The sequence below is a fragment of the Mesocricetus auratus genome, unplaced genomic scaffold (assembly GCF_017639785.1).
Source record: "Mesocricetus auratus isolate SY011 unplaced genomic scaffold, BCM_Maur_2.0 Super-Scaffold_4256, whole genome shotgun sequence".
Lineage (NCBI taxonomy): Eukaryota > Metazoa > Chordata > Mammalia > Rodentia > Cricetidae > Mesocricetus > Mesocricetus auratus.
The window spans coordinates 95,608,123-95,680,211 of NW_024429182.1; the positions used below are offsets into that span (position 1 = coordinate 95,608,123).

At 41.9% G+C, this 72,089-nt stretch overlaps 6 protein-coding genes across 6 annotated transcripts; 1 reads left to right on the forward strand and 5 right to left on the reverse strand.

The window, feature by feature from the left end:
- Positions 1-484: 484 nt before the first annotated feature.
- LOC101829531 (olfactory receptor 51E1) lies at positions 485-11,146 on the reverse strand. The gene is made up of 2 exons (XM_040757409.1): positions 10,898-11,146; positions 485-3,482 (listed from the first exon to the last, which is right to left on the reverse strand). Exon 2 carries the CDS (start codon positions 3,438-3,440, stop codon positions 2,487-2,489), a length of 954 nt encoding a protein of 317 aa, XP_040613343.1. The 5' UTR covers positions 3,441-3,482; positions 10,898-11,146; the 3' UTR covers positions 485-2,486.
- A 9,729-nt stretch (positions 11,147-20,875) lies between these two features.
- Positions 20,876-21,850, reverse strand: LOC101829258 (olfactory receptor 51D1). The gene has a single exon (XM_005074074.2). The coding sequence runs from the start codon at positions 21,848-21,850 to the stop codon at positions 20,876-20,878; it is 975 nt and encodes a 324-aa protein (XP_005074131.1).
- Positions 21,851-27,336: 5,486 nt separating this feature from the next.
- Trim68 (tripartite motif containing 68) lies at positions 27,337-39,236 on the forward strand. The gene is made up of 7 exons (XM_005074137.4): positions 27,337-27,428; positions 29,785-30,249; positions 32,792-32,887; positions 35,056-35,316; positions 35,755-35,777; positions 36,903-37,003; positions 37,136-39,236. Exons 2-7 carry the CDS (start codon positions 29,824-29,826, stop codon positions 37,690-37,692), a joined length of 1,464 nt encoding a protein of 487 aa, XP_005074194.1. The 5' UTR covers positions 27,337-27,428; positions 29,785-29,823; the 3' UTR covers positions 37,693-39,236.
- A 169-nt stretch (positions 39,237-39,405) lies between these two features.
- Positions 39,406-40,374, reverse strand: LOC101826010 (olfactory receptor 52I2-like). Its single transcript, XM_040731753.1, has one exon. It carries the CDS (start codon positions 40,369-40,371, stop codon positions 39,406-39,408), a length of 966 nt encoding a protein of 321 aa, XP_040587687.1. The 5' UTR covers positions 40,372-40,374.
- A 6,154-nt stretch (positions 40,375-46,528) lies between these two features.
- On the reverse strand, positions 46,529-47,524 carry LOC101828992 (olfactory receptor 52I2-like). Its single transcript, XM_040757410.1, has one exon. It carries the CDS (start codon positions 47,501-47,503, stop codon positions 46,529-46,531), a length of 975 nt encoding a protein of 324 aa, XP_040613344.1. The 5' UTR covers positions 47,504-47,524.
- A 20,852-nt stretch (positions 47,525-68,376) lies between these two features.
- Positions 68,377-69,434, reverse strand: LOC101828719 (olfactory receptor 51H1-like). Its single transcript, XM_005074072.3, has one exon. It carries the CDS (start codon positions 69,384-69,386, stop codon positions 68,439-68,441), a length of 948 nt encoding a protein of 315 aa, XP_005074129.1. The 5' UTR covers positions 69,387-69,434; the 3' UTR covers positions 68,377-68,438.
- Between the last annotated feature and the right edge of the window lie 2,655 nt (positions 69,435-72,089).

Genomic DNA, 72,089 nt, shown 5'->3' on the forward strand with positions numbered 1-72,089 from the left:
TAATTTTATGATGTCATTACAGTAGCTACTAATATAAATTATAGATTGGAAATGTATTAGATACATGTGCCAGATTGGAGTTAACTGGAAACTTTTCTGAAAGTTACAAACTCTGTCCTTAAAAGAAAAAAAATTAATTGGTCAGTGTAATGAACCCATTCTTCAAGCATTATATATGAATGACTCCAAAGGGACTGCAAATATAAAGCAGACATAAAATGGGATTGAATGGAGGCATACACATGTGATTCCAGCACTTGAAAGGTACAGGTACTCATCAGTCCAAGGTCATCCTTAGCTACACAGTGGGTTTGAGGCCACCTTGGGTTATGAGAGATTCTGTTTCAAAACAAATAACCAAAATGAAAACACACACATGCACAAACACACACACACACACACACACACACACACACACACACACCACATCGTATATCCAAGCAAAGCATGCATGTAATAACACCAATTTTTTAATTCTTTTGAGTAACAGATTAAAGATTCTTTATTGCATTTTAATTCTCTTATATTTTCAGGATGTCTGTGATTTTTGTTTTCAGTGATTACATTTCACTTTGCAAGTAAGGAAATCATGTCTTTCTAATCCTTTTCATTGCCTTTTTCTCAACTGTAAAGTCAGGGCACTTCTGGGCAATGGATGATTATGTACCCTCCTCCTCTCAGTTCAAAGTGGCAAACCTTGCATTGGATACATTTCGTGCTACTTCCTTTGGCCATCCCTCACCTTGGCCTAGTCAATTTTATCATATACACAATTCTTATATTCTGACATATAGTCCAAGAAATTGGAAGTGCAAATGGGTCTCTGTGCTGTTAGCCTTTGCCAGGAAATCCTACCCTGCCCACACTACCCTGCTTGCCTCTCATATTCACCAACTACACACAGGATCTGACTGTGGCCTTTCTGTAGGTAGTGATCCCAATCTTTGATCAGTTTATTCCAATTCCTTTCCTATAGTGGCCAGCTAACTCCTGAAAATACTCTTGAAGGATTCTTAGGTAGGCCTCAAGGCTATACCCATGGTATGTACAGTTAGAAGGAATGCAGTCCTTATTTCCCTTGTTGCAACACATGTTAAATCCCTGGGTGTCCTGCTGGGCAGTAGTGGCACCATGCCTTTAATTCCAGTGCTTGGGAGGCAGAAGCAGGCAGATCTCTGTGAGTTCAATGCTAGCCTAGTCTACAGAGCGAGTTCCAGGACAGGCTCCAAAGCTACAGAGAAATCCTGTCTCAAAAAAAAAAAAAGAAAAAATAAGATAAGAATGCCCTGGGTGTCTGTGGCGTTTGCTTATGTATGTGCTCCTCATTTTCTATAGACCCACCTTTCCCCCAGTCTTAATTCCTGGTTAGCCACATGGGCTAATGACTCTACTCTGTCTCATGTCTCTTGCTCTTGACTCTACTCTGTGGTGGCTATCCCTTCTCTTTTTATACCACAAGCTGATGGATATTCTCAACTGCTTCTAAAGCATCCCTCAGACACCCAGGGAATCTGCACCTAATCACACTGTTTCTCAAATAAACCCATTCGGGAACAGTCCTGTTTGCATTATACAGGCAAAGTGGTAATCGGGCTAGGATGCAGAGCAATGTCTACTGGCATGATTAAAGCCATGGGTTCTATTGATAGGAAGTTCCTCAAAGCAGCACTGGGTAAGTGAAAGTAAAGAACCAAAAGCCTCCTCCAAAAACAGTGTGAGATGCTGGAGACTACCAACTCAGTACCCCGCAAGTCTGTCTTCTTCATAATAGTTCTTCTGCATAACATAGGATTAGACATGAAAACTTCATTTTTTTTCTCCTTTTGAGCTTCCGTGATTATATGTAAGTCACTGGTTGCCAGGAAATACCACTTTCCCCATTGGTGCAATCAGGTCACAAATAAATAGGTAAAAATGTCTTCATGGCTGTGACAATTGTCATAACAAAGTGTATTGCTTCATAATGTAGGCAAATGTACTTTTTTTCTGGCCTGGGACCCAGAAGAATAACATTGATTTCTTTAGAAATTGTTCTGAAGAAGAAAGCCAGCTATAACTTTTTAGAAATCCAAAGTCATTGTGAATTCTCATGAGGAAATCAGAATTTTGATTTTATTTTCCTTTTTTCATGCCTTTGATGAACATTTTGGATATGTTTCTCCATCTCTGGATGCTATGAACCATCATCGGTAAAATGAATTGAGATTTGGAAGTAGTGATAAAACGGGAGGTAATAACCTTCAAAACACAAGTATTGGTCTTAATAATCATACAGAGAAAAACCAAAATGGAATCTGATGTTTGAAAATGGAGATTTCTGGTTTTATTCCATTCCCATGGAAATTCCACAGCCTGTTTCATCTTTGAAAGCTCTGGGCTGTATTTTGATTAAGAAAGATTTGTTTTCTTAATACTGTCTTCCAAGATGCTGATAATAAATTATGAATTAGAGAACGTTGAATGGAGGGAGGTGTCATCACAGATTCCTAGTGATCTGAAGTGTGTGTGGTTATGAGAAAAAGACGTAGGATGCGTTGCCGGATCTCCTTTGTCTTCACTCCATAGACAATGGGGTTGAGCACAGGAGGGATGAGCAGATAGATGTTAGCCATAATGACAGGAAGGAGAGAGTCACGCCTCTTGCTAAAACGGTGCACCATTGACAGTCCAATGAACGGCACATAGAATATAAAAACAGCGCACACATGAGAGACACAAGTGCCAAATGCTTTTGCCTGGGCTTCACGTGTCAAGCCCAACACCGTCTTAAGGATGAGCAAATATGAGAAAGAGATGAGAAGTGAGTCCAAGCCAATGGCAGAGATGATGACGATAAGACCGTAGATGACATTAACACGGATGTCAGCACAGGCCAGCTTCATGACATCTTGGTGTAGGCAGTAGGAATGGGAAAGGATATTGGAACGACAGAAAGGCAGCCTTTTGATGAAGACAGGTAAGGGTGCCATTAGTGCAGCACCCCTGACCACAGCAGCCATGCCAATCTTGGCAACACGAGGTAATGTAAGCACAGTAGAATGACGTAGAGGATGGCAGATAGCCACATAGCGATCAAAGGCCATGGCCAGCAGCACTGTGGACTCCATGCCAGATAAGGAATGGATAGCAAACATCTGTACCAGACAAGCATCAAATTGGATGGTAGTGGAATTGAACCAGAAAATGGCCATCATTTTCGGCATAGATGAGGTGGAAATGAGGATGTCTAGGCCAGAAAGCATGCAAAGAAAGATATACATGGGCTCATGGAGGCTGTGCTCTGTCCTCACAATGTAGATGATTGTCAAGTTACCTAGCACAGCAATAAGGTAGAGGGAGCACAATGGGAAAGCCAACCAGAACTGAGCCTCTTCTAATCCTGGGAGGCCTATTAGGATGAAATACGTGGCACTGGACTCACTGCTGTTGGTGTCCACCATACTGAAGGATCTCAGATGTAGTCAGTACCAGGCAGGTTGAAGCTGAAATACAAAGACAAGTCACTGTCAGGTCCTCTAAAATCTCAATGCTATATAGTGTCCTAGTGTCCTATTATCTAACAAAACTCTAATTCCATTGCCTATCCAAACACTGGACCTATACTAAATTTCATCTAACCATACATCAAGTACAAGATTAGTTCTACTTGCTAATCCTACCTATATATTAGGCGAACTAATAAGACAACATTCTGATATTATTAATCATTTAGTTCTCAAATGGAAAAAAATTACATCCTCTGTGGTATCTTATACTCCCAATGCTTAATATTGATAATATTGTTTATATAAGCCATTATTAGACCTTGGAAAATGAAACTATGCATGGAGAAATGCTAATTGAAAATTTTTAATACTTACTGTAAATATGACCAATTTCATTAGTCCATTCTAAGATTATTGTCATGTAAATGCATCAATGGTAATAGTAACATAAACTGACATTGAAACATAACTTGATCACTAATCTAATGATCTAATTTTAACCTTAATCCTAACTTTAGCATTAGCCGATACTTAGAAGCCATCTCAATATTAATTTAATGGTGCCTATGTTATTGTGATAAAACCTATTCTAATAAAAACATGACAATAATTCTATCCTGAACTATAAGTCTGAATTTCCATTTTCCTAGATGTCTAATCCACAGTTTACACCGTTTATATCAGGAAAAGAGTTAACAGATTGAGTGGATTCGTTGCTGTCCCACCTAGATCCCACCTAACTAGTTGTTAAGCAATGTAGCCTTTCAGCCACCACACCAGCACTGTGACATAACTTCAGAATCCCTCGTGGATGCTGATGCTGGTCTCCAACTGAGACTGTGGCCTTGCTCAGCCTCCTTCACTGCTCTGTCCTGCACTGTTTCCTTGGGCTTCTCTTGGGAGCTCTCCTTAAGGGCAGACATCTCCCTTTAGCCATGCTTTCACTGCCAGTTTTCTCATTCCAATCAACTGTATTCATCTGAAGCCTGAAACTATTAAATAGAAATTCAAAAATAAACAGTTTGCATGCTTTAAATTCTATGGCACTCTGAGTAGGTGGATAAAATGTCGTGGCATCTGACTCTGCCCTACCTGGGATACAAATCATCCTTTTACTTAGTCTAGCCACACTGATAGCCCCCTTCCCCCGAAAGTCACCCAGTAGCCTCTTTAGTTAGGAGATCTACTGTCAAACTATTACAGTGCTTGTGTTCAAAGAATCCTTATTTTATTTAATAGTACCCCCAAAGCACAATATTTTTTCAATTAATTTCAATCCAGGGTTAGTTGAATGTAGAATCTACAGATAATGGGATCTGATTCAATGTATGTGTATATACAGGTGTGTGGCTGTACGAATTCATATGCACACATGACCTGTGAGAACTGGGATGGCAGTTTTTATAATAAAGTTTGATTCAACCTGTTAGGAAGAAAAGAGTTAAAGCAGAATCGTAGTTAATCTATGTCAAAGAGGCAAAGTCATCAATCCGTCTCACTCTTCAGAACTGTATTTGTAGTGATACAGCTGCCTGCTTCTTAAAACTGCTCTGCCTCATACCTGATGCTCCTCAGTTTCTGTTATCCCTGCTCCAACTTCACCCTCCTCTGCTTGACTCATAGCAATACCTTTAAATAACAATGCTATTCAAAATTTTTTCTTTGGTTTTTTTTGTCTATACTTTCTTCCCAAACTATCCAAATCTCTTCAATAAAAAATTTACTTTTCTATCTTATATGCTCTTGACTCCCAAATTTATGTTTATGTGTATATACCTCACATACAGTGAGTACAAAATTTATAAGCTGTTTCTTTTTTCCTTGGTGTTGATCACTAGTCACACAAGCTGGATCTCATGATGCCAGATGCTGTGCTCTGGTGTATGCTTCTCTATGTGCGCAACATCAGTACTGACCACATGATATCTGGCCATTGCCTGTAATAAAAAGCCCAGGAAAGGGCTGGGATGTGGTTCAGGTGACACAGTGCTTATCTAGCTTGCAAAAAACTCAGGATCTGATCCCACGTGTATTTTTCATGCCCTCACTTGTTTTGTCTCTCTTATGTTACTTTTCCTAAGCTCCTTTCCTTGGATAATTAACCATTTCCTGTTCTGCATGCCCACATAACTTTGTTGGGGGTCCCCTTTCATTCAATGACTCTCCTAGTTATAAGAACCACTTATTTTTCCCCAAATTGCAAATCCCTTAATGCCAAGGACACTACCCTATTTATTAATTAGCATCAAATTATGCTCACTCATAATGAAATGAATATTACTAATATCAGAATCCCTTGGTGAATGCGCTTTCAGCCTGGACTCTTGGAGGAGGGCCTAGGCCCTGCTCTGGATGAAATGACAGACTATAGACACTGCCATGGAGGGCCTCACCCTCCCTGGGGAAAGGAGTGGGGATTGGGGGAGGTGGGAGGGGAATTGGTGGGAGGGCATGGGAGGAGGGGAGGGAGAGGGAGCTGGGATTGACATGTGAAGCAACCTTGTTTCTAATTTAAATTTAAAAATTAAAAAAGACAAAAAAATCTCTTGGTGAGCATCTGATGAAGATCACACAGGCAAGGGATAGGTAGGACTGCCAGATATCTGAACTTCAGAGACAGAAGGAAGGGAGGAAGGGAGGGAGGGAGGGAGGGAGGGAGGGAGGGAGGGAGGGAGGGAGGGAGGGAGGGAGGGAGGGAGGGAGGGAGGGAGGGAGGGAGGGAGGGATGGAGGGACAGAGGGAGGGAGGGACGGAGGGACGGAGGGACGGAGGGACAGAGGGAGGGACGGAGGGAGGAGGAAGAGAAAGAAGCAAGAAGCATAGGGCTGCTGCAATGTCTTGCCTCTGACAAGTACAAGGAGGCTATGCAGCAAAATATGTGCCTGAGGCAGACATCACCTAGGGATTCCTCACCTGGAGGCATTAACCAAAAGAGACTCCAGGACTCCAGAGGGCCAGCTGGCTATCCATGCCACCCAGAAATTCACATCAACAGACATGGGAATACTGGTGGATTACCAAGATCAAAAGATACTGCATTAGGAAGCAAATTGGGGGAAAGCCATGGGTCCACATGGGAAGTTTCATGGCCTCTGTGAACAGACTGAAGCTGTGAGTAGAATCCTTTGGGATAGAAACATGAGTCTTGGCCTCAACTCTTGGGGCAATAAATTGTTAAATTATTATTACTATTACTATTATCTTAAATAATAATAACTTCATAGTGCTACTGTGAATTTGTGTGAGATCATCTATGTTAAAGGACATTGTAAAACTATCAAAGAGCACAAAGCATTGAAAATATATAAAATAAAATTTTCTATTTTTCAGTTTGCCTTAGTCTTCACTTATTTACTACTTCTATGCATATACCCATATACATACATATAAATATATTCAATTTCTCACAGTGGCAAGAATGGACCCTGGTATAGAGGTGGCAGAAATCAAAAGAGGGAAGAGTCAGTCAGCCTGGAAACACAAAATAAAATGTAGACCTCAGAATCTGTGAAGATAAGAAATGAATGAATGGAAAGGGGACCAGACAGCCCAGGTACACCACCCTTCAGTCTGCACAACCCTAATATCTCCTACAGCTCTCCAAAGGATAACAGAAGGGACAACTTCAGGAGGCCCTGTGACCTGGTACCGGTTCACAGTCACAGCCACTCACACTCACTCAAGAGACGTGTGGGAGCTTCCAAGCTAGTTGGAATGAAATAATTCTGTTTTGGAAAAGAAACAAAACCAAGGAAAAATAAACAAAGGAAGTCTCTGTGTGTGTCTGTCTCTGTGTGTGTGTGTGTGTCTCTCTGTCTCTCTGTCTCTCCCTGTCTCTGTCTCTCTCTGTGTCTCACACACACACACACACTATCCTAATCCCAAAGGAGTAACCCTGTTCTTCATTTTTCCTAAAATGTCAAATTAGCTGGGCGGTGGTGGTGTACGCCTTTAATCCCAGCACTCAGGAGGCAGAAGCAGGAGGATCTCTGTGAGTTCAAGACCAGCCTGGTCTACCGAGCAAGTTCCAGGACAGGTTCCAAAACAATACAGAGAAATCCTGTCTCCAAAAAACAAAAAACAAAAAAAACACACACACACAAAAAAATGTCAAATTAACTTAGTGAGTCCTGGGCTGTTTATCTGGGAACTATTCAAGCATCTTGGTCTTTTCTTGGGAGTCAGAGAGCAGCAGACCCCACCTGTACAGAGTCTAAATCCACTGTGAGGTCTCAGTCTTTCTCTTGGCCTTTAAAGTATTCCCTCCAATGCCAGCTTAGCCCTTCTCACCAGCCCAGCTCACATTCTTCACCAGAACTGCTACCATTTTTACAGACCCATGGGAAAGCTGGCAGAAAGGAAAACAAGGGTCATGTGCCCTCTCTTCTGACCCGAGAACAATGCAGCCATCTCCCAGGCCTGGCTTGCCATTTTGTGATATTAATAGAGTTTACTGAATGCCTACAAAATACCAGACATATAAATATCATCCCTCAGCTAAGAACAACTCTGCAGGATAGATGGCATTCGCTGAACCCTTTCCTCATGACAGATGAGAAAACCAGGGGTTCCAAGAGACTAAATGACAATTCTGGGCCTTATCAATCAATGAGCACCGTAGAAACAGCCAGAACCACCTCCTATCCTCTTACCTTAGGCTGCCTTTGATTGTGCTACACCTTCTAGAAGCTGACGAAATCTGGCCAGAGGTAAAAACCTTGAAAGATAAGGGTGTGACAAACAGGACACTTGCCTATGTATAATCTTAGACGAGAAAATATGGAATGATAAAGAGAACTCTCTTAGACGAGGCTATTGGTTATTCTTCTCTTCTAGGCTAAATCTCCTGACTGTGCCATGGTCAGGCCCTACAGTAGAGAAGTAGAGAAGAGTTCTGCTCACTACTGATTATCTCCTCGTCTAATCACAGCTTTCGCCAACTTGTCAGATAGGTAGTGACACCATTTGTCAGGCAACAATATGAAGGGTAAAGCTCTGAGTGACCAATCTCTCTGCTTCTAATATACCAAACCTATCCTGTCCTTCTCACAGTCTCCTTAATAATGGATTTTTTGTAGGGACAATTTCTATGTTACATCTAAGGGGTGCAAAATGAAGGGTCTGAGTCTAGGAGCCTTTTTAGGGACCAGGACACCCAAGCAGCTCTAAGTACTTAAGGAAATGTTTAAAAAAAAAAAGGATGGGGTGAGAGGTAATGAGGATGGAGATTCGTGGTCTTGAGGAAGTTGATCTTTTCTTAGCACTTCATGAGTAGTATCCCCAAAACCACACTTACCCAAATTGTCAATATCCATTGTGCCCTAAAACTTGCTTAGATTCGGCGAAGCAAGTGAACCTTGAAAATTGTTGGTAGTTCTTGACTTTAATGGGCAAGATAATACTTAAAGGATGGAATCTTCAAGAAATAGAGTGAAGTTTTATCCTATCCCACTCACTCAAGTCAGTCTGGTCCCCAAAAGTCACCCCAAAAAGAGTACCTGGGACTTAGGTCCCTACCCCTCCACTTCCTGCGTAGGGCCAGGTCAATGCTCTATAAACTGGAATGCTAGAAGTAGCTATTGATAGCCTGTGACTGCTGCCTGCAAGTGTGGAGCACCAAAGATGCCTGATGGAGAACTTTGTTCAATGCATTCATTTTTATACGACAGTTACGGTCTGACTGGCTCCTGCCTGCTAAGCTCCGAACTAAGCACCAGAGTAAACAAGGCACAGTTCAAGACTGACTGGTGTGCAGAAAGTTGGATACAAGTGTGCAGTTATCACAGTGTATTATGATGAGTGTGAGGGCGAGACTGAGCCTCTCAGAAGCAAAGGTTACAGTAGCTCCCCAAAGTCTTTGGGCTCAGAGGGTCCGTTACAAGGCTGTTACCAAGTTAGGGTTTGCAGGACCACTTGCTGTTAATCAGGGGATTCAATAAAGTGGGGAGATAAAAACACTCTGACAGGTAGTGTCAAACTGGATATCAAACAGTATGTTGACAGACAATATCACGGCTTTCTTGTAGCCCATACAATGAGCTGGTAAAGACACAGATAATAAAATTGCAAATAAAGATGAGTGCACTAAAGATAAGTCGGAGTGGTAAGATATTGATCCAGTCCACACAGGAGTCAGAGGAGAAGACATCTTAAAAGATTACAAACAAGCTTAGCAGCATGTAGTGAGGATAGGCCAGCTGTTCTAAGGCCTAGGGGAACAGCATTTCAGGCTTTGGAGACTACAAGAGGAAAAGTTCTTAAGGCAAGAATGAACCTATCAGTTCATGAGCAGAAATCGCAAAGTGAGAGCAAAACTGAGAACAAGGGAGACTTAGAAATTTAGACAGAGAAAAGGGTCAGGTTATGTAGCACTATTTTGACTATTCCTAAGAGTTTACAATAAACAACAGACGTGTGTGTGTGTGTGTGTGTGTGTGTGTCTGTGTGTGTCTGTGTGTGTGTCTGTGTGTCTGTGTGTGTGTCTGTGTGTGTCTGTGTGTGTGTGTCTGTGTGTGTGTCTGTGTGTGTCTGTGTGTCTGTGTGTGTCTGTGTGTGTGTCTGTGTGTCTGTGTGTGTGTCTGTGTGTCTGTGTGTCTGTGTGTGTGTCTGTGTGTCTGTGTGTCTGTGTGTGTCTGTGTGTGTGTCTGTGTGTCTGTGTGTGTCTGTGTGTCTGTGTGTCTGTGTGTGTGTCTGTGTGTGTGTCTGTGTCTGTGTGTGTGTGTGTGTGTGTCTGTGTTTTCAGTGCATTCTGGCATAGGCAAAGGCCCAAAGTAAGAGAGAATCAACCTCATTTAGAAAACTACAATGGTTTTGGTGCGTGTAAAGGCAAAGAATACAAGGCAAGCGAGTTGGCCATGTAGACATTAAGCCACTTTTAAATGAGCTAAAGACTGGACCTCCATCCTAGGACTGAGTTGAGATCTGAGTCAAGATCAGAACTGCAGCCTTGACTAGAGGACCTGACTCCAGGCAGAGCACCCCACAAAACCACAGCTGTAGTCTGGCCTCCCATCACAGACGGGGCTTCATCCTCAGTAATAACCCAGGCCATACACTGTCCGTACACTGAAACCCAGTCTAATCCCAATCTACCCGAGCCCAATCCCAACCCAATCTGTTCTCTCTCCATTCACACCGGCTCATATCCCCTGCCAACCTCTGCTCAGTCCCCATTAAACCAGGCACTGGAAAACAGAAACCTGACAAGTGCTTTTAGGCAGTGTTTAGCATCCTCACTCCTTTCCGCACGTTATCCTAAGACTGCCTGTCCTTTGGGTGAGAGGCTTCCTCCCCACCATCACTACCCAGTACATCTGCTTCTTCACAGCCAGGTTTCTCATCTTTTCAAGGGGTGTCATGGAAGGTCCTCAGCTACGAGCAACCCCAACCCACTGCATGCCTTCTAGACTCACCTCAGCTGTCCTGAAAGTCGCTGTGTCCCCTTTTCCCCAGCCCTCTTTCTGAGAGAGATCTGGCAGGCTGCAGAGAAGCCCAGCCCCTTCAGTCTCCACCTCCTTCTGTGCTCTGCTCAGGGCTGGTTATTCTTAAACTTCCCACCTCCCTCTTTCTGTTCCTCCTTGTTAGGAGTGCAGGCTGTGTCCACAGGGTCCATCGGGGACATGCCCACCAGCCTGCTGTGGTTCTGGTTCCCCTCTAAGCTTCCACGCCCTAAAAGGATGAGCTCCAACTGTGGGGAAGCGGCGTTGGGGGAGGCATTGGGTAGATGGTCTCTAGAGTCCTCTGAAAATGGACTGTTGCCTGCTGGGATATTTAGACCAATCCAAATGTGAAGTCAGAGTAATAAAAGGCCAAAAGAAACTCAGCTTTGCACCTGTGGTGTGTGTGAGGTTCTTTCACAGTTCCTTCACAAAGCTATCAAACAGCCAGGGGAAAGACAAAGCTCGTTTTGAGAGACTCCATAATTGAAAGCCTATCTCCACCCTGACAGATTCTTTACCCTGATAGGTCCTCACTGAGCCTGGAACACAGAGGTCCCATCCTCTAAAGCCCTAAGGACCTCATTCTCCCTCAGCTCTGGCTCCTATGGCTAGCTAATACAAAACGTGGGCCCCTGGGGATAATGCCTCTGCCTTCTACTCCACTGTGTACTGAAATCCAGGCTAAGAAAGAGAACATGATGTAGTTTCTTTAGCCCTCTCTATACTCCTGAACAGCCACATAAGATCAGTGTCATCTGGTTTCTGTTAAAAGTAAAAGGCGAAGAGAACATTTACAAAAATAGAGAATAACTTCCAAATGAAACTAAGTAATCTAACTTTTGAAATAAGTTAAAACTACATTTGTACTTGGGAAAATGTGGTTTTTAATTGATTTTCACTTTGTTTCACTATTCAATATTACAATTAGAAGGTTTATGTTAAAACATGGGACACATTAATCCAAGCTATGCATAAATAGACAGTGCCAAGCCTGATCATTATAACTCACATCAAAACTACTAAATACAAAAGCTTCTGGTACCTGCAGACCTTTCGGCCTGATACTCTGATACCACCCTATAGCCACTGCAGCTGCTTCCATTAGCCCATAGTCATGGCAGACACAAAGACTTTTCTTACACAAACACAAAAAAAAATTATTCCATCTAAGATGGGGTAGCATGAAGCAATAACCATGTGAAGCAGTGCACATAAAATAATGGTTTGTGCAACACTGGACTTCAGGCAATGGAAAGCAGAACAGCATGAGACAAAATAAACAACTGGAATAACATCTGCAGCTTCTTCCTTGTTGCCTCCTTTCCACGCTGCAGCATGGGAAAGGGAATCCAGGCAGAGTCGAGAGGCTTCCCTCAGTTGTGGAGTTGGACTGAGGGTTCAGGATGACCAGGTCAGTCAAAAGGCAAAGGCAAAGTATTGGAGATGGACATATCTGCATAAAAACAACACTCGAGGGTAGAAATTCTTCCTCAATAATTCAGCAGCTAATTATATGAGCAAGCTAACTGAAACAATGGGGAGAACCATTTAACAAATTAGAAATAATGCTGTGCAGTGATCACGCAGGACAAAGATTGGTGGTTTCCTGATAATCAGACTGGAGGGTTTCACAGTTCACCTCTTTATTGAGGATGCAGAAGCCCACACCTCAATATGAACAAGTTCTGACTGGCAAACCTTCAAAGTATAACCCAAATAAATGATCAAACTAGTTCCAAGTTGCTGCGATACCTCCTGGGAACAAAGCATAAGAATATCTCTGGCAAGGAAACGTCATGGGAGAGGAGGCAGAAAGGCTGGAAAGAGCCGGAGGATGAGGAGTGCTAGGAACAGCTGTCTTCCAGCTGTTACAGTAGAGAACACACGGCATCTATGGCTAGTCACAAAAGCTTTGCACAAATAAAAAATTAGTAAATTTTAAAAAGCAATGGAAGCTGGAGGAGAAGTTGGGAGGAAGAAGGCTATGGGATAAGGGATAAGAAAGGAAATAAGAGAGGTAATGGGCATGAGCATTGTCACGATATGTGACAAACGGAAAAAGATGTATCGTGTCTACAACAATCGTAAGAAAGCTAAAGTGGTTTTACTCCTACTAGACAACACACATTTCACAGCAAAACAAATTTCCATAAGCACAGGAAAGTGATAAAAATACAGAAAAGAAGGAAATCTAGAGTTGTGGTTAAATGTTTCAATAATCCACTCAAGAATTGATTAATGTGGCCCTGCCAGAGCCAGGGTCTGTGTTGATTGATATCCATGGTGCCTGTTACAATTGAAGGTCATGGGGATGCCTGGGGTCTGGGCCACCACCTGGGGCCATGTTAGTGTCTGAGAGCAACGCTGCAGCTGGGGCAATGCCAATCTGAGTGGTCTGCACTGCCACCCAGGGCCATAGTGACATCTGGGCCCAGGCTGCTGCTAAGGACCATGTCTGGGTTCGTGACCCTGCCACAGCTGGGATCTGCATTGATGTCTGGGATCTGCATTGATGTCCATGGTCCCTGTTGTGCAGATGCCTGGGGTCTGGTTTGATACCTGAGGCCATGTTGGTGACTGAAGGTCATGCTGCCACAAGGGCCAAACAGATATGAGTGCCCTGCATTGCCACCTGGGGCCATGGTAATGTCCCGGCCAAAGCTGCCACTGATGGCCATGTCTGGGTCCATGACCCTATTATAGCCTGGATCTGTTTTGATGTCCATGACTCATGTTACCATTGTAGACCTTATGGATGCCTATGGCCTAGGCCACCACCTGGGGCCATGTTAGTGTCCTAGGGCTACCCTGCAGCCAGGGCATTGAAGATCTGAGTGGCCTGTGCTGCCACCTGGGCCCTGGTAACATCTAGGCCCAAGCTGTCACTGATGGCCATGTCTGGGTCCATGGTCCTATTGAAGCTGGGGTCTGTGCTGATGTTCATTGCCTGTGTTACCACAGAGGCCCATGAGAACCATGTGTTGGACCATGTGTTAAGTACCAAGGGTCATGTTGAGCTAGCTCTACCTCTCATTGGACTGGGATCTCCCCAGCCCTGTCACCAAAGAGCTGACCCCACACTGGCCTTGGGTTTCCAGATCCCATGACCCCAGCATGGGAGAGCGGCCCTGTTCCTTATAGGAGAGTGGCTCCTCCATCCCCACCGCTTACCCCTGCACTTGGGAAGGCTGTCTCTAACCCTCACCTGAGGAGGATGGTCCTGGCCTCCTGAAGTGACCAACTCAGCTACCATCCAGGCACACATCTAGAGCTTTGAGTTGGCTCTCCCCAACATCTACCCCATCTATGACCTGCTGGAGCGCATGAAGGCACTGGTCCTGTGGAACCATAGCTTCAGAATCTCCATGACTGAGAGCAATAGCAGGATATCCAAAAGGAGATTTGGTGAGGATCCAGTATTGATGGTGTACCAGAAGTCATAGGTCTTGAACACATTACACAATGAACATTTGCAAGTAAAGCTGTTTGAACAAAAGGGTATACTGCATGATACCCAGTTTCTTCCAGAGCCGCTAAGAGAAATAAAGATGGGATAAAGAGGCAGGAAAGACAGAGGAGAAAAGTGTTTCTTTTGTTTGCATCTTTGTTTGTTTTTTTTGAGGGGTTGTTTACGTCTCTTTAATTATTATTCAAATGGGCATTTTTGTAGTTTTATTAACTTTTTTCTATTTTATTCTTTTTTTAATTTTTTATTTTTAAATTTAAATTTAAATTAGAAACAAGTTTGCTTCACATGTCAATCCCAGGTCCCTCTCCCTTTCTCTCCCCTCCTCCCATGCCCTCCCACCAACCCCCCCCAATACTCCCTCATTTCCCCAGGGAGGATGAGGCCCTCCATGGGGGTGTCCATAGTCTGTCATTTCATCCAGGGCAGGGCCTAGACCCTCCCCCAAGAGTCCAGGGTGAGAGAGCATCTCTCATTGTTGGATGGGCACCCAAAATCCATTTGTATGCCAGGGATAAATACTGATCTACTACCCAAGGCCCCATAGATTACCTAGGCCTCCTCACTGGCACCCACATTCAGGGAGTTTCATTAACTTTTATTTCATTTTTACTATTGCTTTTTAAAGTTTTCCTTTGGAGAATGATACAGGGTGAAAAGCAGATATTGAGGGACTGGTGTGCATGATGTGAAATTCCTAAAGAATCAATTTTAAAATATGTTATAAAAGAATTGATTTAGACACACTTAATAATGAAAGACAGAGTCTTTTAAGGAGGTATAGGAAGTTCATAATGTTCTTTTGTGCCTACACAAATGACTCCATTTTAGAAAGCGAAAAAATAAAGCTGTCTTAATTCACAGACAACATGATCATCCATGAACATATTTTGGTAAACTTTGTCAAGAAAATCTAGAAAAAAAAGTGTGTGTGGTAACTTTCAAGATTAAAGATTAATAAAGAGAAATCATAGTTCTCTGTACTAACACTGTATAAGTTTTCATGTTAATTTAATAGACAATAACATCAAAACTATAAAATAGCATCAAAACTATAAAATATTTAGAGATATTTAGAGATAACTCTGGTAAAATACTTTAAGTACTGAATGGAATTGATGATCTTCTCTGAAAGAAATAAAAAGACTTAAGAAGAAGAAAAGATTCTGTTCATTGGAAGACTCAGTCATAGTAATTCCCTCAGATTGGATCAATAGACTTAATGAAGTCCCAAACAAAATTTCACAAGAATTTTGTTCTACGTGGTAATTATGTTGTTATAAATTTTAAATTGCTGATAAAATTTACATAGAAATATAAACAGATCAACTTTGAAGTATTCAAAATATTTAATTTTCTATAGATTTCTTACAATGCTACACTAATCAAAACAATGTGATCTTGCTTAAACATAGACAAATATGGCATGAAACAGAATTGTCTAGAGTTAGACATATACATAAGCATATAATCGATTTTTTTACAAAGGCAGCATAATTGGACACAGTAACGCAATGTTACTAGGTTAGTAGGATAGTTACATATATTATGCATAGGTAAGCCAGTGTTACTAAGATGAGCAGATGTCATTGTGGGAATAAGTTAACTTTGATCTCTACTTCATACTGCACACTCAAACAACTCAAAATGGATCATAGAGCTGAATGTAAAACCTAAAACCATAAAGCTGCTACAGAAAAGTGTTTTATGTGACTTCTGGTTTGCAAATGAGTTTTTAGATGCAACCACAAGTATAGAACTCGATAAATAAAACTTCATCAAAATAAAACCTTCTAACTAACTTTTAAAATGTATGAAAACAAGCACAAGGTAAGTCGCATAGTAGGGGAGGATGAAAAGTATATATCTCACAAGAGATTTGTATGCAAAGCATATTTGAAACTCTTAACTTGGCTGCTGAGATGGTTCGGTAGATAAAGGAAGGGGTTCTCAAGGCATATATTGCTTGTCTTCCAAATAAGAGATCTTTGACATGGGATAACTATCCAATGATTCTTCCGGCATGCAGCACACACTGCAGATCATTCCTCGATCCTACTATTATTCCTCTTTGGACCCTTTACTGGGTATTAATCTAACAGTGAGATTTGAAGTGCAAGTGTATAACATTGGAAAGAGGGGTGTAGAGTTGAGCCACAGCTGTGTGACCTTTTGAGAGTCATAAACCTGTCAGAGCCTTGATTTCCCCATCTATGAAATGGAAAAAAACAATACCTAAAATATAATGCTACTATGTTACAGCTCATAGCTTAAACATTTAATAGCTGGAGAAAGCATTTTGGGGACTTCATAGGATAATGCAAGAACAGTCAAAGAATTCAGTTAAGAGAAAGAAATAATATGTGAGGTTAGCTGAGGTAACAAGAGTAAATTTTTATTTAAATAAAAACAAAATGCAATCTCCCTCTTCGTATCACTAAGCAACTGAGCCACGTAAGCAGAGAATCCATTATTGTCAGGTCTAGAAGTATGGAGACAGACAAGACCTGAATCCTGCCATCAGAGGGGACAGGAAAGTATCATCGGGGTACTTAAATTTTGTGGTAGAGAATAAGCATAACTCTACATAACTCCATGAGATCTGTAGCATGATGGAGGAAGCACAGAGACCATGGGGGTTTAACGGAACTACTTTGTCTAGCCAAACCTCCCTGCAGAGCCACAATGACTCTAGTCACCACCAGCCATATAATCAAGGAGATTAAGAGAATTCAGAGATTCCCAAGCTCTCCTGAGAAGAAAACCAAGCCCAAACATTTTAAGCTAGACTAGGGAGTAGATTTTAGACTTGGTCTGGATCTTGGTTATGAAAACTGGGAACTGATGTACTTAGAAACCTGTCTTCCAAGCCGGGCAGTGGTGGTGCATGCCTTTAATCCCAGCACTAGGGAGGCAGAGGCAGGCAGATCTCTGTGAGTTCAAGGCCAGGCTGGACCGACAGCCTCCAAAACAATACAGAGAAACCCTGTCTCGTAAAAACACGGCAAGGGGTGGGGGGAGTGGGAGCTGGGAAGAAGAGAGGGGGTGAAGAGGAAGAGAGTTGGTCATGGGTGATCAGGAAGTTGAGTGGGTGGGGGTAGAATAGGGGGAAGAGGGAATCATAGGATAGAAGACAGATCAGGCACCAGAGTGACTTCGAGTGATCTAAAGGGATAACACCAATTGGCAAGCTAAGCAATAGTGGAGAGACCACCTCAAATGCCCATTCCTGATAATGAACTTGATGTCTATAACCATCCGGGAGCCTTCATCCTGTGACTGATGGAAGCAGAGGCAAACACACAATTAATCACTGAACTGAACCCAAGGAACCCAGTGACAGAGAGAGAGGAGTGATGAGCAAATTGGCAAAGATTGGGCTGGCAAAACCAGCAGAGACAGCTGATCTGAACAGGGGAGAGCTCTTGGACCCCAGACCGACAGCTGGGAGGCCAGCATGGGACTGATCTGGACCCCCAAATGTGAATGTCAGCGAGAAGGCCTGGGCAACCTATGGGGCCCTGAGTTGTGGATCAGTGTCTATCCCTGGAATACAAACAGTCATCATGTGCCTATAGCACAAAGAGGGATGCTCTCTCAGCCTGGACTCTTAGGGGAGTACCTGGACCCTACCCAGAGTGAAGTGACAGACTCTAGATATCCCCTGTGTGGAAGGATTTGGCAATAGGGTGGGAGGGTGGGGGAAAGGGGAGTGCGGGAGGAGGGGAGGGAGAGGGAACTGGGATTGACATGTAAAACAAGCTATTTTTAAATTATTTTAAAATTAAAATAAAAAATGATAATAAAAAACAAGAAAAAAAACAACAACAAAAAAAAAGGAACCTGTCTTCCAGGATGAGAGTGACATACATGGTTGTCATTTTTATCATTTAAAACCATTATCATCAACACTTTTTTTTTTTGGTTTTTCAAGACAGGGTTTCTCTGTGGCTTTGGGGGCTGTCCTGGAACTAGCTCTTGTAGACCAGGCTGGTCTCGAACTCACAAAGATCCTCCTGCCTCTGCCTCCTGAGTGCTGGGATTAGAGACGTGTGCCGCCACCACCCGGCTATCATCAATATTTACTGATCACATTTAATTTTTTCCATGTTCCTATTCATTGTTTCATTTAATCCCACAATGATTCATTAAAGCCTATCTTGCATTTATATTTCATAGTGTTAATAATTTGCAAAAGGGCTACATTTCAATGGGTTAATAAACTGGTTTCCAAATAGAAGCCATTAATCTGAATCCCATATGATTCCAACACCGCAACACCTCCTTTTCTGATGATAACAGAGGCCATATCTGAAGGAGGTTCTCGGCAGGGTTGTGCATTTTTTAATTCCATTTCTAAGTCAGATCCTAACACAGAGAAATAAATTTTAACTTCTCTGAGAATTTGTGAAATACTCTCTTTATTAAGAGATAAAAAGTTTTGATTGATTGATTGATTGATTGATTTTAACAATATTTCAGACTAACACCCATGACCATAATTCTGCAAATTTTCAAAACTTCCAGAGGGCGGTTCACATAGACCATAACATGAATGGTGCTTTATAAATGTGATAATGAAACAGGATACATTTAATTTACATTTCAAAAGGCATCAAAAATATGTTTCATTTTTGATATTGTAGTTGGTCATTGTACACATGAAAAAAATGAGACCAAAGGAGATTATAAAATAGACCACTTCATGGTATTTCCAAATTTTTACCCTTCACATTGCATTTCAGGATTCTTTCCTCTACAATAATCTATATTTGTTTCTGTCTATACTTCTTCAATGTGAATTACTTTTTACCTAATGTCAAGATCTGTAAGCAGATGGAGTGTGGAGTGTGCTGTCAGTAAAATGTAACAAACCCTAACAGGCATCGGAGCTCTCAAAACCCGCATGTTCGTCTTCTTCTGCTCTTTGCTTCCCCAGTGAGATTAACAGTTATACAGTCAAGGACTCTTAAACATGCTTGGAAAGCCATCAAGAAATTAAAGGAGAGATGAGGAAACTATGACCTGCCACTGAGGAAGGAAGACAGAGACAGGGACTTCAGGAAGCCAATGCCCAGATGAAATGGCGGGAAGATGGGAAGGGGCTGTGAGTAAGATGGAAAAGCTATGAGCTGACCTTTGAGAGAGAAAGGTAAAGCAGCATAATTGTTTATGTTTCCAGTCATAACCAAATCCTGAGCTTGACTGAGGATCCAGGTATCTTAGAGATTTGTGTCTCAATATTGGCAATTATTTCTGCTGCTGCAACCAGACTTCTTCAATCTTCTACCTCCACCCACAGCTCCCCACTGAAACCACTTATCAGTCCAGAATTACCAAGTCTAGCCTGAGTTTTGAGCCACATAACCCATACTCGATACAAAAGGAAAATGTATCTGAGACATATGTGCTGTGAATATGCCCCAAAATGAATTATCACAACAAAGCACACATACACACACACACACATACACACACATACATACACATGCACACACACAAACACACACATGTGCACACACATACATATGTCAATGATCACATACACATCAAAAATACAATGCACTGTACACATAGTATAGACATACGCTAAAAGACAAAGATCACACATGCTGAAGGGCAGCTATCCCAGTACTACACAGCCACAGAAGGATGTATCCCATTCTACATATGCGAGCAGGCATCCATAAACATAGTTCCCACCAGAAAGATGCACAGATGTATATCACCACTCCAACTCACATATATATCTCATGAAAGATAAAGGTACAGTCAGTGACACCAGTCATAACATATACACACATCAGGACATAACTAACACATTCATCAGGACACAGGTAGCACACATTCATGTTTCTCTCTCCCTCTTTCACTCCTTCCATCTTTCTATATAAACATATCCACAAATATCCAAAGCCAAAACAGAAAACATCCTTATAGAAGTAATAGTCTCCATGAAGCCACACAGATGACCATTGACACATTCCACATAAATGCATGCAAATGTATAAAGAAACTTCAACATTTCATATCAATTGCCTCCTCTCCAATTACATCTCCTCCAAATGCCTTCATTAACCCTCAATTACAATTATAGAACTACTTTGAGGTATGAGTGATAGGCTATATAATCAGCACACATTCACTAGCATGTACACATGAGAGAAAGCACCATAAAAATTATACATCAAAACTAAAGAATCATGAGATATGGCATTTATAGCCTTCCCATTTCAAAACTATGTATATTTTCTAATTAGGAGGAAGGGAGATGGCACAGCTATTATACCAGAAACTATAACACAGTTGTTCTCTAAGATGGTCTGTCCAGACTGGTCATAAGTTCTGTACTGACATAGTTCCAGAAACAAATCTGCTAGAGGCAAACAGTCCAGTGAGTTACGTGCTGTAATAATCAAGTCATTCTGCAGATCCTCATCCTGTCATCTTTGGGATTACTGAAGGCACCAGATTTGGTGTCCTTCTCACCTGCCATCTTGTGAGAACATGCCAATAACTCTTGAACGGATCTCCTTGGTCTTCGCTCCATAGACAATGGGGTTGACTACAGGTGGTAGCAGGAGATAGATATTAGCCATAACCACGTGGACCAGGGATGTAGGACCACCCAACCTGTGCACCACTGATAGCCCAATGAGGGGCACATAGAAAACCAGGACAGCACAAAGGTGGGATATGCAGGTGTTGAAAGCTTTGAGTGCTGCCCCTCGAGATGACAGGTCCAACACAGCCCTCAGGATGAGGATATAGGAGAAGCCAATGAAAAGGGAGTCCACACCCATGACTGACAGGATAATGAAGAGTCCATAAACTACATTGACTTTGGTATCAGTACAGGATAACTTCATAATATCTTGATGAAGACAGAAGGAGTGTGTGACAGTATGTGTTCGACAGTATGACAACCGCTTCAAAAGGAAGGGCAGTGGGAAGAAGAATACAAATCCCCTGGTCAGGGAAGCTATCCCAATCTTGGCCACAGTAGGCCCTGTGAGCACAGAAGCATGGCGTAATGGGTAGCAGATGGCCACAAAGCGGTCAAAAGCCATGGCCAGTAGGACAGCAGACTCCATGGCTGATAGAGCATGAATAAGGAACATTTGGGTCAAGCAAATGTTGAACCCAATCTCCTGAATGCCAGTCAGAAACAAGCTGGCCATTTTGGGCATGGTGACAGAGGAAAGGACCAGGTCAATGGTAGAAAGCATGGCCAGGAAGAGGTACATGGGTTCATGCAACCGTCTCTCCACACGAATGATGAAGATGATGGCCAGGTTGCCCAGTGTGGCCACCGCATACATAAAACATAAGGGGAAAGCCAGCCAAAAGTGGACAGTAGATCCCAGACCAGGGATGCCTACCAATAGAAAATGAACTGGATGGGCCAAACTTCCATTTGGAGAGGTGATGAGAGGGACCAAAGGCTGTAGTGTCTGCATGCCAAATCCAGAGACTGGGAAAGAGAAAAGGAAAAACAGTATTCAATTATGGCCCAGAGAAGAGAAAGAGCTAATGAGCAAAAGACATTGGAGTAGTAATAATAAAAAAGATTTAATTTAAAAAATAGTCAAGTATCCTGAGCCCTACCTCTTTCTGTTCTCATTCTTCCTGTGTTTAATTTTATAAGCTTTATTATAAAGAATTGTAAATAAATATGAAAACATCACAGACCAAATTAACCAGATCCAAAGTCATTTTTCTTATACGCATCTCTCTGAACATCTCAGACTTCATCTTGACCCTCTGAGGTCCCAGAACTACGAAAGAAAACTTTGATACCATTCTCTTAATCTTAATGAGTAAATGCCTACTCCTCAAGCATTCAGAGCAATCATTCTTTCTTTTCAGAGCTGATATTGCTGACCTGGCTATGACTCTTGGCTACATCCTATCAGGTCTTCACAGACCTTCCATTCTGACACTATCACTTCTGGTACAATCTAGGCTTGGGGAAGTTTAGGTCAAGAACCAGAGACTTGGTATCTGATTGTCTGTGTCCTATCATAATCTGATTTACAATAGAAATGAAAACTCATCCTAGAGTCTGTTTGCAAGACAGATTTCTATTTCTATGTCTATGTAGCATTTTTCAAACTCCCTTAAAAATTATCTGATATGAAGTTGAGATGAAGAGGCCTTGAAAAAGTTGAATGGAAGGAGAGAGAACAAATATGATCAAAATACATTATACCCATGTATGCAATTCCAAATTAGATAAAGTAATTTCTTAAGTATCTGAGGTAGTTGCAGATAGCATCCACCAAAACATGTTCAACCAAGCCCAGAGAGCCAGAATTTCTAGGTGAGGCACACAGAAGGCTGTTTTTAAAAATGATTCCTTTCCCCCTAGGTGATTATCTTTTTCATCAGCGAGAACTGTGAAAATCTGTTCCAGTGTTCTAGGGAGCAGGGAAATGGGCATGAAAACTATCATTGCAGATGGTCAACATAAACAGAGTGGAATCACCCATCTGGATATCTTCAGGTCAGTATGAGAGTTGATCCAAAACTGGGTCTAGCTGGATTTGTCATTGAAACCCCATTCAGGGAGACAGGGAAAGAGACTCTATGAGTGCAGCTGCTGCCACAATCAGGTGGCCACAGGCACACCCCTGTTACCTCTTCTCCTGGTAAGCTCATATCATTCCTGACTCAACTCTCTCTGTTCACACACCACTCTGCTACATACCTCTGTCCAGACAAACAGTCATATACCCTACCAGTTGTATGACACTTCTCCCTTGATAGCTATGGGCCTGGCCTTGCCCAAAATAAGACCCCTCCCAAACCTATGTCCCCCTTCACAAGTTTAAAGACTTCTGATTACAGGGTTAGAGGTGATCTCCCTGGCCTTCAGACAATCGGAACCCAACTTGTGTTAACAAAGCATTTCATGATGAGACTTAAACTTTGCTTTCCAATCCAGCTTCCATCCTGTCTTTCCCTCTCATGACCAGACATTACCTGTACAACCAACACACACACACACACACACACACACACACACACACACACACACACACACACACACACACACACACACGACAGAGAGAGAGAGAGAGAGAGAGAGAGAGAGAGAGAGAGAGAGAGAGAGAGAGTTAATTTCCCTTGCCTTGCTTCTTAAGGGCAGAAGGCTAGAACTGGAGAGCCCTCTCGAAGAGGTCGGAGATAATTGGAAATGGCCTCACGGAAGTTGAAAGAAATTCCTCTCTGAGGCAGTCACTGACTCTAGCCTCCAGGCTACTGTAATTCGGAAGGGCCGCTAAGCAGACAGACTGTCCAAATGCACCCTCTGTGCCCTGCACAATCTCTATGGATTTCCCAAAGCCAAGACAAACCTCCCATTTGCTGCCTTTCTCAAGTCTGAGCCAGGGCATGTCCATCATTAGTTCTGCTACCTAAATATAGATTGTCTGGTGGCCTTTGAGAGTGCCAGCAGAGATCTGTGATTTGGGACCGAAGGTCCACTCAAACCCCCAAGGAAAGCTAAGGCCTGACTCCTACTCAATTCTTCGGAGACCTTTTTAAGAGGGTGGTTCGGGGGAGTTCTTGCATGGAAGAGAGTAAATAGTAAAAACTGAACTGAAGGGATAGGCCTTGCACCAGAAAACAAGACAAGGAAGGTGACCAAGGAGTTAGTTTCTCTTTTGGATGCTGCCCTCTTGTGGTCATATGAAGGAGTTGTAACCTAATGACTCGGAGAAAGATACTCAAAGACCAAAAAGTTAATTCTGGGTTGCTTCTGTTGTCTTTCCACAACACGACACTTTCGGTCAGTTCTCTTTCTGTACTCTCTCCCCGTTGTGTGATCAGTCAGAGCTCTCACGCATGTAGGGTGGAGATTTGAATGAAACAGACTTAGGCTACTTCTTCGTGTAGTGGAAAATAAATGATACACTAACCCTCCCAGGAGTGTTTGTGTCTAAACAACTGAGTGAGCTAAGCAAGAGGAAGTCCTGTTGAGATCGCATTGCAATTGTCAGAGAAAGGAAATAAGTTGAAAAAGAAAAGTATAAAGACCGAAAGTACAAGGTTATTTTGCCACTGGTGAAATCTTGAATGCACCAGCATTTGGTGCAGGCAGAAAAGTGGCCATGCACAGCTCTTAAAATGTTTACATATGAACAGGAGTGGGCTGGACGGCACTGAGGTGTTTGTTTAATGTGAATTTGAGCAAGAAAAGACTGGATGTAAACAAGTGCTAACAGGAAGGAACTAGGAAGGGGGCTACCTGTCGTTGATTTCTCATGTTGCTGGTGAATTTCAAGGCTGTGACCCAGGCACCCCTTCTGTCTCCTTCCTCTGTGCATCGACATGAATAATTTTACACATCCCCATAACTTCCATCACCTAAGTAGCCCAGATTTTTCTCCTACATTTGAGACATGGCATTCTCTATTAGATATAGAAGTCCCTTAAACCCCTCAGGTTCAACCTTAAAGCTGTGGTTGTTCTCAGTTCCTGCCATGGCTTTGGTTGTCTGCAGATAAAGTCCAGATTCTGACAGAAATGAAAGACAGCTCAGGAAGGTTATTGCTGTATAAGTCACATAATGTAAGGAATTGTTCAGATTTGCACAAAGGACACAAAATAGTTTGCAAATGCTTATAAATGGACGGGAGGAAAGAGAACTGTGTACAAGCATGAAGAGTTGAGCTCACATCCCCAGAACCCATGTAATCTTCGATGTGGTGATCAGCATCTGTAACCCCAGCACTCCTATAGCAAGATGGCAGACAGACGGGAAAGTCCCTGAAGATTATGGGCTAGCCAGGCTGACACACATAGCAACAATTGACAAGAGAAAAAGTAGAAGAGGAGATGAACACCCAAGGTTGTCCTCCTTCTGCTCTGTATGTCACAGAACATGTGTGTCTATTCTCACATACACAGTCACAAAAGACAGACAGATAGAGAGATAATAGATAAACCATCTATGACCACATCACAAGTTATAGAAATGAGGAGTGTAATTGAGTGTTTTTGTCCTATTTTGTTATGTTTGAAAATGCATACATGATATATGTAAATATATGTATATGTCATCCATGTTTCCCTTCCTCTCCTATTCTTTTATTATGTAACATAGCAATGAGTTGATAACAGTACTTAAGTTTTTAATCTATATTAGCATATTTTAATTGTAAATATTCCACAAGGGACTTCACTATCTAGTCTTGAAGAATAGTGTGTATTGGGTTGTATGGAGATAGTTATTACATAACAGGTGAAGCTATGCTATCAGTGACTTTTTGTTTGTTTTAAGACAGGATCTCATAGATATCTACTTTGTTTTATTTAAGACAGGGATCAATTGCTATGTGACTCAGAATGACCTTGAACTTCTGATCTTAGTAAACATCCCAATTTCAAGATTTTCATTGTGTACCACTATGCCCAACTTATGTGAGACTGGTACTCAAACCCAGGACTTCATACACTCTAGACAATCACCATACCAACTATGCTACATTCCAGCCCCTTTTATTGTCTTTATTTGGAATTAAGTGTGACATGAGAAGTGGTTAGGTATCAAATTTAAAAAGATAAAATGTGATGGTTGGTCTTGATTATCTATTTGATAGTATTTAGAATGGCCGAAGATACACACCTCTGGTTGTGTTTGTGAAAATGTTCCCAGAGAAGATTAGCTGAGTGATGGACATCCACTCTCAAACTGGCTGGCACCTTCTAACAGGTGGCTGATGTACAGATGGGCTCAAGGAAAATCCTCACTCGCTGCTTCCTGGGTGCATCTGTCATTACCTTTGCCATGCCCCACCAATATTAGACTCCAGGTTCTTCAGCCTTCCAATACGATCTCAATATAAAGAACCAAAGACTCTTGAAAGGGACTGGAGAAGTCCTATGTCTTTCTGTGGAGACATCCAATTTCATAGACTGGGTAGCCATTGAGTTCTTTGCCTCTAAAGAATACTGATGGTTGCTTTTTAATACTCAGCACCTATGCACCTGTCATACAAGCCAGTCTAAATAAATCCTATTTCCGTCTCTGTCTGTTTGTCTGTCTGCATATGTGTGCGAGTGTATGTGTGTGTGTGTACCTGTGTGTCTGTGTGCATATACATTCTTCTCATTCTGTTCTTCTAGAGAGCCCTACCTAAAACATCACATAAGATAGAGAAGTCTTTGTAAATATGGTTCTTTTCAGGACCATGAAAAGACCCATATTGAGAGAAGCCCTACAATTGTAAATAATGTAGAAAACCCTTTGTTCAAGTTCATCAGTCAATGAGGTGGAACAGGGGATGTCTCTGACTCTTTTACTGGCTTTTGGGACCCTACTGTCATACTGGCATGGGGAGGTGCTTAGTCTTACTACACCTTGATATGTCATGTTTTGTTGATATTCACGGAAGAACTACCCTTTCCTAAACAAAAAAAAAAAAAAAAAAACTGAGAAGGGGTGGATTTCGGGATGGCAAGGGTGGGGCAGACCGGGAAGAGAGAAGGGTGGAGAAGCTGCTGCCGCCTGGATGTAAAATTAATTCATTAATTAATTTTTGAAAGAAATTTTTAACGACTACTTATGATCAGGACTCTTCTGTTCCGCCAGTCAATAAATATAATTTCTGACTCTGAAACTAGTTTGTTGCAATGAGGAGCTACCTGGGAAGCATGGAAGGTCGAGTGGGCCAGGAAAACCCGAAGCGTTTATTAACAATTTTGCTTTAGTGTCTGAATCCTGGAGCCACGGTCGGCTGCATGTCTTCCCGGGAAACGCGTATTCCAACGTGTAAATGTGCCATCACACACTCAAGCCGGGACACAGATAGATCCAAACCAGGCAGAGGTCCCAGGTTGCTGAATTCAGTAAAGTGACAAGTTAACAGCCAATCAGGCCGCTCTTAGTGCAGAAGTAGGCTGGAGCAGGCTCGGCCCGTGGTTCCACGGTTCCGGCGCTGTGGGCGGGCCCTGGAGCTCGGCGGAAGCCGCCCGGTGCCGCCTCTGCCTAGGCTGCCGCTGCCTGCTGCTGTGGTCGGCCGCTTCCCGCAGGTGAGCGCCCTGCTGCACCTGAGGCTGCGGACTGGGCCGCTGGAGCCCCGCATCCCTACTGCGGGTTACGCTGAGCAGAGAGAAGGGAGGTGGCAGCTGGGGGGTCTTTGGAAGACACGGGTCCTGCACTCCTTACCCAGCCCACTGTCATGGGGACCTGCCCAGTCCCGAAGGTCACCTTCCCCGACCTTCGGATGCCAGAGCCTGGGCCCTCGCTCTTTTAACCCAACTTCCGGGTTCTAGCCAGGGTCCGCCCCCTCCCTAGGCACTTTGGAAGCACCCGGTGGGTGCAACATTCTGACTTTGTCAGACGACTTGTCCTCTACAAAGTTCATGCAGGAGAACCGAGCGATCCAGAAAGCCGCATGAAGAAAATGAAGTTTACAGTTTTGTGTTGGGCAGTATTCCTAGCTGTCCTCTGCTGCAAGTTGAGCCACGCCTGAGCGGTTAATAATTTTAAGACTTAACCAAGTAATGTCTGTGTGATAAAAGAGCGTTAAAGCAGATCTTCTGTTAGAGAACTACATCTGTTTATCTCCCAGATCTTTGGCAGCTCTCCCATGTTTGCATCTTTTTGAAGCCATGTATAGAAGTAGCATGCTGCCACCAGTGTTCATGATTTGTCATTTCTCATGCTTTGCCACACTTTCCTACAGCCAATATCTCCCAGATTTTCAACTGCTGTTTTTGGTTCTTATGTTGTTCTTTGTGCTTTTGATATCAAAGCGTTGCTCGTGTGCACTCACATATGTGCACATATACACACTCTCTGCCTTAGATGACACCCTTCTACTGTCAGCCAAATCTCAGCATTTACATTTAATTATCATGAATTTAACAAACACTGAGGCACTGTTCTTGGCATCAAGAATACAGTGAACAAAACAATATCTCCGTGATTTAATTTATCACGGCATTAGGAATATTGTGAAAAAAAGATATGGATAGTCAATCTTTAGTGTGAGGATTAAGCAGTAGGATGATGGAAACAGTTCCAGTTAGAACAGCATGACCCCAAATAGGATAAAATGAGCAGACATGGGTCCAGGTTTCATCCAATAGAGCTTATATATGGCTTGCAATGAAGCACTGTAGGCCTTTGAGTTCAGCATTTGCAGAACTGGATCTTACAGTTCTGGATCTCATGGTTTGGTTTTGACAGTGGAAGCAGAAGCAGGGAAAACGGTGAGAAGGAATAACCTGCTGATAGCCTAGATCTCAGTCCTACAGACTTTATGTCCTGGTTCCTCCAAAATGCCCTTCTGCAAGACTAAACACAGAGATTTCTTCCTCTCTGCTCTTGAGTTTGTCTTGTACCCTGAAGCTGGAGAAGATAGGTGCTTTTCCCAAAGTAGGATAATAGAAACCTGGTCCTGCAAAATGAGAACACTAATGGTTTCTGTCCTGGATTGTGAAATAAACCAACATTATCCATGAAAAATGAGCAGAGCCAAGGGTGATTCCTATTACTTTGCTTTATATAAAAAGCATCTGGGTTTTGGGAATTGTCCACTGACCCTAATGGAGTCATTTGGCAGGCATTTGCCTGGTAGACACTATTGAGGCCCTGGAGATATCCCAGTATTTAAAGCCAGTGTGAATCTTCCCTTTAAGTGGCCTATCCAGGAGCACAAACTTACAAGGTAAGTTAATAAATATTACCAAGGATGCCAAGAAGCCTGTCACTGGCCATTCAAGCCCCATACACACATGTGGCCTGGGCAAAAATCATCTGTACACATCATATATCCTTACGTGATCCTAGTTTTTGTCTTCTGAGGGATGTTGTTTCCCCTCTGCCTCTAACACGCAACACTGCATGCTGAGGAGAGTGCCACTATGTTGGTGATGCCAGAGAGGCGGATAGTGATTTACAGGACACAGTGAAAGAAGTGCAATGTTACTTTCATGTTCCACTTCAGTGTGCAGCCTGAGGAACACTGAGCATACAGGCAGCGAGAGTGTAACTGTACACAAAAGGTATCACAGAGGAAGGTTGGCGGTGCTTCGTGGCCTTCTTCTGAATGTTGGAACATCCCACTTTTTTATTAACTTGCCCTAGTCCAAGAGAGACTATGTTGATTTCCATAACATGATTAGAATGGGATTGGTAGGGTAGAATAAACTCAGGAGGATCAGAATTGAACACACAAATAAAAAAGAATTCTCCTAATCCACTTTCTTAGCCACCCCTACCCTGTTTGTGCCTCCTGTGGTGTGAACAGCGTTACCCAATAATAGCTTCAGTGGAGGCCAATGTGTATTATATATGGCCAGTGGAGGTTCTAAAATAAGTGTATTTTTATCAATCAACTTATCCTCTTCTTTTCTCTTGTTTTTGTTTTATTCTTTGCAGTCTTCATTCCTGTTCTGAGACTGTTTATCAGATGGAACCATGGATCCTGCAGCATTAGTAGAAGCCCTTGTGGAAGAAGTGAACTGTCCCGTCTGCATGACCTTTCTCAGGGAGCCTGTGAGCATCAGCTGTGGCCACACTTTCTGCCACAGCTGTCTGTCTGGACTCTGGAAGGTCTCGGGAGAATCCCAGGATTGGGGTTACACCTGTCCCCTCTGTCGAGCTCCTGTGCAGCCAAGGAAATTACGTCCCAATTGGCAGCTGGCCAGCGTTGTAGATAAGGTCCGTCTGCTAGGGTTCTGTGCAGAAATGGGACTGAAGACTGATGTGTGTACTCTCCACAAGGAACCGCTGACAATGTTCTGCAAAGAGGATGACGTGGTAACCTGCAAGGCCTGTAGCCAGTCCTCAGAGCATGGAGCCCACAGTGTTGTGCTCATAAAGGATGTTGCCTGGGAATATAAGGTAAGCAATAGAACCCGGCCACGCCTGTCTTTCCTCTGCCTCTCATCTGGCCGACTCTATATCAGAAGCCTGTCTTGAAGAGCTGATTCCCTTGGCCCCCGGTGACTACAGACCCTTGCATTTAATCTTCCGAGCTACATCTTTCCCTTTATTCATGGCCACCTTAGATTTTCTTCTCTCCCATTTCCTCTGCATCCCATCTCAAGCCTTGGGGATGGCTAACCAGAGGATGAGTTTAGTGTTGAGAACTTGAAGCAGACACTTGGTTTCCATTGGAGTTCTACACGGCTTGACTGAGTTTACATATGGTGACTGCAATTTATTAGTCAAGGACCTGCCAACTTGGCCCGGCTAGGGTCATATATAGTTACTTGGCATTAGCTGAATCATTTTAACCTCTTCATTTTATAAGCACAACTCGGACTTAGGATTTTGGATCATGATACATTATTCTGGAGCTGGAAGGGAGTGTAGATGAGTCCCTTAGGACTGATTCTCCAATTGCCAGACAATGCTTACATATTAAACATGCGTTAATACTCACAGTATCCATATTATCAGGTCTTTTCTGACTAGATTAAATTAAAGGGAGATAAAAGGCTAGAATAGAGAGTTTGTTCTTTGTCTAGGGCTCTGTTCCCACACTTTGGGATAAGCCCTTGAAAGACCCCAGGCGGGGGACTTTCACGGGAGGGAGACCCGAACCCAAGGAACACCGAGGCCACGAGCTTGGATGCAACAGCAAGAGGCTTTATTGATAATACACGGGTACCCGGGGCATCTCAGTCTCGGGAACTGAGAGCCCCGAGCTGGGGACTCAGGGGTCCTTTTATAGCAAAAGCGGAGTACAGAAGCAAGAAGCCTAGTTACAGGACCCTGATTGGGTAATTTAAATGAGGCTGGGGCTCAGAACGAGATTTCTCTCATCTGGACAGAGAGGCAATTAAGGTTTCTCTCATCTGGACAGAGAGGCAATTAAGGTTTCTCTCAGAACTCAATTCTCGGCCTTGGCCCTATCTGAAGAACAAAGGTTTCTGTGCCTGCCCAATCTTTCTGGGCTGGCTGTGCAGACCATAGACACCTGGGCCCCTATCTGGACAGAGATAGTAGTGACTATGCAGCTGTAAAGACCTTGAGCTGAGCTTCCTTCTGATCAAAAAAAATGACTATTCGGCTGAGCTGTGGGGGAAAGGAATTTTCCATAGGCCTCAGCCACCTGTGCTGGGCCGGGGGTCTTTCACCCTCTCTGTTGCGTGCCCATTTGTTTGTTCTCACCACTGTGACTGGCTTTCAGTCCTCAGCTTGCTCTTTTCTCAGATGTGCATGAGTGATCTTGTTCTATCTTAATACTATTTCTTTGAGTTAGGGTTAGAATGTAAGAATATGTGGTAAATCCTCTGAACAAGTCATTTTTTTCTACAGCACAAATACCTAACACATAAAAAGTATATATGTTTCATTTTGTTTTGAGTTTTAAAACAAGGAGGCTGTTTAGCATTCTGACATGGAAGTTAAGATCTTGGTTAACTCGTACCCTGTCATTTGCTAGCTGGATGACTTTAGATGGGTCACTTTCTGAGCCTTAGTTTTCTTATCTATAAAATGGTGATGACACCAACATCTGGGGAGTGTAATTATAGTAGTTATTTTTCTGTTGCTGCCATCAAATACTTGACAAGAAGTCAGGTAAGGGAGAAGAGGTTCGTTTTGGCTCACAGTTCAAAGGGATACAGGACATCAGGGTGGGAAAATCACAGTGACAAGAGTAATAGTCAACTGGTCACATGACATCTGTAGTTAGGAAGAATGAACAGGAAGTGAGACCAGTCCATAAAACCTCAAGACTTGCCCTACAGTGATCTGCTTTCTTCATCCAGGTTCTACCTCTTAAAGTTTCCTATAAGCTTTCCAAACACCCTCAGCAGCTGAGGATCAGGTCTTCAAATACATGAACCTGTGGAGGATGTTTCACATTTTAACCCCAGTAGTGTTCCTGTATGTGTGTAATGCTTGAACTGTGTCTGGTACTTTATAATTCTTTAACAAAAACAGTTACTGTTACCAGAATAAAAGGTAACAACTATATCCTTTTGGCCTTCCAGTAATAATTTTTAGCATTACTTTCCTAGAAAAGGGTCTTACATTTATTGTGTATCTCAACTACACAAGGAGCTTCCTAAATTCCAGTTCACATTTAATAAGTATAGGTGAGATTCAAGATTCTGCCATGCTGATGTTCCTGGCCTTGGACCACACTTTCAGCAGCAAGGTTCTGGGAAATAATAGGGAAGAAAATTAATGAAAATACAAACAGTCCTGGGTAGGAAAGTCCAAAGTCTTTGTTTTCTAGAAAGTGTGGCTATAGACAGCTACAGACGCTTGGGAACTATAGGAGTTAAGAGGATTCTCAACCCAAAGAGCTTCCCTGGGTGTTCCATGGACAGTCTGTGCCTTCTGTGGCATTCTGTTTTCTCTTAGCATTTATTCCAGCCTGTTGCCTGAGGAACATTGATCATACTCATGAGCTTCCTGTCTCTTGCAGTGGAAACTCCAGGAGGCTCTGGAACTTCTCAGGAAAGGACAGGAAGAAGCCTGGAAGCTGGATGTCAGTGAGAAGGAACAAGCTGCCAGCTGGAAGGCAGGTTGCACTTCTCTTCCAGAGCTGACAGTGGAGGCATTCTCATATCTGTGAAGCAGAGCCTTCCGTTTTCCCTTTACTGAAGGCCACATAACTTCTCAGGTCCAGCTTATAGGTTGTGAGGAAACAGTCACCTCATGTCTTCATGTGTGAGGAAAGAACAGTACGGTGCACTCAGGAGCTCATGGGAGTGTGGCTTGTCTGGTGGCAGTCAAGAACAGTTTGTTTCACTTTGTCGAGTGACAGCAGAGCTGCTAAGACTTTGGTTACCCAAATATTAGAAAACCACCTCTGAAATACATTTGAAGCCAATAGATATAAAACTCTCAGAACTTCTGATCAAGAGACAGTAACATCACAGTGGGCTAAAATGGTTGCCGAGGTAGTCCTAGGCTGCAAGAGCCATCAGGACTGATGTCTTTAGGGCTGTAATAGGAACTAGCTGAACAGCCCTGAGTTCGACCCTGAGTGGGGGGTGTGGGTCAGGGAAGTCCCAGCTACCCAGTGGCGTTAAGAACGAGACAGAGACATCTTGTCATTTCAGCAGGGCTCTCAGCCCATATTGGAGACCATGGTTTATTCAAGCATCCTCTTAAATAGCTTTCCAAAAGCAAGGGTACTGGCAGAAGGTATTTATTATCATGTATATAGGGTTGACTAGGAAACACTTCCTTAAACCCTAGAGATGGTCCTAGAATGCACATCAGGAGCCCTCAGGCATTCAGTCTCCAGGCATGTCCCACTAGCCCTCATGATAGGTGTGGGGCCTAAATCTATTGTTACACAAACTAGAAGTGATTCTCTACTCTGACCATCCAGAAGTAATCAGTTGACATCTAAAAGACAATAGGAGATTCAAGCTCCTGGAGTTGAGCTGAGGCCTATAATAGAAATATCATATTCGGGCCCTGACAAATGATGCAATAAGCATAAAAACATCAATGAGAAGAAAAACTACCCAAAAGTGCAGTTAATGTCCTTAGTAACCATCAGTGTAACCTTCCAGCTCTTACTCTGAAAATGGAAGGTAGTTTGCATCTTATCATATCAAGATGATACCCTGTACCAGGATGGTGGTACATGCCTATAAACCAGCCCTTGAGAATTGCTATAACTTTAAGTCCTACCTGGTCTGTAACAATGTAGTGGAACTATATACTGGAACCCTGTCTCAAGAAAAAAAAAAGAAAGGTAATATCCTAGTTCTTACTGGGTCTGATAAGAGTAGAACAGATTAAATGTCACTCATCTAGAAATATGAAATCCAAAATGTCTTATAATCAACATGGTAACATAAGTAGAACAATGTTTCATGAATTCTAATTGTCTTAATAAAAACCCCAAATCAGATATAGGGGTAAATGCTGAAAGATCAAAGAAGCAGAGCAATCAGCCACTAGTTCTTACCTCTACTGAATTCTCAGACAAAAAGGGCAATCATGTCCCTACAAATCCTCTAACTGAATGCTTGATCTTGTCTCTAGGAATCTCAGAGTGAATGCCTTGAGCCCCTAACACCTCCTGCCTTATATTCCTCTCTCAGCCCAGCCATATCTCTCCTGTCTCCACCTCCCTAGTGCTAGGATTATAGGCATGTGACTCCCAAGTACTGGGATTAAAGGTGTGAGCCACCACTGCCTGGCCTCTATGGCCGACTAGTGGCTAGCTCCACACTCTGATCTTCAGGCAAACTTTATTTGTTGAAGCACAAACAAAATATCATCACAGAAGAAAGTTCCACTTAATGATAGGTCACATTCAGACTGCAAGCAGACTAAAATTATTTTATAAAATTACCTTCAGGTTATATGTACAAAATATATGGGAAGCATAAATGACATTCATGTTCAGACTTGGGTCTCACTGCCAAAATATTGCTTTATTCAAATATAAACTCAAGTCCAGGAAAATTCCAAGTCTGAAATACCCTGATCCCATATAATAAATTATTCTACCTATAAAAAAGACCAAAAATGGTTGGTACCTGAGGCTATATGGAGTCAGGAAGTTAGGAAGTTTGGGTCCCTTGTCTTGCCCTTCATAGCACCCAGCACATGGTCATACCAGAGCATTTCAATAGTGTGTATATTTGCACACTTCAGTGCCCTCCATTCCACGTGACCCTTACACTGAAAGGATCAGTGCTAATCCCAATCTTGACTCCACAGACACAGATGGAAATACGAAAGCAGAGCATCTCATGGGAGTTTGAAAAATACCGGCAGTTATTAAAGGAAAAAGAGCTGCCATGGGAGCGGGTGGAAGAGGAGGCAGCTGCAGCTCAGGCTAGTCTAGAGCAGGAGAGGAGAGAGACAGCGAACCAACTGGAGTTGAGGCACGGGAAGATCATCCAGCAGAGCCAGGACCTATGGAGGATGATGGTGGAGCTGGAAGAGAGATCCCAGAGACCTGTGCGCTGGATGCTGCAAGTGAGTAGCATCCTTTCCTGGCACACGTGAGTGAGAACTGATGATGGACTGGGACTCCAGGGGAAAGTGTTCACTAGTTCTTCACAGACCTATCATCATACTGCCCACCAGCTGAGGGTCCCATAGCCTCCAGCTGATGACTGCTGTCCTTTTCCTGATAGGACAAATGACCTGACCATTAATAATCTCATATGTCAGATCATCCACCCAGCAAGTAGAAGGACATCAGTAGAAGGATTCTGATATCTGACAGCATTTCAGTCCCTTCTATCCTGGCCATCTCAAAATGGAGCCTGAAGTTGTTCAGCCAGGCCAGGTCCACTAGGCTGTCCTCCCATCAGCTAGCTTCTCCCCAGCCTCCAAACCCCTCTTAGCATCTGTGTCTGTCTACCTTCTGAGGCACAGTACACTCATGGGCTGCATTGTTTTCTCTTCTAGGGCATTCAGGAAGCCTTAAACAGGTATGTTCCCATCCTCAGCGCCTCTGGGCCTCTCTGCAGGGGATGGAGAGGCCTGGCCAGAGCCACAGATGGAGAAGGAGCACAGGCTGAGCACCTACAGAAAGCAGATGCTGACTCACCATCTCACTTTATAATGGCTAAAGATTTGTTGACCTCTATGAGAACTGTATCTCATAGCTTGTCTCACTGGGCACTATGCCCTCACCCTCTGGTCACAGTCTTCCTCCAGAAACCTTGAAATTTTGCCCAGTGAGATAAGCTATGAGATGTATTTCTTTCACCAGCTAGTCTTGCCAAACAAAGAACTGGAATGATTTTTTAGGCTTCTTTGTGTTAATAACCTTGATTAGACACCTGTGACTCTGACCTGATGCATAACTGTAGTTTTAAAGTTATTATCAAATTGAAAAAAACCTTTTGTCTAGTTTGAACTTGCTCTGAGGTAAAAATGAGCTATTTGTGTGCAGTTTGACTTAGACTGAGGAGAAATTGTTGTTTTCTGAGTAAAAGGAACAAAGTGGCTTTTAAGTGCTTTACAGTCCTTGTGGGACGATAGATCTAGTTATGAAGTATATCCTAGTATGTTTTCTATATATCAAAATTATAAAATTAATGAGAAGTCATCTTCCAGACCACCCACAGCTATATGTGTGCCCAGTAGACATAACAATTTTTTTAGATAAGCACACAGGTAGTAGGAAAACACCCAAAACTATTCTTAGGGAAGAAATTAAATGACTCATGAGAGAAATTGCAAACAGAAACAATTATCCACATCCAGTGATCCCATGGACATGCCAAGTGGGGCTCTCCATCAGAGAATCACTCATCTGGTAGGTTGACCTGTTGAACACTAGTTGTCACCTGCCTCCAACAATGGCGACAAATCTCTTTCTCTTCTATCCTAATACTTAACTTTTCCCACAACAGGAAGTTGTGAGTATTCTTAACATTCTGTCATGAATAACTTAAAGCTCAATAAGCCAGCTATCATACCTCTGCTTTGCTGAGTAGGGGAATCTAACTGACTGGCTGTGGCCAACTCACTCTTCCCTGGACTAACGGAAGGATGCTTTGTGGGGCAGAGCTTAGACTCCTGGATACAAAACACACCCTCTTCTGCAGGAGCAAATCTTGGAGCTTGCAGCAGCCAGAGCCAATCCCCTTGGAACTAAAGACAGATTGTCGTATACCAGGACTAAGAGAGATCCTGAAGACATATGCAGGTATTGGATGCTTAAGGGTTGGAATGGGCAGTGGGAGGGACTTCACCCCTAGAGATAAAATGTCTCAGTGTTGTCTGGGTGTCTCATCTAGCCCCATCCCACCCATCACTGAGAACTCTGTCTTCATCAGAGATCCAGCCACAGCTTACTCCCGCCTTGTCGTATCCAAGGACAGAAAAAGTGTGCACTATGGAGACACCCAACAGAACCTGCCTGACAATCCTGAGAGGTTTTACCGCTATAACATTGTCTTGGGCAGCCAGTGTATCTCCTCAGGCCGGCACTATTGGGAGGTAGAGGTTGGAGACAGGTCTGAATGGGGCCTGGGAGTATGTATGGAAAATGTAGACCGGAAGGAGGTGGTCTATTTATCCCCCCACTATGGCTTCTGGGTGATAAGGCTGAGGAAGGGAACAGAGTACCGGGCAGGCACTGATGAATACCCCCTCTTGCCCTTGTCAGTCCCTCCACACCGAGTAGGAATCTTCCTAGATTATGAGGCCCATGATATCTCCTTCTACAATGTGACTGATGATGGCTCCCACATTTTTACTTTCCCCCATTATCCCTTCCCTGGCCGACTCTTGCCCTACTTTAGTCCATGCTACAGTATTGCTGCCAACAACACCACTCCCCTCACCATTTGTTCCCTGGTTGGGGAAGAGAGGAGAGATACCATTCTAAGCTAATGTTGGAATTTGGCCTGGTACACAGGACTGCTGGAGGGTGCTTCCATTAATAAGCATACCCCTGAACCCAGCTTAGAACCTAGAGACTCCTCTACCTGACCTCATGGTATCTTGCCATTAGACCAAACTGTCAGTACCTCTCACAGAAAAGCAATCCAGTCAGATAAGTGTTGTGATCCATGATAGAAACATAACAGAGACGATGGGCTTTGTCCACGCTGGAGGTTACAGCTCCTCACTGGTTCCATAAATAAGTGTGTGCCAGTGATGATATGACTGCATGCTCCAGAAAATCTTTGAAATAATGTTTCCAGCGAGACAAAATAATAATGCACCGGTCCAGAGCTGATTGCCATGGAGAAAGGGTGCTTCACCTGAGATTTGCTGTTACCAAACAAACCCTAAGCCCCAGACTTGAGAAACACACAGTCTGTGTGTCTGTGCTCTCCGAGTGCAGAGCGCAGATCTCACCCAGGATAGCTAGTGCATCACCTCCCTGAGCTTAGGGGCAAGTCTGTGTCCTGGGACTGTCTTTTCTCTAAGGGGCAGGTCAGAAAAGTTGGGGGCCTTAGTTTTTATTTTCACTTTATGGATGAGGAAACTGAAACAGCCTTAAGTTGTTCCTACAGGGATTGGGGAGGTAAGATTTTAAAGGTTATAAATGGTTTTCACATTTACATGAAACAAAGTAGACAAGTCACAGATCACAAAGCCCAGTGACTCGTTACATTCAGGTCTGAAACGTGCTTGAGAGGATTTGGGTGACCACTTTGGAAAAGTGGCTCTAATCTGGCTTAAAATAACATGTCCTTCTACCTCACCAGTTCTTGTAAAGTCACAGGACCCATCCCATACTTTTGTTCTCTGTAGAGAAGGGAGGGCATTGGATTCTGCATGTGGCAACCATCCTCCTTTGCCACATGCAGTCAGAACCTTCGTGGCAGCACATTTCTTCCTTATGGTCCCTCCCAACAGTTTACAGCCCTTTAAACAAAAACATAGCCATGCCACACTGTGTCACAAGGGTACACTGACATGTGGCCACAGAGCTGTGTTGTAGATCTGATTACATGTGTTTGTCTCTGGGTTAGAGTGAGGTCTATAACCTCAAAATAGAAAGCAAAATAATAGCAAGGAAGAAGACATAAAGTCATCGGAAAGGAAGGAAAGCCCATCCAGCAGCTAGTTGGTGTTAAATTACAACCTTCTGATGCCACCAGGGAGATCTACATGGTTCTTGTAATCATGCATAACATTCTCTTTAAGGTATAGGAGAGAAAAATGTGTGGAGAGAATCATACTAAACAAAAGCCAACTTAGGAGTCAGATGAAAGGAATAATGAAAGGGAAGTAAAATTGTATAGTGAACTGTTGTTATGTCAGGGAAAGTTGTACAAAAATAGCCCACAAGTGACAAGGTTGGTAAGTGACAAAAATTGGCTCTGTCTATGGGAAGGGACCAATTGTGTGTTGCTCCCATGTTCCCAAGTTTGTATTCTATTGCACATACAGGTTAAATGAAATTATTAAACATATCGAACTATTTCAGTCATCCCATATCCATAACATTTTCACTAAAAATTGAAATTTTATACAGCATAGTCTTTACAGCTTCATCTTGGACTCTTCACTGACAAGCCAAACAGTCTAGCCTCATGCATCTTTAAAATGTCTGCACACTTGTCTAGGGAACTAAATACTAGAGCTTTATGTTCATGAACCATTCCTAAGGAAGCAAGTCAGCAACATCTTCATCCTCTCCCGCATCTGCTTGGTCCTAATACCATAAATGGCAGGGTTTAAAGTAGGTGGGATAATCAGGTACAAGTCAGCTAATAACACTTGAGTGTGCATCGGAACTACGTCTTGCCATAACCAGGCTATGTATATGGATGCCATCCCAGGAAGATAGAACAGACACATAACTCCCACATGAGAACCGCATGTGCTTAATGCTTTCTGCTGTGCATTCTTTGAGGAAAGACTAAATACTGCCCTGAGAATAAAAATATAGGAGGCAGCAATGAAGACTATATCAAAGCCCACAATAATAGAGGAACAAATCAAGCTGTACAAACTGGTGGGTGTGGGGTCTGCACATACTAACTTGGCCACAGCCATGTGTTCACAGTAGGAATGGAAAACTACATTGGAACCACAGAAAGGCAAATGACTCAACATCCAACTCAGTGGAGTCACAGAAATGACAGCTCTGCTGATGATAGTAACACATAATCCCAGCACCAATTTAGGTTTGAGGATTTGTTTGTAGTGTAGGGGCTTGCAGATGGCCACATAGCGATCAAAAGCCATGGCCAGTAGCAGCCCTGTCTCCACAGCTGTGGCTGTGTGGATAAAGTACATCTGAGTGAAACAGGCATTAAAGCTGATGGAGCTGTCTCCTGAGCTGAAGATGCTCACCATCTTAGGTACCACAGAAGAAGCCATAACAATGTCCACAGCAGCCAGAACACACAGAAAGACGTACATGGGCTCTTGTAGAGTGGAATCTGTGCAGATCACAGCAATGATGAGGGTGTTTCCTAAGAGGGCTGTGCTGTACATAGCACTGAATGAGATGGCCAGCCCGAGATAGGAAGACTGCAAACCTGGGATGCCCACGAGGAGGAAGGTGGCAGGAGATTCCATTGTGTGGTTGTAGGATGGTCCTGACATCATAGGTGAGATGAGTTTTCTGTTGCAATATAAAGTGATGAAAAATGAGAGGATGGAAGGCCACCAGATGTGTTCCTCTCTGTGGTACAGACAAATCTGAGTGTCAAGGCAGTGTTTTCCAAATCAGAAAACACAAATTAAGCCATCTTTCTCCATTTCCCATGCTTATCAAGGTTGTCTGTGTTAACAGAGTCTGCTCATTGTTCAGATCATCTGCTGATTTTCCTCCTTTAGGAAGTCTATGCCCTTTCTCCTCTCACGTTGCATGAAGAGGCAAAATTAGAAACCTTTCTCATAAATTCTCTCAGAATAACCTAGAAAAGATATGAGCTGGCAGTCCTAATGCTCTACCTCGGTCTTTCTTATATTTTCTAGTGGGTGACTGTTGTTCAAGTGCTGTCACTGTCAGACTAGGTTGGTTGGTCTTCAGGGGAAAACCTAGAGTTTTTCTTAGAATATAAAACAAAGTTCTGTGTACTTCTTTTGCCCTGCTGCAAGAAGGGAAGGAACTAGTTATGTTGCTTCTAGAGTCACACACCACAACTAAAAATATCATTGTATCACTTACTACCTGTTTTTCCCTTGGTCATATCATATAAACTTTCTGTGCCTTAATTCGATCATTGGCACTTTGAAATTTAAATGGAAGACAAATATTAAGTACTAAGTTTTCAAAAATTTCAGCAAATTTTAAAATGAGCCCAAGTTTCTCTGCTTAACCTTTTAACTCCAGAACACTCTAAGAACATGCATAAGTACAACAGAGACTAAATCAAATAACTAAACCCACCAGCAGTGGTGCCACACGCCTTTAATCCCAGCATTAGGGAGGCAAAGGCAGGTGGATCTCTGAGTCAGAGGCCAGTCTGGTCTACAGAACAAATTCCAAGATATCCAGAGCTACACAGGTAAACCTTGTCTTAAAAACAAACCTAAATCCACCAACACAACACCCATTTCCTATTCTCTGATAGTTTTCATTTGTCCTACCACCATCAGCCACTGAGTTTTTCCCTTATAGTTGACATAACTGCCAAGATAATATAGAATGCAATGAAGAGCTCACTCTCTTTTCTTTTGTCTGTTCATTTCTTCTGTTATTGTCAATTCTGCAAAAAAAGTCTTTCTTATACTACGTACAACTCTACCTCTAATTATAAAGCCTAAGAGTATGTGTATGGCTCTGATGTCATACAAAATTCTGACAACAAAGTGGAGTTGAATTCAGGATCAGAATGGATGTGACAATCGTATTTTATGTAGGCTACATTCCTGCCTCAGCACATTTTCTGACTTCTCCCAGATTATTCTTCTCTCTTGGGGCATGCACAGGAGGTTTGACCTAAGAAATTAACTCAAGACTCTAACTGTGGAGTAGACCTCATGGAGTCCCCCACCCTCTTTCCTTAAGTTCACAGGGCCTGAATATTGATTGCATCTCCTGAGGCCTTAACCTGGGGTGGCCATATCACAGACAAGACAGGTGATGACTTGGCAATATTCAAATGTAGCCCAAGAAGTGTTTCTTACATTTCCATTCAGCCTTCAGTAAAAAGAGCTTCTTTGCCAAGCCTCAAGACTAGATAGTTTGAGTAGCTAGCAAGTCCTGTAATCCCCTATTAGTAAAGGGTTAGCAGCCTAAGACATCTTATCCTTGGATTCTGACTTTACTTACCTCTCAATTCTCTCTCCTGAATGATTGGGTAGGTAAGAATTGTGGGAGTCTGTTAGGGTCCCATGTGCTAGAAAAGACATTTTCTATGTTACCCAGTCATAAATCAAGCATTTACCTTGCTCTCCATCCTCACCACATGGCGTCTGCTTGACTCCTGGTGCAGAATCTTCAAGAGTTTTCTCAAAAACCAGATTTCTGGGACCTGATCTTCACATGTGGTTGTTTTGGAAAAAAACATGAAATAAAAACCTTCAGAATAATAAATGTTGTATACTAAGACTAACAAGTTCCATGTCACAGTGCAATAAAATCACAGAGTGAGACACTACAGACAGATAAGTTCAGCACTGAGAAGAATTTCTAAGTAGACTTGAGAAGAAGAGTAAAAAGTAAGCCTGGGTATCCCTGAGCCCCCGGTCCATGTTTGGGATGCTACAGATTTGGAGCTGAGCTTTAGTGCCTATTGATTTGAAGAAAGCTGAAGGATCTAGAGTGCACATACCTATTCACCTCTGGCCCAAAAGCTGCTCTATATAAATTCACCCTTCATCTGAGGACACCCTTAACTTGTGCCCTGCTCCACCTTTCTGTCTCCAACTCTGGGAACCTCACCTCATAACTCTCCAGATGCTCACAGTGGTTTGAAGTTAGTGATAGTCTTCATATATTTTAAATTTTACTTCGCTTTATTTGCTCTTCTTGATAGGTGTTGCTAGAGATGTGTTTAGTCTTTTCAAAATAAGGAGCATTTGTTCTTAATTGTCTCTTCTTTGAAATATTTAATTTTTTTCTTGAGAACATCAATAGTGACCTCCATTAAAGATCTGTTGTGAGCCGGGCAGTGGTGGCAAACACCTTTATCACAGCACTCAGGAGGCTGAGGCAGGCTGATCTCTGTGAGTAGGAGACCAGCCTGGTCTACAAGAGCTAGTTCCAGGACAGCCCTCCAAAACAATACAGAGAAACCCTGTCTTGGAAAAAAAAATCTGTTGTGAATACAGTAACTCCTTAAACATCGTTTCCTGTATGCTTATTTTTCAATTAGCTCTTTGGGCCACTCAAAACACGTGCTATAAGATACAGAAATCTAAGGTGTAAAGGTTATACTATCAACACAGGGAAACACATTGCTTCCTGCTTGTTGGGGTGAAATCTTTCAGGAAAGCCTAGGCCCAAATCTCCTGAGACAGTCTTCCAGCCTTAAACTCATCCCTGCAGCCCTGAAGATGTGCATGATGTCTGGAGGGCCCACCACTGAAAAGTGGCCTAGGCAAATCATTTAACACCAATAAGTAAATCATAGAATGTGAGATGATACTTTTTTCCAAATAAAAGAATGGAGGGATGCATAATTAATGTGCTGTCCAGATGAAAGCAGTACTACATGCCTCACTGGATACAGCCTTGCTGGCTGTGAAAACCTCAAATCCCTACTTAAGTGCCTCTGTCGACACCCAAATACAACGTCACTCTTCCCTGTGGCCATCTGCTTTTCTCCAAGCAAGTCTTGGTCCCTAAAAATATGTATGTACCATTCCAATGTTGCTCTTACCTTTTCATGTCTCTGCTTTGAAGTAACCCTATACACCTATTCCTTCTCCCATGTCTGCCATCCCTCAAATCATTTCCAGAGGAAGCTGTAGGTTTCCATAATGCCCAGACTTGACCAGCCCCCTTATGCTTGTACACTTGGATAGAGAGCTTGAATCCTCATTTCTGAGGTGACCCTAGCCTCAAGACTCCTTAAGTCCAAACTCAGTTTCCTAATTCAGTTATTCGCATGATAGATTTCCTCATGTGTAGCTTTCATTCTCTGGTTAGGTATGCCTCCTCTTTCACATTTCTCACACCAAATAATATTTAGATTCATATGAGACTTTCGAGAGAAGCAGTAACATCACAGGAGCCACAGGAGATCAGAGACAACGGAGTTACTATAGTGTGATCCTTTCCGAACATCCCCCACTAGGAGACTCCCTTTCCCATGAGCTACTCAGTCACCTGTCTCTTCCCTGGACACCACTGCTCTTGGCCTCTGCCCAGCAGCCGAACACTGAGACCCCTCCAGAGACTGACTTTCTTCGTGCAACTCCCTTGGGCATCCCAGACTGGAAGGACTCAGGAGTCTAGAGAGTGAACAGCGCTTGTGTCTTCTAGTCCCCAGAGGGTACCTAAGCATTAGACTAGTGATGCATCTCACACATCTAGAAAGAAAAGCAAATGGTCCGAGTTTTATTTTTCCTTAGTTCGCTTCTTTCACTCATTTATTTGTATACTTACCTATTTATTTATTGTGTATATGTGGGCAAGCCCATGCCACAGTGCGTTTGGGTAGGTTGCTCCTGAGAATTGCACTCAGGTTGTTAGGCATGACAGTAAGAGCCTTTACCCACTGAGCTATTATACCAGCCCTGACTACTTTTTAAATTCTTTAATATTCCAGAACCTCTAAGGCAGTGGTTTGCAACCTTCCTAATGCTACAACAGTTTAATATAGTTCCCCATGTTGTGGTGATCCCCAACCATAAAATTATTTTTGTTGCTACTTCATAATCATAATTTTCTACTGTTATGAATCATATTGTAACTTTCTTACATTTCTAGGTTTCTTAGGGTGACCCCTGTGAAAGTGTCATTCAACCCCCAAAGGGGTTGTGACCCACAGGTTGAGAACCACTGCTCTAATGGGTGTTTTCCTAAGATTTCCTCTCAGTCCTCTGAAGGACTGCTGTCAATATACCCACATCTCATTGATGAACTTGAGATGCAAACAAGTCCCCAAAGCATCTAAGACCAACAAAGAAACTGCAGATTCTACATCAAAACACATCTCACTGGCTTCATGCAGTTAGTACATCCATGTGATGCCATGAATGTGACTGTCAATAACTAAGGCTTGGAGACCCTGATTTCTATTGTTTGTGAATGTACCTGATGTGGGATTGCTGCATCAGGTTAGCCCTGCTTTTAATATTTCATAGATTACCACATTACCTTATTACCACAGGGGTTTTCCTATCACAATTTCCACTAACAGTGCAAAGGGGTTCCAGTTTATCCACATTTTAACCTGAAGCTGATTTTTACATGGGGGGCCGCTGGTTTGGTTTGAGTTTTCATGATTGTGCCTATAAGTCAAATGTATTATCTCACTGTATTTTTATTTTTAATCTCTGTAATGACTAGTGACAAGTAGCATCTTCGAATGTGATAGCTGGTTATTTGTACATAGCCTTTACAGAAATGTCTGTTGCACTTTGAGTATCTGATTTTTGTTGTTGTTGAATTGCAGGATTTCATCATTTACTAGGTAAATAATTCTTATTAAATATACAATTCTAGTATATTTTCTTCCATCCTGTTTGGTGTCTTTGCACCCTATGTTGTCTTTGTTACACAAAATTATTTCTGTTCCTTGTGGTTACCTCTATTTATTTTTCACTTTTGTAGCCTACACTTTTGAACATTATGTCCAAGAAATCTTTACAATGTTTAATGTTTTCTCTAGTTTCATTATTTCCAGTCTTCAACTAATTCTTCACATTTTTCAATTAGTTTTTTTGCATATGGTGTAAGGTAAGAGTCTCATCTAGGAGTTTTGCATTTGAATGTCCAGTGTTAGCAACACCATGACCAACGTCAGATCAATGAACCAAATATACCTCCGTCTGAGCTCCCTATACTATTATTGTTCCGTCTTTATGTCAGTATTATACTGATGCTTCTTGATAGACTTAAAACTAAGGCCAGTCTAAAAAGGTAAGGTCAGTTCATTCTAATCAAGGGAACAATTAACCAACTTGCTACTGCAGTTTCTCCTAGCCCTTTGAATTTTAGTATCAGATAATTAGTCTTACTAAGATTTTCAGTTGCATTAAGAATCAAATATTTGTGTGTGCCCTGTGAAATTGTGTGAGTGTCAAAAGGGGATTGGACCCAGAGCATTATTGTCTTCATCCCAAATTCTGAACTGATTTCTTTCACTGTGCTTCAGATCTCTTTGTCCAATCCATTCACCAGAAACGGGCCAACACCATTGACCTTAAGTTTATATAAAATAAACTAAAATCTGTTTATGTGGAGGAGGCCTGTGCTCCAGGAATAAACACCAGAATCAAATAAAACGGACTCATTGCTGAGCCAGAGAACAAGATCTAGTTTCTACCACAACATCATACGAGGGGAGGAACAAGAAAATTCTAGTAAGGGAAAAGGGGACAAACTGATTTTCATCAACAGAGGGACTCATGTTAGACTGGAATAGAGATTTAAAAAAAAAAACAAAATAACAAACACATTCTCTGCTCAAACTTCAATCTGATAGCATTCTAAATCAATACACTAGAAAATACAATCACTTCTGTTAAACTCCAGTGAGAAGTAGAAGTATGTAAGCACACTCTACACCTGTAAACCAGTCCAGGTCCATAGATCTCAGAGTTATCTTGCAGTTGGCTGGAACTCGACGTATGAGAAGCTTTGTGTTCATGAGCCTTGTGTGGACTGGCAAAAGAAGCCATGCATCAGCAGACTCCATATCCGCTCCCGGATCTGCTTGGTCCTAATACCATAAATGATAGGGTTTAGGGTGGGTGGGATAACCAGGTACAAGTCAGCTAACAACACTTGGGTGTGCAGAGGAACTTTGTTCTGCCCTAGCCAAGCTACATAGATGGATGCCATCCCAGGGAGATAGTACAGTGCCATGACCCCGACATGAGAGCCGCAAGTGCTTAATGCTTTCCGCTGTGCATTCTTTGAGGACAAACCAAATACTGCCCTGAGAATCAAAGTATAAGAGGCAGAAATGAAGGCCACATCTGAGCCCACAATGATGGAAGAAAAAACCAAACTGTAGAGACTGGTGGTTGTGGGATCTGCACATGTTAACTTGGCCACAGCCATGTGTTCACAGTAGGAATGTGGAACTACATTGGAGCCACAGAAAGGCAAATGACTCAACATCCAGCTCAATGGAGTCATAAAAATAACAGCTCTAATGGTAATAGTTACACTAATCCCCAGCATCACATGAGGGGTGAGAATTCTCATATAGTGTAGGGGCTTGCAGATGGCCACATAGCGATCAAAAGCCATGGCCAGTAGCAGCCCTGTCTCCACAGCTGTGGCTGTGTGGATAAAGTACATCTGAGTGAAACAGGCATTAAAGCTGATGGAGCTGTCTCCTGAGCTGAAGATGCTCACCATCTTAGGTACCACAGAAGAAGCCATAACAATGTCCACAGCAGCCAGAACACACAGAAAGACGTACATGGGCTCTTGTAGAGTGGAATCTGTGCAGATCACAGCAATGATGAGGGTGTTTCCTAAGAGGGCTGTGCTGTACATAGCACTGAATGAGATGGCCAGCCCGAGATAGGAAGACTGCAAACCTGGGATGCCCACGAGGAGGAAGGTGGCAGGAGATTCCATTGTGTGGTTGTAGCATGTAGCCAGCATCACTTGTCAGACTGCTTTCCTGTTAACCTATAAGGTACTGTAAGAGAAGTAGTATTCTTGCCCGAGCGTTGGTGACACACAACTTTAATCCCAGCACTTAGGAGGCAGAGGCAGGCGGATCTCTGTGAGTTCGAGACCAGCCTGGTCTACAAGAGTCAGTTCCAGGACAGCCTCCAAAACAATACAGAGAAATCCTATCTCAAAAAACCTGAAAGAGAGAGAGGGAGAGAGAGAAAGAAAGAGAAAAAAGAGAGAGAGAGAAGTAATATTCTTATAAAATTGATTCTTGTGTGTGTGTGATACTCAAAATTGTTGGAGTATTTTCTTCTTGGTGGTATTTTCATGACCTAAAATAATTAACATATTTAAAAAAATAAGCTTCCATTCCGTACAGAGTCTGTGCTTTGCCGATTTCTATTCACATCTCAAGGATCAACTCTTCAGTTTTTTCCCCTACAGCAATGCTCTCTCTATCTCTGTTCCTGTCTCTGTCTCTGTCCCTCTCCCTCTCCCTACCTATTCCTATGTAAGTATTACATGTTTATTTTTAATTCAGGAATTCATGAAATCATTCATGTTGACCCTTAATGATTTCAAATTAATGATTCCAATAGTCTACCTATGGTTTATGATATACAGCCAAGCATGTATCATTTATTTGTAATATTGTGTAATCCTAGCCTGTGGAATAAAGTTAGGATGAACCTTCCCATAATTTTTCTGCTTCTTCAATATGGTTTACCTGTTTTCATGATAGACTACCAAGTCACTACAGAGACCAAGAACACGTTATCCTTGTGAAATAAAGAATGTTTTAAGCAAAACATATGGTCATACTAAAATGATAAATAGTATTTATAATTTCTGCATTGGTAATATGCAACAAAAATCCATGTAAAACAATTGACTTAAGTACTTAAAGGAGACGTTAATTCATCCAATATCATGTAACAACATACAGTCAATTTGAGTCTCCCACACAGGTCTTCTCAGCACTAACTCCTAGCAATATATTTAACACAGCATTAAAGTAAAGAGAAGAACTATGGATACCCACCCAAAAAAAGTATTATAGATTTGCCTTGATAGTTTTACCACTCTGCCAGTCTATCATCTGAGCTTCAAACTTGGCAGTGTTTGCCTTTGCCCTCATTCAGATATTGTCAGGTCACTGGATATGTAATAGCTTTCCCAGATGTCCTAAAACAAAGGATCAACACCACCATAACATTCCTGTGCTGTAACCCTTTACTTCTCTTCCCTTTAACTTTCTCATTTTCTGGGGTTTTATATGGTACTTGCCTGTGTGTACAGACCCACAATATTCTGAGAACACATCACACAAGGCCCCCTTTGGTTTAGTGATATCACCTCAGACCTGGGAATGCTGGTGGATCTTCTAGAAGCACAACACAAAATCCCTTCTGTTGTCTCATGCAAAATGTGTTATGAAAGTTATGTCATTTAGAGACAGAAAAACAGTGGCTAATAGCAGTGACTCTAAAATCATATTGCATAGAATGTAAACCCTAGTTTGTCGCTTGCTAGTCATTTTACCTTGATCAAATCATGTAAACCTTCCAACCCTCAATTTGCACCTTGGTGGAAGAGAAATAATCATCCCCATATCAAAAAGGTATTTTGAGCTTAAATGAAAAGCTAAGCACAGTGCTCATTAAGATGGTTTGAACAAAGCTCTATTATAGAGCTATAGTCCTGAAAACAGCTTGGTATTGGCACAAAAATAGGCAGGTAGACCAATGGAACCGAATTGAAAACCCTAATTTTAACCCACACACCTATGAACACTTGATTTTTGACAAAGAAGCTAAAACTATACAATGGAAAAAAGAAAGCATCTTCAACAAATGGTGCTGGCATAACTGGGTACTGGCATGCAGAAAACTGCAGATAGATCCATGTTTATCGCCTTGTACAAAACTTAAGTCCAAATGGATCAAAGATCTCAACATAAATCCAGCCACACTGAAACTTTTAGAAGAGAAAGTGGGAGATACTCTTCAACGAGTTGGTACAGGAGACCACTTCCTAAACATAACACCAGTGGCGCAAACACTGAGATCGACAATTAACAAATGGGACCTCCTGAAACTAAAAAGCTTCTGTAAGGCAAAGGACACAGTCAACAAGACAAGAAGGCAGTCCACAGAATAGGAAAAGATATTCACTAACCCTACATCTGACAGAGGGCTAATCTCCAAAATTTACAAAGAACTCAAGAAACAAGTCTCCAAAACACCAAAGGATCCAATTAAAAGGTGGGGTACAGATCTAAATAGAGAATTCTCAACAGAGGAGGCTAAAATGGCCAAGAGACACTTAAGAAAGTGCTCAACATCCTTAGCCATCAGGGAAATGCAAATCAAAACAACTCTGAGATACCATCTTACTCCTGTCAGAATGGCTAAAATCAAAAACACTGAAGACAATTTATGCTGGAGAGGATGTGGAGAGAGGGGAACTCTACTCCACTGCTGGTGGGAGTGCCAACTCATACAGCCTCTTTGGAAATCAGTGTGGAGATTCCTCAGGAAAATGGGAATTAATCTACCGCAAGACCCAGCAATTGCACTCTTGGGCATATATCCAAATGAGGCAAATTCATACAACAAGGGCATCTGCTCCACTATGTTCATAGCAGCATTATTTGTAATAGCCAGAACCTGGAAGCAACCTAGATGCCCCTCAACTGAAGAGTGGGTGGAGAAAATGTGGTACATTTACACAATGGAGTATTACTCAGCAGAAAAAAACAATGGAATCTTAAAATTCGCAGGTAAATGGATGGCACTGGAGGAAGCCATCCTGAGTGAGGTAACCCAGTCACAAAAAGACAAACATGGTATGTACTCACTCATATATGGTTTCTAGAGAGTCTGGGAAACAGGAAAGAACCTAAAAGATATGCATATATGCATAGTATCCAAGAGAAGAGGATTGAGACAAGATCCTCTGAATGGATGGGGAACACGTTGAAGGGTAAGGGGGGAGTGGGAGCTGGGAAGAAGAGAGGGGGAGAAGAGAAAGACAGAGTAGGTCATGGGGAAACAGGAAGTTGAGTGGGTGGGGGTAGAATAGGGGGAAGAGGGAATCATAGGATAGAAGACGGATCAGGTACCAGAGTGACCTCCAATGATCTAAAGGGATAACACCAATTGGCAAGCTAAGTAATAGTGGAGAGACCACCTCGAATACCCATTCCTGATAGTGAACTAGATGTCTATAACCATCTGGGAGCCTTCATCCAGTGGCTGATGGAAGCAGAGGCAAACACACAGTTAAACACTGAACTGAACCCAAGGAACCCAGTGACAGTGAGAGAGGAGTGATGAGCAAATTGGCAAAGAATGGGCTGGCAAAACCAGCAGAGACAGCTGATCTGAACAGGGGAGAGCTCTTGGACCCCAGACTGACAGCGGGGAGGCTAACATGGGACTGATCTGGACCCCCCCCCAAATGTGAGTGTCAGTGAGAAGGCCTGGGCAACCTAAGGATCCTTGAGCAGTGGATCAGTGTCTATCCCTGGAATACAAACAGTCATTGTGTGCCCATAGAACAAAGAGGGATGCTCTCTCAGTCTGGACTCTTAGGGGAATGCCTAGACCCTACCCAGAGTGAAATGACAGACTCTAGATATCCCCTATGTGGAAGGAACTGGCAATAGGGTGGGAGGCTGGGGGGGGAAGGGGAGTGCGGGAGGAGGGGAGGGAGAGGGAACTGGGATTGACATGTAAAACAAGCTATTTAAAATTAAAATAAAAATGATATAAAAAAAGATGGTTTGAACAATAGATGTCCAGTAAAGTATGGAAAAGTAAAAAACAACTTTGCTTATCCTGCTTAATCCAGTATGTCCAGATTACTCTAACTAGCATACTTAAATGAGTATGACTGAATTCAAGGCAAAATAACAATCAAAGCTCCATTAGGAAAACAAGTATTCCTGAAGGTTTCCTCCTTGTCCTTCAATGAGCTACCACTGCAGTTGTCTCTGTTTTGAAAGATGTTTGGTGTTTAGCAGGATGCTTGATACTCAGGTGCTCAATAAAGACTGAATGGGTCAATCCTATAAATTGCTCTAAATAGCATACTTAAATGGGTAAGTGTAACTCAGAAAGCATTTTTCAAGCATTCTTTACCACTGGAAGACATCTCTCACAGGGATAGACACAGCAATGTTCTAGTTAACTATAATTTGCTGTGGTTGGGGGTAGGCTGTTTAATTTTCATTGTCACTTGTCCATCAATTTACAACTCATTTCTGATAACAAAGTCTAAAAGCTGTTATTTGCTATTGCTGCTGCTGCTGCTACTGCTGTATAAAAGTTATTCCAGAGATGAAGGGATAGTTTGGAAGTGGGTATGATAAGAATCATCATGGCAGTTAAATTGGTGCTTTCACAATTTATCCTATTACTCTCAGCAGTATTCCGCATCCAGGGGAAATGGACAGGTAGCTTAGCTCAGAACTAGACTCCAGATCACAAATATGGACAGTACTACAATAGGACCAATTGACCTCTTTCTTCAAACCCCTTCTCTAAATATTGCATTGCTAAAATCCCAGCCTAATAGATTACCACACCAATTGTATGACTTTTGTTCACTTGATAATAGACACATATAACCAAGGAACTAATTCCTTAAGTTTCCAGGGATCTTCAAATCAAGAGTTCTTATTTGACAGACTCTGAGACCAGGCCTACTAGCCACTAAATCCTGTGACCTCTAGTCAATAATAGGCTTCCAGGCTAAGATGACATAATCCTACCCTTGGATAATGTCTCAATTGTTCCCTTTCGTTTCTCTTTTGTGTGTCTGGTCCCTCCCTGAGTAATTGTATAGATCAGACTGGTGGGCATCTCTTCTTAGAATCCCATGTGCCACAGAAGACATTTTCTCTGTTATCTAAGCACTAGAAAAACACTCACCTGGTTTTCCATCCTAACTGTATGACATACACTTGCCATTTTAGTGTCAATCCTGGACAGTTAAGCACTAATTGACCTGACACCCAGGTGCTTGAAGCCACCTTGAGCAGAGTCTTCAGGATTTATCTGCAAAACCAAATGTGTGAAATCTCAGTGAAAATTATGAAACAACAAACCACAAAAGGGGGAGAAGCTGTATAATGACAGAGACTGAAGGTCATGCGAAGCTCTACATAGTGGGTCAGAGGAACCTTGCAGTGTAGGTAACCACAGGGGTGAGACAACCTCAGTAAAAGAACAGGTGAGAACTGACTGACAAACACAGTCAAAACAGAACGGTGGTTGAAGGGTGAAAAGAACTCAGGATACTCTAACTGCTGTATCTTCCCTAGGTGTCACATATTCAGGGCTCAGCATCACTGCCTATAGATGTGAGGAGGACCCCCAAAGATCCAAAATTCCCAATGCCCCATTCATCTCCCTCTTCTGGCCACCTGACAGAAACCCACCTTTTTGCTGAGGGCTTGGTATGCTTATGCCCTGCCCATTCTTCCTCTCTCCAGCCTGATGACCTCACCTCATCATGCTTTCTATGACCTTCTAAAGTTGTGTACTTTCCCTATTAATCAACACTCACAGAAGGTTGCATGTGCCTCTTCCAAAAACAAGCATTTGATTTGCTTGTTTTTCTTTAAAATTTTTACTTCACTCCACCTATTATGAAGGTTTTTTTTTCTTGTGAAGATCAACAATGGGTTCCACCCAAGATCTATTGCCACACTTGTGACTTCTTTTAGCATCAGTAACTGCCTCCTTGGTTTTTTAGAGTCTAAATATCATTGGAGGTGAAAGTGAACAGGGTATCTCATCTTAATGCATCTTGCTGCCAGTGGTGACCCTGTGTGCCTGCCCCTGCCCCTCTCCCCAGCAGGCACACACACTGACACTCAGCCTACAGTCTTTTCACACAGCTCCCGTGTCTTAAAACTATCTCTCCACAATCCCAAAGTTGGATTTCTCTCTCCTTTCTGCTTTAAACACAAGTACTTTTTATATGCTGGGTCACTCTCCCATCTCCTCCGATCTCCCATCACTTCCAGCAGAAGCCTTTGGTGTTAGCAGTACCTTCCAAACCTCCACCCTCTGCACTGTGGCAGAGGACTTGAATCCTCCTTTCTAGGGTGCCCATGCCCTAGAGACTGTGTCAGCTCAACTTACTGTTTCAGTTGCCTACATGCCAGAGTTCTGTTTATGGTAACTTTCTCGAATTATCTATGTTTTCACCCAGAATAAACAAGGTTTACTGGGGGGGGGGGCCTTCCCAGAAGTAGGGAACACCACAGGAGACCAAGGAAAACAATAGTGCGTCAAGATGAGAATTGTGCTTTTCAAAGACCTCCCACTGGGATCCCTCCTCCCATTACTCTATTATCCTGCCTTTTCCCTAGAGACCCAGTGTCCCTTGGCCTCTGCCCAGCAGCTAAACACTATAATTCCTCCAGAGTACTGGTTTTTCTCTGTGTTCCATCTGGAGTTTCCCAGACCTCAGGATGAGTCAGATGCCTAGTGAGTTAACAGGCTTTGTTTCTTCAGGTCACAGGGGATACCTAAACCCCAGTCTGATAATATCGAGTTCATCCTGAAAGGAAACCAAAAGGTTCGACAGAAAGACTGTATGTGCCAGGCACCCAGAAATATTCTTTTCAAGGTGTTTTCTCATTGCATTCTCAACGGTCTGATTTTGCTACCATCACAATGTCTGCATGTTGTAGATGATGTGTGACAGAAGTTGTAGAGCTAGGAAGTCAGAGAATCCAAAAGTTAGTCATCGGTGCATCTAGCATTGTTTAGCAACTGTTCAGACTAATAGTATATCTGATCTCTCAAATCCACATCAGTGTTCCCCGATTCCTCCTGGAGATTCATGGTGGCCTTTGTCCATTAAGTATTTCTCATGACATTGTAATGCTTTCTTTGAACAGATCTCTGTGAGTTCACTATGTAGACCAGATAGCCTGTAGGCTATTCAGAGCTACACAGTGAGATCCTATCTGAAAATCAAAGAAGTGTTATGTGACAAAACCCAAGTCTCATAAGAAGAAATAGAAATGGCTAAGTTGTCTGCATATGTTCATGTGTTTCTTCCTCCTCCCTACCAATGGCTGCTTTACAGGTGCCTGGATTCCACAGGTGCAATATCCTTAGTCACCAGAGGAATTCAAAATATACTGCTTTGAGATAGCAAGTTCCGGCAGGACCAGGTAAAACAGGCCCTGCATCCTGGCCTGTGTTCCAGTGCCTGGGGATCTCCTGGGAACTGCACAGAGCTTCCAATCCTGGCTGGAGCCAAACACCCCAGACTCCGGGTCTTCCCTCCTACCAACAAGACCAGGAAACCAGCAGATCCAGCAAAGGGTCCAGGGTACCAGGTGGGAGGCTAAGCACCCCAGATTCCTGGTCTCTTCTCCACCCATGGGACCAGAACGAGAACAAGGTATAGAAGAAGTACCACATTATTGGACTTGCTAGCACCCACCAAAAGGGAACTCTGGTCCCCTAACCACCAGACCAGTAAGGGGCTCTTTCTGCACCCACTAGAAGAAGAGATGGGAAAGAGACAATGCAAAAATACACTCAGCAACAGAAAAACAAATATGACACCGCCAGATTCTAGAGACTCCCCACCAGCAAGAATCCAACATTCCAATGCAAATGAAGCAGAAGAGAATGACCTTAAAACCACTTTCATGAAAATGATAAAGGCCCTAAAAGAGGACATAGGAAAATCCCTCAAAGAAATGGATAAAAAAACACACCAAAAAACACAAGAAATGGAAGAAAAAACAAACCAAAAAAGGCAGGAAATGGAAGAAGAAACAAAGCAAAAAATGTAAGAAATGGAGGAAAGAACAAACCAAAAAATTCATAGAAGGCAACAAATGGACAAAACATAAACTAAAAATTGCAAGAAACAATGCAAACAGTGCAAGGGTTGAAAACTGAAATAGAGACAATAAAAAAACACAATCTGAAGAAAGGCTGCAAATAAAAAAGCTGGGCAAATGGTCAGGTACTACTGATGCAAGCATTACCAACATAATACAAGAGATGGAAGAGAGAATCTCAGGTGTTGAAGATACATTAGGAGAAATGGATTCATCAACCAAAGAAAATCTTAAGTCCAACAAATCCTTAACACAAAACATCCAGGAAACTTCCAAGACCCCAACCCCAGCGAGTCCAGCTTCAGGTGAGATTGGGTCTCCGGCAGGACCCCCTGCCCAATACCCATCCCCTTGTTCTTCTGGGGCCGCTCCTGGCATCCAGAAGACCCGCCCACACAGGAAAGACATCAGCCCTTCCAAGACCCCAACCCCAGCGAGTCCAGCTTCAGGAAAGACATCAGCCCTTCCAGGCCCCAAACTCCATGTCAGCATCCCCAGCTTCAGCTTCAGGAAGGAAGGAGACAAGTGGAGACAGAAAGACCCCACCAGCACCCACTGGAAGAAGAGATGGGAAGAAGACAGAATAAGAGCTCACTCAGCAATAGAAACACCAACATGACCCCACCAGAATCTAGGGATCCAACACCAGCAAGACCCGAAAAGCACTACATAGAGGAAGAAGAGGAGACAGACTTTAAAAATTATTTCATGAAGATGACGGAGACCCTCAAAGAAGAAACAAGGAAATCCCTTAAAGAAATAGAAGAAAAAACAAACAAACAAATCCATGAAATGGGGGAAAAAAATTCAAGAAATAAACAAATCTCTCAAAGAATCTAAAGAGCACCAAGAAAAAACAACCAAAAAAAATTAAGGAAACAACTCAAACAGTTGAAGGACTGAAAGCTGAAATAGAAACGATAAAGAAAACACAGAATGAAGGGATGCTGGAAATAGAAAAGCTGGGTAAACGATCAGGAACTACAGATACAAGTATCACCAATAGAATACAAGAGATAGAAGAGAGAATCTCAGGTGTTGAAGACTCATGAGAGGATATAGAGTCGTCAACCAAAGAAAATCTCAAAACCAATAAATCCTTAACACAAAATATCCAGAAATATGGGACACCGTGAAGAAGGCAAGCCTGAGAATAATAGGTATAGAAGAAGGCGAAGAAATACAACTCAAAGGTACAGAAAACATATTCAACAAAAACATAGAAGAAAACTTCCCTAACCTAAAGAAAGATATGCCTATGAAACTACAAGAATCTTACAGAACACCAAATAGGCTGGACCAGAAAAAGAAGTCACCTCGCCATATAATAATCAAAACATCAAACCTACAGAGTAAAGAGAAAATATTAAGAGCAGCTAAAGAAAAAGGCCAAGTAACATACAAAGGCAGACCTATCCGAATTACACCTGACTTCCCAAAGAAAATGATGAAAGCCAGAAGATCCTGGACAGATGTCCTAGAAACACTAAGGGAACAAGGATGCCAGCCCAGACTACTATATCCAGCAAAGCTCTCAATTACCATAGATGGAGAAAACAAAATATTCCATGACAAAGCCAGATTTAAACAATACATATCCATGAATCCAGCTCTACAGAAAATGCTAGAAGGAAAACCTAGATCCAAGGAAGATAACTACATTCACAAAGACACAGGCAATATATAATCCCACTTTACAAAACACCAAAAGAAAAAGGGAGGAGAAACTACACAAAATAACTTCACTAACAATAAATCAAGCACAAACAAGGATCACCAATCAATGGTCATTAATATCCCTCAATGTCAACGGCCTCAACTTGCCTATAAAAAGACACAGACTAGCAGAATGGATACGAAGACAGAACCCTTCCTTCTGCTGCATACAAGAAACACATCTCAACATCAAAGACAGACATTATCTCAGAGTAAAGGGTTGGGAAAAGATCTTCCAATCAAACGGTCCCAAGAAACAAGCGGGTGTAGCAATCCTAATATCTAACAAATTAGACTTCAAATTAAAATCAATCAAAAGAGATGAAGAAGGACACTTCATATTCATCAAAGGAAAAATACATCAAGACCAAGTCTCAATTTTAAACATCTACGCCCCAAATACAAAGGCACCTACATTCGTGAAAGAAACATTACTAAAGCTCAAAATGCACATAAAATCTCACACACTAATAGTAGGAGACTTCAACACTCTGCTCTCACCGCTAGACAGGACCTCCAGACAGAAACTTAACAAAGAAACAAAAGAACTAATAGAAGTTATGACCCAACTGGGTTTAACAGACATCTATATAACATTCCACCCAAATACAAAGGGATACACCTTCTTCTCGGCACCACATGGAACCTTCGCTAAAATTGACCACATAATAGGAAACATAGCAAATCTCCACAGATACAAAAAAATTGGAATAACCCCCTGCATCTTATCAGACCACCATGCATTAACATTAGAATTCAACAATAACACAAATCGCAGAAACCCTACAAACTCATGGAGATTGAACAATGCACAATTGCACCATCCCTGGGTAAAGGAACAAATAAAAAAAGAAATTAAAGACTTCCTCGATTTCAATGAGAATGAAGACATAACATACACAAACTTATGGGACACTTTGAAAGCAGTGCTGAGAGGAAAGTTTATAGCACTAAATGCCCACATGAAAAAACTGGAGAACAGGTCATACTAGAGAATTAATAGCACAGCTGAATGTTCTAGAACAAAAAGAAGCAAACTCCCCCAGGAGGAGCAGACGCCAATCTAAACAGACCTAAAACCCCTAATGAAATAGAAGCAGTCATCAAAAGTCTCCCAAACAAAAAAAGCCCAGGCCCAGATGACTTCAGTGCAGAATTCTACCAGAAATTCAAAGAAGACCTAATTCCAATACTCCTCAAAGTATTCCACACAATAGAAGCAGGAGGCTCACTGCCAAACTCTTTCTACGAGGCTACAATTACCTTGATACCCAAGCCACACAAAGACACAACTAAGAAAGAGAATGATAGACCAATTTCCCTCATGAACATCGATGCAAAAATACTCAATAAAATTCTCGCAAATCGGATTCAAGAACACATCAGAAAAATCATCCACCATGATCAAGTAGGCTTCATCCCAGGAATGCAGGGATGGTTCAACATTAGAAAATCTATCAATGTAATCCACCATATTAACAAACTGTGAAAGAAAAACCACATGATCATCTCACTAGATGCTGAAAAAGCCTTTGACAAAATCCAGCACCCCTTCATGATAAAGGTCCTAGAGAGATCAGGGATAACAGGAACGTACCTGAATATAATAAAAGCAATATACAGTAAACCAACAGCTAACATCAAACTAAATGGAGAGAAACTCAAAGCAATTCCTCTAAAATCAGGAACAAGACAAGGCTGTCCACTCTCTCCATATCTCTTTAATATTGTACTTGAAGTTCTAGCTACAGCAATAAGACAACAAAAGGAGATAAAGGGGATACAAATAGGAAAAGAAGAAGTCAAACTTTCACTATTTGCAGGAAAAAACTCCGCAAGGTTACTCCTAGAGCTGATAAACACCTTCAGCAATGTGGCAGGATACAAGGTAAACTCAAAAAAATCAGTGGCCCTATTATATACAGATTATGAAGTGACTGAGAAAGAAATCAGAGAAACATCACCCTTTACAATAGCCAAAAACAGCATCAAATATCTGGGGATAATGTTAACCAAGGAAGTGAAAGACCTGTATAACAAGAACTTTGTGTCTTTAAAGAAAGAAATCAATGAGGATACAAGAAAATGGAAAGATCTCCCATGCTCTTGGATTGGTAGGATCAACATAATAAAAATGGCAATCTTGCCAAAAGCAGTCTACAGATTCAATGCAATCCCTATCAAAATTCCATCACAATTCTTCAAGGACCTGGAAAGAATATTAATCAACTTTATATGGAAAAACAAAAGGCCCAGGATAGCCAAAACAACCCTATACAATAAAGGAACTTCATGAGGCGTCAACATACCTGACTTCAAGCTCTATTATAGAGCTATAGTCCTGAAAACAGCTTGGTATTGGCACAAAAATAGGCAGGTAGACCAATGGAACCGAATTGAAAACCCTAATTTTAACCCACACACCTATGAACACTTGATTTTTGACAAAGAAGCTAAAACTATACAATGGAAAAAAAGAAAGCATCTTCAACAAATGGTGCTGGCATAACTGGGTACTGGCATGCAGAAAACTGCAGATAGATCCATGTTTATCGCCTTGTACAAAACTTAAGTCCAAATGGATCAAAGATCTCAACATAAATCCAGCCACACTGAAACTTTTAGAAGAGAAAGTGGGAGATACTCTTCAACGAGTTGGTACAGGAGACCACTTCCTAAACATAACACCAGTGGCGCAAACACTGAGATCGACAATTAACAAATGGGACCTCCTGAAACTAAAAAGCTTCTGTAAGGCAAAGGACACAGTCAACAAGACAAGAAGGCAGTCCACAGAATGGGAAAAGATATTCACTAACCCTACATCTGACAGAGGGCTAATCTCCAAAATTTACAAAGAACTCAAAAACAAGTCTCCAAAACACCAAAGGATCCAATTAAAAGGTGGGGTACAGAACTAAATAGAGAGTTTTCAATAGAGGAGGCTAAAATGGCCAAGAGACACTTAAGAAAGTGCTCAACATCCTTAGCCATCAGGGAAATGCAAATCAAAACAACTCTGAGATACCATCTAACTCCTGTCAGAATGGCTAAAATCAAAACACCAAAGACAATTTATGCTGGAGAGGATGTGGAGAAAGGGGAGCACTCCTCTACTGCTGGTGGGAGTGCCGACTCATACAGCCTCTTTGGAAATCAGTGTGGAGATTCCTCAGGAAAATGGGAATTAATCTACCACTAGACCCAGCAATGACCTTCTTAGGCATATATCCAAATGAGGCAAATTCATACAACAAGGGCATCTGCTCCACTATGTTCATAGCAGCATTATTTGTAATAGCCAGAACCTGGAAGCAACCTAGATGCCCCTCAACTGAAGAGTGGATAGAGAAAATGTGGTACATTTACACAATGGAGTATTACTCAGCAGAAAAAAAAACAATGGAATCTTGAAATTTGCAGGTAAATGGATAGCACTGGAAGAAACCATCCTGAGTGAGGTAACCCAGTCGCAAAAAGACAAACATGGTATGTACTCACTCATATATGGATTTTAGACATGGATCAGGATAATGCCAGTCTGCACTTCCACTGATAGAGAGTCTGGGAAACAGGAAAGAACCTAAAAGATATGCATATATGCATAGTACCCAAGAGAAGAGGATTGAGACTAGATCCTCTGAATGAATGGGGAACATGGCGAGGGGTGGGGGGGGAGTGGGATCTGGGAAGGAGAGGGTAAAGAGGAAGAGAGTTGGTCATGGGGGATCAGGAAGTTGAGTGGGTGGGGGTAGAATAGGGGGAAGAGGGAATCATAGGATAGAAGACAGATCAGGCACCAGAGTGACCTCTAGTGATCTAAAGGGATAACACCAATTGGCAAGCTAAGCAATAGTGGAGAGACCACCTCAAATGCCCATTCCTGATAATGAACTTGATGTCTATAACCATCCAGGAGCCTTCATCCTGTGACTGATGGAAGCAGAGGCAAACACACAACTAATCACTGAACTGAACCCAAGGAACCCAGTGACAGAGAGAGAGGAGTGATGAGCAAATTGGCAAAGAATGGGCTGGCAAAACCAGCAGAGACAGCTGATCTGAACAAGAGGGAGCTCTTGGACCCCAGACTGACAGCTGGGAGGCTAGCATGGGACTGATCTGGACCCCCCCCAAATGTGAGTGTCAGTAATTAGGCCTGGGCAACTTATGGGGCCCTGAGCAGTGGATCAGTGTCTATCCCTGGAATACAAACAGTCATTGTGTGCCCATAGCACAAAGAGGGATGCTCTCTCAGCCTGGACTCTTAGGGGAATGTCTGGACCCTACCCGGAGTGAAATGACAGACTCTATATATATCCCCTATGTGGAAGGACTTGGCAATAGGGTGGGAGGGTGAGGGGGAAGGGGATTGTGGGAGGAAGGGAGGGAGAGGGAACTGGGATTTACATGTAAAACAAGCTATTTAAAATTAAAATAAAAAATGATAAAAAACACAAAAAAAACATCCAGGAAATATGGTACACCATGAAAAGACCAAACCTAAGAATAATAGGTAAAGAAGGAGAAGAAAACCTCCTCAAAGGGGCAGAAAACATATTCAACAAAATCATAGAAGAAAACTTTCCCAACCTTAAGAAAGACATGCCAATGAAGGTACAAGAAGCTTACAGAACACCAAATAGAGTGGATCACAAAAAAAGTCCCCTCACCACATAATAATCAAGACCCCAAATATACGGAATAAAGAAAGAATATTAAGACCAGCTAAGGAAAAAGGCCAAGTAACATATAAAGGCAAACCTATCAGAATTACACCTGACTTCTCCATGGAAACTCTGAAAGCCAGAAGGTCCTGGATAGATATTCTACCAACACTAAGAGACCATGGATGCCAGCCCAGACTACTATACCTGGCAAAGCTCTCAATCACTATAGATGGAGAAAACAAGATATTCCGTGACAAAACTAGATTCAAGCAGTACGTATCCACTAACCCAGCCCTACAGAAAGTTTTGGAAGGAAAACACACTCCAATCCAAGGAAGTTAACTACAACCAGAAAAACATAGGCATTAGAGAATCCTTCTCTACCAACATCCAAAAGAACAAAGGGGTGATATTCCACACATAATTCCACCAATAACAACCATTCCAAATCAAAGAATGAGCAATCAGTGGTCATTAATATCCCTCAACATTACTGGCCTTAACTCACCCATAAAAAGACACAGGCTAGAAGAATGGATTTGAAGACAGAACCCATCCTTCTGCTGTGTACAAGAAACACACCTCACCCTCAAAGACAGATATTACCTGAGAGTTAAAGGTTGGGGAAAAATTTTCCAATCAAATGGACCCAAGAAACAAGCAGGGGTAGCAATCCTAATATCTAACAAATTAGACTTTAAAATAAAATCAATCCAAAGAGATGAAGGAGGTCATTACATACTCATCACAGGCAAATCCACCAAGATGAAGTGTCTATCCTGAACATCTATGCCCCAAATACAAAGGCATCCACATTCGTAAAAGAAACATTACTAAAACTTAAATCACATATAAAGCCCCACACACTTATACTGGGAGATTTCAACACACCACTCTCACCACTAGACAGGAATACCAGACAGAAATTCAACAAAGAAGCAAAGGGTCTAATAGAAGTAATGACCCAACTGGGATTAACAGACATCTATAGAACATTTCATCCACATAAAAAAGAATATACCTTCTTCTCACCACCACATGGAACCTTCTCAAAAATCGACCACATACTTGGCAACATATCAAACCTCAGTAGCTTCAAAAACAATTGGAAAAACTCTGTGCATCTTATCAGACCACCATGCTTTAAAAATTAGAATTCAACAACAACACAAATTGCAGAAAACCTACAAACTCTTAGAAATTGAATAATGCACGACTGTACCATTCCTGGGTCAAAGAAGAAATAAAAAAGAAATTAAAGACTTCCTAGAATTCAATAAGAATGAAGACACAACATACCCAAACCTATGGGACACTTTGAAAGCAGTGCTATAGGGGAAGTTCATAGCACTAAGTGCCCACATGAAGAAACTAGAGAATAGTTGTCCTAGAGAATTAACAGCACAGCTGAAAGCTCTAGAACACAAAGAAGCAAACTCCCCCAGGAGGAGTAGATGCCAGGAAATAATCAAATTGAGGGCTGAAATCAATAAAGTAGAAACCAGGAAAACAATACAAAGAATCAATGCAACGAAGAGTTGGTTCTTTGAGAAAATCAACAAGATAGACAAACCTTTGTCCAAACTTACCAAACAGCAGAGAGTGAACATGCAAATGAACAAAATCAGAAATGAAAAGGGGGACATAACAACGGACTCTGAGGAAATTAAGAGAATAATCAGGTCATACTTTGAAAACCTGTACTCCACAAAATTCGAAAATTTAAAAGAAAAGGATGACTTCCTGGATAGCTATCACTTGCCACAATTCAATCAAGAACAGATAATCAATTTAAATAGACCTATAACCCCTAAGAAAATAGAAGCAGTCATCAAAAGTCTCCCAACCAAAAAAAGTCCAGGTCCAGATGGCCTCAGTGCAGAATTCTACCAGAAATTCAAAGAACAGCTTATACAAATTTGTCTCAAAGTATTCCACGCAATAGAAGCAGAAGGGTCTTTGCCAAACTCTTTCTACGAGGCTTCAATAACCTTGATTCCCCAAGCCACACACAGACACAACTAAGAAAGAGAACTTCAGACCAATATCCCTCATGAACATTGATGCAAAAATACTCAATAAAATACTGGCAAATCTGATCCAAGAACACATCAAAACAACCATTCACCACGATCAAGTAGGTTTCATCCCAGGGGTGAAGGGATGGTTCAACATACGAAAATCCATCAATGTAATCCACCATATAAACAAGCTGAAAAACAAAAATCACATGATCATCTCACTAGATGCTGAAAAAGCCTTTGACAAAATCCAACACCACTTCATGATAAAGGTCTTGGAGAGATCTGGGATAACAGGAACATACTTAAACATAATAAAAGCTATATACAGTAACCAACAGCCAACATCAAACTAAATGGACAGAAACTCAACACAATTCTCTAAAATTAGGAACAAGACAAGGCTGTCCTCTCTCTCCATAACTTTTCAACATTGTACTTGAAGTCACAAAGAGAGAATCATGGCATGTACTCTCTCATATATGGATTTTAGACATAGATCTGGGAGTGCCAGCCTACAATCCCATGGCCAGAGAGTCTGGGAAACAGAACCTTCATTCAGTGGCTGATGGAAGAAGAGGCAGACTCCCACGGCTAAGAACTGAGCTGAACTCAAGAAAGCCAGTAACAGAGAGGGAGGACTGATGACCAAAGGGATTAAGACTGCGCTGATTTACCCCCAGAAACAGCTGACCTGATAAGGGTTAACTCTTGAATCCCAGGCTGATGCCTGGGAATCCAGCATGGGACTGGTCAAGACCCCCTGAATGTGGGTGTCAGTGAGGAGGCCTAGGTAATCTATTGAGCCTTGATCAGTAGATCAGTATTTATCCCGAGTATACACATGGACTTTGGACTCCCATCCAACAATGTGAGATGCACTCTCACCCTGAACTCTTGGGGTAGGGTCTAGGCCCTGCCCTGGATGAAATGACAGACTATGGACACCCCCATGGAGGGCCTCACCCTCCCTGGGGAAATGAGGGGATATTGGGGGGGTTGGGGGGAGAGCACAGGAGGACAGGAGGGAAACGGAGAGGGACCTGGAACTGACTTGTGAAGCAACCTTGTTTCTAATCTAAGTTTAAACTTAAAAATAAATAATAATAAAAAAACTAAAAAAAAAAAGATAGCAAATGCTCTCTTGGATGTGGAGAAATAGAACAGTTGTTACTGTTAGTCGGGATACAAACTATAACAGCCACTATGGATATCAGTGTGGCGGTTCCTCAAAAAGCTGTGAATAGATCTTCCATATGATACATCTATGCAACTCCTGGACAAATAACCAAATAATTCTACCTCATACTAGACATGCTTGCTCAGTATCTCTGTTCACTATTAGTCTATTCACAATAACCAGAAAATGTAACAGCTTAGATGTCCACCAGTTGATGAATGGATAATAAAAATGTGATACATATATATGATGGAAATTCATTCACCTATAAAGAAAATAAATTATGAAATTTGCGTGTAACCATATGGATAATTATACTGACTGAGGTAATACAGACTCAGAAATATAATTGCTACCTGTTCTCTCTCATGTGTATCTTAGTATTGAATGTTTAGATTTGTGTGTTTCAAACTGGAATACCCATAGTCATCAGGGACCAAGTAAAGGTCCATGAAAGTGATTTAAAGGAGGAAAGAGATACATCATAAATAGTAATAATAATTTAGCTGGATACATTAAGGGGATGGGGGATGAGAAGGCAAGATAGAGGAAGGGGCTAAGAAGGGATAACTAACACTGAAGACCCTTGAAAAAGCCACAGAGAAACCTACTACTTTAGAAACTTCATAAAATGCATACTAATATAAAAATAGTTTAAATGGGATTACCTTATAATGAATTGAAGGAAGGATGCCTTTTCACAGACAACATAGACTATCATACTAAAAGCCAACTAGTGGTTGCCTCTTTTTTGAGTTGTTGGAGTCCCACAGAATATTACAAAGTTGTTGGAGTCCCCAGAACATTACAAAGTATTACCCTTGTTTTTGGTTACCCTCCAGAACTTGTTAGTAAGATCCTATTGATGAAGATACTGCAAACTTTAATTATAGGACACAGAGAAACCAGCTGGTACTGACCTGGAAGCTTTGTCCCCACTGGCTAGCTTTCATGGTGTTGGGAGGTGCTGTGCTGTGCACATTACTCTTGGAGAACAGTAATCAACAGCCTGTGGTAACAACTGACCTAACTGACCTGAGAGGTAGAGCCCCTGGTGCAATAGTGGCACAGACGTTATAGGAGTAACCAACCACTTTCCGATTGGTTTAGAAGGCCTGCTCCACAGAACAGAACTCATTTCTAGTGCTATTAAATAGTCCAATAACCAGTTCATGGAATCTAGGGAAGGACCAATTATTATTACTCTGCTAAGTGAATACAGTGCTGCATATTTTTCTTATGACTTATCTTTATTCCAATAGATTAATGCATCCCTCAACCCTCATCAAAGAAGTTTCTTTTTGCAGCAGGTGTTGATTAACACAGAAACTCACAACTGGTCAGTGTACATAGAGCAAGAATTACAGAGTGGTTGGCCCTAAATGGGACATATACATATTCCCCTTCCCCTCAAGATTTATGGATTATCTCAGAAATGACAGAAAGCCTATAAGAGCCAAAAGCATTGGATGACTGCTTCAAACCAGTATGTTCCAGATGACAGGACTATTGCATACAACTCGAGATTGTTAAGATTGGATGCATAATATCTACACAAGATCAAACTAGCAAAATCCAAGCATGGATAGAAGAGAGGCTTATAAAGTCCTTTTCTCCCTAATTGGAGAACTTTGGATAATCTGGTGGCACGTGATGGAGAGAAAGTTGGTTTTCTTCAGGATGCAACCCCTAATGGGATATTCATGCTCCAGTATATGTCCCTACACCATTGTACATACTAACAATATTAGATGATTCTGAAGTTTTAAAAAATGACCACATGAAATTGGGAAGTGAATGTGGTAGTGGGTATAGGGAAGATTCTAAAAGAGAAGATGAAGTTTAGATTTCCTTCAAAGCATATTATATGCGTGTATTAAATTCTTTTTTATTATCATTTTTTATTTTAATTTTAAATAGCTTGTTTTACATGTAAATCCCAGTTCCCTCTCCCTCCCCTCCTCCCGCACTCCCCTTCCCCCCCAGCCTCCCACCCTATTGCCAATTCCTTCCACATAGGGGATATCTAGAGTCTGTCATTTCACTCCGGGTAGGGTCCAGGCATTCCCCTAAGAGACCAGGCTGAGAGAGCATCCCTCTTTGTGCTATGGGCAAACGATGACTGTTTGCATTCCAGGGACAGACACTGATCCACTGCTCAAGGCCCCATAGGTTGCCCAGGCCTTCTCACTGACACTCACATTGGGGGGGGTCCAGATCAGTCCCATGTTAGCCTCCCCGCTGTCAGTCTGGGGTTCAAGAGCTCTCCCTTGTTCAGATCAGCTGTCTCTGCTGGTTTTGCCAGCCCATTCTTTGCCAATTTGCTCATCACTCCTCTCTCTCTCTGCCACTGGGTTCCTTGGGTTCAGTTCAGTGCTTAATTGTGTGTTTGCCTCTGCTTCCATCAGTCACTGGATGAAGGCTCCCAGTAAAAACACTTCCATTGAGATTTGTTCTTCTCCATACAAAGACCAGAGATCATCCAGTATGCAGGAAAAAATGTACATTTTCATTGGATCAAGAGAGAAAAGGACATATACTTCTGCCCAAAGTATATGAGAGAAAATCTAGAAATATGTTAAGTATAAAAAGAAGTGATGCCATCTGTATCTGATTTAACTACATCATTAGATACCCTTCACCCAATAGACACCTAGACATAGAGAAATGGACTTTGATCATCTAGCAGTTTTCTTTTCTCTATTTAAAAATATTCTAAAATTTTATTTACTTTATTTGCTTTTGGAGAATTTCATATATGAATACTGTATTTACATAATTCTCCTTCCTCTACTTCCTCTAATTCCTCCTGTGTCCCTCCCACTCACCCTCAAATTCATAGTCCCTTATTCTTTAATTATAATTATTACATATATGTGTGCATAAGTTTATAAATACAGGGTGCTGAGATTATTTCTCATATGTGTTTGGGGTTGACCTCTTAGAAATGGCTAGCCTTTTCTTGGGGGCTGGTCCCAGGATAAAAGAGTATTTTGCAAACCCATTTCTTCAGAATTACTATAGGGATTATTGGATCTTTATTGATATAATTATTACTTAACTTATGAGTAAATAAAATATTTTAATTAGTTGGAGAATCAATTAGTTTAATAGAGATTATTTTCAAGAATACAAACAACTGATGGGCAACTACACAATTAAAGTAATTCTTAACATTATAAGAATATTATCTAACTAAACAATTTGTCATAGCTTATGTTCATCTCTACTTTCAAAGAAGAAAAAGTATGTTACTCAATTAGATTGGATTTTATGATACCACATATCAAATGCCTATATTTCAAAATATAATAATAACCATATTTTATCTGCATAAACCTTTCTTAACCTTTAATGGATATGCAAAACTGATTCCACCATAGCTGCTAAATGTGAAATTCATGGTTTTTCCTGTCTACTTATTCTGTATCTGGATTGTGTCTCCATCCCACTAGGCCCTGTTCTTTCTCCCCTGAAATACTTGGATTATGCGTCTACGTATCTGCTTGGTCTTCACACTGTAGACAATGGGGTTTAGCACAGGGGGAAGGAGAAGGTAGATATTGGCCATGAACATGTGCATGATTGGTGATAAATGTTTCCCAAATCTGTGGATCATGGTGGTGCCAATGAGAGGAATATAAAAGAGAAGCACAGCACAGATGTGAGAGAGGCAGGTGTTGAGGGCTTTGAGCCTCTCCGCTCTGGAGGCAATGCCCAGGACTGTCTTCAGGATCAGTATGTAGGAGAAGAGAATGATGAGGGCATCAAGCCCTAATGTGAGGATGACGACGATGAGGCCATAGAGGCTGTTGACACGGGTGCTGGTACAGGCTAACCTCATTGCATCTTGGTGAAGACAGTATGAGTGAGATAAGACATTGGAACGACAGAAGGGCAGCCTCTTTATAAGAAATGGCACCGGGAAGACCACACAGAGTGCCCGGGCAAAGACAACTAGTATAATCTTTCCAATAAGGCCATGAGTGAGGATAGAAACATAACGCAGAGGGTCTCGGATGGCCACAAATCTGTCAAAGGCCATGGACACTAGGACTCCAGATTCTACTACTCCAAATCCGTGGATGAAGAACATCTGTGTCACACATGCGTTAAAGGGGATCTCAGGGACATTGAACCAGAAGATGCTGAGCATAGAGGGCAGAGTGGAGATGGAGAGACTAACATCAGTTAGCGCCAAGATACAGAGGAAGTAGTACATAGGCTCATGAAGGCTCTGTTCCACCTTGACAACTGCTAAGATGGTGCCATTTCCCAGGACGGTGAGTGTGTAGAGAAATCCCAGGGGAAAAGCCATCCATGGGTTTTTGTCTGGCATCCCTGGGATGCCTGTCAGAATGAAACTATGGTAGTTTTTATGTGAAGTGTTTGAATTCATCTTGGTGATCTCACCACTGGATGAAGTTGGTCTCTCTCACTTAGCTCACAGCTCCTATAATGAAAAGATAGTTTCATATGAGATAGTAAACAACTTTATAAATACATCCCAAGAAAAGAAAAAAGAATTGGGTTAGCAAATAGTGCCTAGGTAACTTTTGTTCTACTTCAGCTTCCTAGAAAAATGTAATGACTTCCCTGATGTCCCATCTCTTTGTGTGTGTGTGTGTGTGTGTGTGTGTGTGTGTGTGTGTGTATCTTACTATGCCCTTAACCCACTCTGTTTATAATGAACTATATATCATGATAGACATAATTGTGGATACACTTGTTCATTACATACATGCCATTAATATTTAATGTTCACAAGTATCAAAAATATACAATTTTTATAAACCTAGTTTTAAGGAAGAAAAGAACAAAGAATAGGATACATAAAAATTTATTCAAATTTTATTTTCAGATTCTCTTAACACACCAGAAATCTGTGAACCAATAGTGTAAACTCTATTCATTCAAGCAACATTTAACACCTTTCCAAATTTACCTCTAAAATATATGAGATAAAAAATATCTTTTCTTCCCATTCTTTTTTTTTGTTGTTGGGTGGAGGGGATTTGAAATAAAGTCTTACTATGCAACTGGAGTTGGTCTTGAACTTGTGATACTTCTGCCTCAGCTTCATGAATGCTGGGATTATAGGCATGTGCCACCATGCTCAGCTTCCTTTCTATTATAGCTAATAAATAGTGTGGCTCTCTTATGTCAGACACCCTCTGTCGTTTTTTCCACATCTACACCTCTTCCAGCACATTTTTTTCATTCTAAAGTTACAACAAACTTTTTTTTCTAGAAACATGACTTATCAATCACAAACAAAATTCCCGTTAAGAGCTTCCAATGTACTTAGAAGAAAATCATAAATTCCTTTATCAGAGCCCTCAAGGAACATGATACAATACTTAACCTACATTTACATCTCCAGCAATTTACAACAGTTACTCTTCCATTTGGTCCCTTCAGTCCAGCCAAATTTGCATCCTTGGATTTCATTTAAATGCTTCCTGATACAAAATTTCTAGAAAATGCCTTTTCTAAGTTCCTTATAATGTCTCCCCACATCTGTTTCTCTTTACCTGTCCAATCTACCCGCCCCAAGTATGCTAGCAGTAGTTTGAAACTCTTTGGTATGCTGCTTTTACATGCTGGAATCTCTTCTTAGAAATGAATGTAGTTAATTAAATAGTGGGAAAGTATTTTCAGAAAGGTATATATACTCATACCTTTCTGAAACTATTAAAAGTTAAACACAATAAAGGATAAAATATTTATTATTCATCACTTCATAGAGCATGAATGGAGAATATACAAGCATTCTCATATGTTCAGTGAAGGAAGAAAACAATAAAGAGGTAAAGACAGGTGATTAAATAGTAAGTTCTCTCAAGGATTCTTGAAGACCATCATAAGCCTCCATTATCTTTTTTCATATGAATTGAAAAACTATAAACCAAGGGAAAGAATCTTTTCTCAAGGCCACAGAAAATAAATGGGATACATATTTGAGACAGAGAGAGGGAAAGACAGAGACACAGAGAGAGACAGAGACAGAAATACAATCTAAACAGCTAGTCTGTGAACTCTAAGTGTAGGAGGAGTCAATGACACAAAAGCAGGTAGTCGCCCTCTCCTTCTGCCCCATTTCTGTTAAGGGATGAGTAATTGCTACATGGGGTCCATGATTGCAAATAAGCTAATTTTCTGATTGTGATCTCCTGGAATCCTTGAAAGGTAAAATCCATGTCCATTTACAAAACCATGCTGCCTTGTAGCCAGATTCCAGGCTTCTCTCCAAGCAGATGGCCACCTCTAAGCAAGCACTTTAGAGTGCCTGTCTAGTCCTCTGGCTGTGTTCTGAGCGTGGAGCTCTGCGACACTTTGCATGTTACCTAGCAGGACTTTTGACACTTTGCATGTTACCTGGCAGGACTTCACATCTCAGGGCCTGTTGGTCCCTCCTTCCAGGCAATTCGATGGCCTCCATAGGATCAGGGGGAGCAGCCCCCGGGCTGTTTTTCTTGGGCAGATCTTTAAGAGTCTTTAATAGCCTTTGATTAAATCCTTAGGGCCAGCTGAACCACTACTATGTGCAAATATTGGTTCATAGTTCCCTCCCCTGACTGTTTTCACCCTGTGCTCTATCTGTCATTCCCATCCTTATTCTGCATCCTTTTCTTCTTTGCAATCTCCCTTAGGAATTCAAAGCTCTTTGTTCCATATTTAAATGTTGTCTATTCCTCAATCTCATCTTTGTTTCAACTTCTCCATGCACTATTTTCTTTCCCTCTGCATGTTTTTTATTCCTAGTAAAAGCATTCATGTCCATATCTTAATTCCTCTTTAGCATTCATTGTAGCATGACTCTCGACACTATTCTCTTCTGTCTTAATCCTCTCCCCTACTACAATTCTCTGAGGATTGATTTTTTTAAATACACATAAAGTATCTTGTATACAATTTGCCTATGTAGGAGACATAACAAAATCAGATTTTTCCTACCTGTGTTCATCTGTGTGCTCTAGTTCTGGATTCTTGTGCTTCTGTCTTCCCTGAGAATAGCACACCGCATATTTATGAAGATGACTCAGACCTCTGTCGATGTTTACACCCAACATGATTCCATGGGGATTTTCCAACATCCCTT

Excerpts from the sequence above, each read along its gene's own strand:
- LOC101829531 (XM_040757409.1), bottom strand. The coding sequence starts at position 3,440 with ATGGTGGACACCAACAGCAGTGAGTCCAGTGCCACGTATTTCATCCTA.
- LOC101829258 (XM_005074074.2), bottom strand. The coding sequence starts at position 21,850 with ATGCAGACACTACAGCCTTTGGTCCCTCTCATCACCTCTCCAAATGGA.
- Trim68 (XM_005074137.4), top strand. The coding sequence starts at position 29,824 with ATGGATCCTGCAGCATTAGTAGAAGCCCTTGTGGAAGAAGTGAACTGT. Across the intron at positions 30,250-32,791 it reads ATGTTGCCTGGGAATATAAG|TGGAAACTCCAGGAGGCTCT; the intron begins GTAAGCAATAGA and ends TGTCTCTTGCAG. Across the intron at positions 32,888-35,055 it reads AACAAGCTGCCAGCTGGAAG|ACACAGATGGAAATACGAAA; the intron begins GCAGGTTGCACT and ends TTGACTCCACAG.
- LOC101826010 (XM_040731753.1), bottom strand. The coding sequence starts at position 40,371 with ATGATGTCAGGACCATCCTACAACCACACAATGGAATCTCCTGCCACC.
- LOC101828992 (XM_040757410.1), bottom strand. The coding sequence starts at position 47,503 with ATGCTGGCTACATGCTACAACCACACAATGGAATCTCCTGCCACCTTC.
- LOC101828719 (XM_005074072.3), bottom strand. The coding sequence starts at position 69,386 with ATGAATTCAAACACTTCACATAAAAACTACCATAGTTTCATTCTGACA.